Consider the following 72,089-nt stretch of genomic DNA (forward strand, 5'->3'; position numbering starts at 1 on the left):
TCATGATGGAGTTAACTAGGATGAACCAGGGAGCGTTATGGTCCTAAAGTCAAGGAATGGGCAAGTTTGGTACTTCAATGCATGGTGTGAGTGGGGTGACAATACAATATACATACAAGCTGTGGTATTTTAAAAAGTAAATGAAGCTCTAAAAATAATTAATAGGCATTAGTTGATCTATAACAGGTGGTAACTATGACTGTGCTAAGCAAACCAGAACTCATTGTCACCCTGGATGTGACTAAATTGGTGTGTAACCATATAGTTGTGTATTCTCTCTCTCCCTCTCTCTCTCTTTCTCTTCTTCTCTCTCTGTGTGTATGTGTGTGTGTGTGTGTGTGTGTGTGTGTGTGTCTGTGTGTGTGTATGTTTGCGGAGAGGGCAGGGGTGGGTTGTGGAAACTATTCAACTTGCCATGGAGAATCTCCCTTTATGGTAACTCCCTGGGACCATTACTTCCCTTCATCTAACCAATGTTACTCTTTGGAGGAGACGGGATTCTGGAATGGGGTATTAACTTATTTCATTTTTGTTAAAATCTATCCTATCCTTCCAATGCTCAAGAATAAAGGGATAGAATAATAATAAAAATAAATAAAAGAGGCATAGAAATAAGCAGGCTTTCAAAGTACAGCATTTATTTCCTGGTTGTGTGATCTTGAACAAGTTGCTTGTCCTTTCTGTTTTGTTCACTGATACATCCCCAGTGCCTATTGCACATAGAAAGCACTCAAATATTTATTGAATGGATGAATTAATGGACTTCATTCTCCTCACCTCCTAATAAAAGTGATAAAATAGCACCCATTCCAAAGAGTTGTTGCAGCAATTAAATGAGATAATTCAGGTAATTAGATGAGGTAATGCTCTCAACTCAATGCAAAAAGCTCAGAAAATGCTGGTTATATGTATTTCTAAAGGAGATGATAATATATGCAGACTACTGATACAACAATTATATGGTACAGACCCTTAGAAAATGTCAGTTTCTTCATTTATCTTTATCCATTTTCCCACCCTAAAATTCTGGTATGTTAAAATACTCACTTTTGAACTCCAAAGGGCTAGTATAGCTTTGTGTGGCATGTGTTGCCTCTGTTTCCTGACTCCCTGCCATCCTAGTTCATACCAGCATTAAGGAGTCTAGAAGTTAAAGTAGTTGTAGCTGAGAGAATAGGAGGGCAGGAACAAGGGCAAAATGAGAATTTCAACTAGACCTTGTGGTAGAAGAATCATTTATAGTAGAAGCAAAATGTCAGAGTTGAAGAACTGGGCTATGTGAATGTTTCTTGTATTTTTTTTTGCTATTTTTGATTCTTAAAGTTAGTGGAACAATGAGAAAACTCCATCTGGAAGCTGAGTCTCAGGCTGGTGAACAGAATATGGCTTGCTTCTACAACCAGCTCCCACAAAGGTCTCCTTTCAACACTTTAATTGACTCAAATCCTAAAGGGTTTTGTATTCTATTTTCATGAGACAGGTTATTCTTTATGCTCTATATTCAGGATTTAGAGTCTTCAGACATGAGATTGAGGTAAGGTAGGGCTCAGGGAAGGGCCCATGAGTGGGAGGGTATGTTTCCTATTGTAGAAGCTTTTAAGAACCAAGATACTACCATCCTCTCATGTTGCATTGTGAGCTGTGGTGGTCAAAAATATTTCCTAAAATTGAATCTCCAACAAGCATATTGTGGGCAAAATATGGCTCTTCTGGACATATTCTGGACAATGGGGAACCAAATGAGGATGCCATCTCACCAGCTGCTTCAGGATGAGTCACCAGAAGAACTACTGATAATCATTTTACTTTCAGTGTCCCTCCTAGAGCATCCAGAGAATAGATTCTGGACTTATACTTAACTATTCATTGCTTTTGGATGGCAATATAGTGTAGTGGAGGTAGACTGCTTATATCCAAATACCAGCCCTGTGGGATTTGGATACAAGTGCTATGATGTTGAGCAAACAAGTTTCTGTATCCCATTAATTAATTTATAAAACAGAGGTAATAATACTTAATTTATAAAACAGAGGTAATAATAATAATGCCTACTTGGTTGACTGTGTCCCCACCCAAATCTCATCTTGAATTCCCCCACATGTTGTGGGAGGGACATGGTAGGAGGTAATTGAATCATGGTGGCATGTCTTTCCCATGCTGTTCTTGTGATAGTGAATAAGTCTCAGGAGATCTTGTGGTTTAAAAAATGGCAGTTTCCCTGCAGAAGCCCTCTCTTTTTGTCTGCTGCTACCCATGTAAGATGTGACTTGCTCCTCCTTTCTTTCCATCATGATTGTGAGGCATCCCCAGCCAAATAGAGCTGTGAGCCAATTAAACCTCTTTCTTTTGTAAATTGCCCACTCTCAGGTATGTCTTTATCAGCAGTGTGAAAATGGACTAAATACAGTAAATTGGTACCAGTAGAGTGGGGTGCCACTGAAAAGATACTTGAAAATGTGGAAGCAACTTTGGAACTGGGTAACAGGCAGGGGTTGGAACAGTTTGGAGAGCTCAGAAGAAGACAAGAAAATGTGGGCAAGTTTGAAATTCCCTAGAGACTTGTTGAATGGCTTTGACCCAAATGCTGATAATGATATGGACAATGAAATCCAGGCCGAGGTGGTCTCAGATGGAGATGAGGAACTTTTGGGAACTGGAGCAAAGGTGACTCTTGTTATGTTTTGGCAAAGAGACTGGCAGCATTTTTCCCCTGCCCTAGAGATTTGTAGAACTTTGAACTTGAGAGAGATGATTTACAGTATCTAGCAGAAGAAATTTTTAAGCAGCAAAGCATTCAAGAAGTGACTTGGGTGCTGTTAAAGGCATTTTAGTTTTAAAAGGGAAACACAACATAAAAGTTTGGAAAATTTGCAGCCTGACAATGCAATAGAAAAGAAAATCCCATTTTCTGAGGAGAAATTCAAGCTGGTTGCAGAAATTTGCATAAATAATGAAGAGTCAGATGTTAATCATCAAAACAATGGGGAAAAATGTCTCTAGGGCATGTCAGAGACCTTTGCAGCAGGCCCTCCCATCACGCACCCAGAGGTTTAGAAGGAAAAAGTGTTTTTTTTGGGCTGGGCCCAGGGTCCCCATGTGGTTTGCAGCCTAGGGACTTGGTGCCCTGTGTCCCATCTGCCCCAGCTGGGGCTGAAAGGGGTCAATGTAGAGTTCAGGCCATGGATTCAGAGGATGCAAGCCCCAAACCATGGCACCTTCCATGTGGTTTTGAGCCTGTGAATGTGCAGAAGTCAAGAATTGGGGATTGGGAACTTCTGCCTAGATTTCAGAGGATTTATGAAAATGCCTGGATGCCCAGGCAGAAGTTTGCTGCAGGGGCAGGGCCCTCATGGAGAACCTCTGCTAGGGCATTGTGAAGGGGAAATGTGGGGCAGAGCATCCACATTGGGTTCCTACTGGGGCACTGCCTAGTGGAGCTGTGAGAAAAGAGTCACTGTCCTCCAAACCCCAGAATGGTAGATTCACTGACAGCTTGCACCATGTGCCTGGGAGAGTTGCAGGCACTTAATGCTAGGCTGGGAAAGCAGCCAGGAAGGGGGCTATATCCTGCAAAGTCAGAGCTGCCCAAAGCCATGGGAGCCCACCACTTGCATCAGCGTGACCTGGACATGAGACTTGGAGTCAAAGGAGATCATTTTGGAGTTTTAATATTTGACTGCCCTCCTGGATTTTGGACTTGCATGGGACCTGTAGCCCCTTTGATTTGGCTAATTTCTCCCATTTGGAATGGCTGTATTTACTCAATGACTGTACCTCCATTGTATCTAGGAAGTAACTAACTTGCTTTTGATTTTGCAGGCTTACAGGTGGAAAGGACTTGCCTTGTCTCTGATGAGACTTTGGACTGTGGACTTTTGAGTTAATGCTGAAATGAGTTAAGACTTTGGGAGACTGTTGGAAAGACATGACTGTTTTTGAAATGTGAAGACATAAAATTTTGGAGGGGCCAGGGTAGAATGATATGGTTTGGCTGTCTCCCCATCCAAATCTCATATTGAATTCCCATGTGTTGTGGGAGGGACCCAGTGGAAGGTAATTGAATCATGGGGGCAGGTTTTCCCCATGCTGTTCTCACGATAATGAGTAAGTCTCAGGAGATCTGATGGTTTTAAAAATGGGAGTTTCCCTGCACAAGCTCTCTTCTCTTGTCTGCTTCCATATGAGACATGCCTTTCACCTTCCCTCATGATTCTGAGGTCTTCCCACACATGTGAAACTGTAAGTCCATTAAATCTCTTTCTTTTGTAAATTGCCCAGTCTCAGGTATGTATTTATCAGCAGTGTGAAAATGACTGATACACTACCTCATAAGGTGGTGCAATGATAAAATGATACATGAAAACACTTTTAATAGCATTTGACATATGGTAAGTGTTCTATAAGGATTAGCTATAATTTTTACTGTTAGTAATTAGTTTCTTCTCATTGGCTTCTACCTCCCTCCATTGATGAGTGCTTAGGAGAGATGGCATGACTAGAGCACTGGCCTAATGGAGCAGACCACCCAAAGCTACCATGCATGCAAAGAAACTGTACTTCATAGAGCTTTGACTTTAATCTGAGAATGCTCAGTGTAGGTCCTTCCAGAACACTGAATGCACCTTGAGGATAGTAGTTGGTTTTAATAATCTCTTTATCCCATTATTTTTGCAGTGGTATAAATTAGGTCTCCATTCTCAGGAAATTCTCACTGCCCTCCATCAGATATTTGTCAGGACTTAAGAACCTCATGATTGAAGCCTTTTAAATTCAACTTAAGTTTTGCTCCTAAGACTGGGCAAATATTCCTGGGGCTGAGTGTATAAGGGGAGAGTTGGTGGAAGTCAGTGTGGTAATCTTTTCATGAAAGAGCCATATCAGCTTATATATATATATATTCCAGTGTTTGTTGTTATAGGGGGTGGCTATCAGATCCTTTCCTGAAAATAAGTTTGGATATGAGTGTGGAATGGGATTTTAAAGATAGCATATTTTAATTATGTTTTAAAATCAATTTCATGTTCACAAGTTACATATGTGTAGATTATACTTATATAAAAAGAAAACAATTTCCTTCAATAACTACCTGATCTCAATGTACTTCATGTCAGTTCTGGGATTTCCTAAGATAAAGACCCACTGTTATCAGTTTGTGTGTATGTATATGTGTATCTATAAAATATATGTATTATTTGATGCATGTATGTACATTAAAAAATAAGTATATCATATCGAACCTACAGTTCTATAATTGTTTTATATTCCCCCAATCATGTTAGTACATGTAGTACATTTTTGTTAGTATAGATAAATGGCATATTATACTTTGGCTAAACCATTTTTCACTTAATGTATTGAAAATAAACTTTTACATTATTAAAAACAATGCTGCAATTAATATCTCTGACATATAATGACTCCCTGGGCACATTATGTTAGAAAGTCAGACACAGAGAACAGGAGGTTTTAGATATATTTATATATTTAGTTTACTGCCTCTGCCATTACACTGAAAGTTGGTTAGGAATGAGAAGTCTTATGGCGCTCTGTAGTCCCAGAATCTTGCACGGTGCCTGGGACTTTATATATGCATAAAATGCATTTGTTGGGTAAATTAATAGTGTGGTCATTATTATAATAAAGGAATACTTGGATTGCGATAGGAGCACAAAGCAAGGCCTTTATAAGGAAATCCTGATAATAGTTTTTCTTTGATTTCTAAGACATACAAATTTGATTTAAATGTGTAAGATAAAATACTAATAAGAACTATCATTTACTGAGCACTTGCTAAGTGCCAGACTGTATACGAGGTACTTTGCATGTATTATTTCATACATATTTATCAGAGCAAGTTCATTGAATAAGCATTTTTACCTTCAACTTACAGGTAGAAGAACTGAGGCCCAGTGAGATAAATAACTTGTCTGAAGTCACGTGGTTAGTAAATGTCAATGTTAGGATTCAAGGATTCAGTTGAATCCTAGAGGACTTTGCTCTTAGGAATTAGACATAGCAAGTGCAGAAAAGGATGCTGCAGGATGGTACAGAGCTTTTAAAGGTAGAGAAGTTTCCTAGCTGATCTAAACAAATTCAGGCAGTTTTGTGTAGCTAAAAACTAAATAATGAATGAGCCACTCTGTATACCCTGTGAATGCCCAAATGTATAGCTCTTGAATGAAGGTGGTGTGAGAAGGTTGAAGCAAGTGTTCTTCTCAACAGGGACCAGCAATCTAGATGGAAAGAGGACACCCAAATTTATTACCTGGTTTCTAGACCCACTTTTGTCATTAACCTATTATATTGCTTTATTCAAACCTGGGGACTCTGTCTCCATACTTTTTAATAGGCCAGTATTATTCACCCTCAAAAAAGAATTGTGACACTTAACTATGTTATATCATTAAGTATCAGAGTTGGAAGGAACCGGAGAGATCATAACCTAAGCTGATCATTGCCTAATGAGGAATGTGAGGCCAGAGAGGTTAGATCACTCATCACAGCCACACAGAGGCAGACTAAGATTTAGAGCCCATGATTCCTTAGTCCTGAGCTTTTCCCCCACCCCACTTCACTACAGAGTTTTTGGAAAGAAAGAAGCACTTCACTTTGTTCTTGTAAGGGAGGGTTATTGAATCTCTCTGATGCTATTCTCCAAACTATTCATAAACCCAACTGACATCTCTGTGTTTTTCCCTAGTCGTTATTCAGGAGAGGTTCATGTCACAAATCACTTTTTGTTTTAACCTGCTTCACAATTATTTTTCAACCTGTATTATTTCCCTACTGGAATGCTGAACTTCTTGAGGTCAAGGACTATGTTTTATTTACCTTCTCCCACAGCCCTCACCCCATCCCAACCCCATCCCCAGTGCCTAAACCTTGGAGAGCAACTTTAGGGTCTGCTCAAGTCTAATCTGAATACGGGCAGCCTGAATCATTTCCTCCTTGGAAGTTCACCTTGCTCTCTACAGTTCCTGATATATGTCCCTGGACTCCATTTGTTGGTGGCATTTGACTTTAATTCAGCAGAAGCTAGTGATCTCCTATGGGAAGGTGAGAGGGGGAGACATCTGGGGACCGTCAGCAACAGGATCTGTGGCTTGAGGCTTAGCACCCCGGGGCCTAATGTCAGACATTGGTTTCAGGTCTTCAGTGTCTGACTGAAGAAGGCAGTTTCCACCCCCCTTAGGGGCCCACAGGCAGGTCTCCTTTGGGGGTCAGGATTACTGGGAATACTAATTAATTCATTAGTGGGGTTGATGGATTATCAGGCTGTCTCCTAGCAGAGGGTCCTTGGGGGAGGGGGGAACAGATTGCTGCTCATAAATCTGCCTGTTGCCTCCCCTCTCTCTGCTTCAATGGCTCCTGGGCGTTAGGCCTGTGGGCCAGCAACTGAGTACTGGTCTCCTTTTCCCCACTCAGCAGATGGTTCTTACAGGTTAGCTCAGAGTTTTACAAAAAGCAGCAGAGAAAGAAGGAAGGGCTGGGGATTGGCCCTCTGGCCCAGGAACCATGTGGGGGGAGGAGAATGCATGTAAATGCCTTGTATTCTCCTTTCCTAGAGCAGTCACCACCTCTTTTCCTTTGCTGACAGCACACACCCCTCCTGCCCCTTCCTGCTCTCTCAAAGTTGAACAGCTAACTGTACAACTGTCGACGAGTTGTGACGAGGGTGACCCTGATGAAATAGATTCCACCCATCCCTCTGCAGAAAGCGGCTGTTAAGGAAAATTTGGCATTCACAACTCCATCCCCATTCTTCAGGGGTGTGCATGTTCATGCACGTGCGTGTGCGTGCACACACACACAGACAGTTGAATGTATTTTGAAGGCTAATCCTATTGTGTCCAGTCCCTTACATCTGTCAGAGAACGCAAGGAGTCCTGCAGAATGTTTTATCCCCACCCTCATCTTTGTCTCAATATGTTCACCTTTCCGCTAATCTGCTGTTACTCCCTGCCCCTGAAAATTTCAGGCACCAGTGCCATTAGCTTCTAAACATCCATGGACAGGGCTTTGAAGACACAAAGCAGGAGATCAATTCATTCAATAAGCGCTCACTGAACAATGATTAAGCACCTCTATCCTAGACATAAATTACCTCATAGATAAATCTCCTGTGGTTGAGGAGTGAATTCTGATTTGTTTTTTAGAAATCTGCTATTCCTATCACGTGTTGTTTAATTATTCTGAAAATGAAGTTTATTTTTCTGAGCAGATATTTTTCTGGATAGGGATACAAATAAAGATAACAAAGAGATTAAAGAGCTGCTGAAAATAAATAACTTCCCATGAAAACTGAAAAAAGTGCTAATTTTTATTTTCTGGTTTTCTGTGAAAAACAAGAGTCACATGACACTTTTATCAGAATTAAAACTAACAATTTTCACACTTAAGATACTCTTTTCAACTTTATGAGCAGTGAAACTATCTTTTGTTTCAGCTCTCTACAACTTTCCTTACACACAGGCGTATTAATAGTTTTTCATCTCTGTTTGATACATGTGCTAGCTATGTTGTTAGATCACGTGATTCTCAAAAAGCCGGGGATACTCTGGATTCTTTTCAGAAAGAAAGATTTTGCCTTTTGCCAAAAAGCCTGAGGAATTATCCTTCAAGTCAATTTCTAAAAGAGGTTGAACTTGGACTCAGGATTCTGTGAAGCTACTGATGGAAAAACTTAAGTGATCAGCATGTTTTACAGATACGAAAACTGATGAGTGAAGTTGACTTACTCAAGATCATTCAGCCAATTGCTTAATCTGAGCACCTTTCTTTTTTCTTCTTGGAAACACAAGATGATTAGAAAATCTTTGGTATCTTAAGCTCACAGTCATTTATTTTTCCTTGGTGAAGCTTTAAATAAGATAGTATGAATATCTATATATTTAAATTATTCCAGATGTAATTTTCTTTCTGTCTTCTAGCAATTTAATTCAACCTTCTAATACCAAAGGAGTTTTAGGAATTATTATGGGCTTCTCTTCTAAGCTCATTACTACTTAAGGGGACTTTTTCTACGTGAATGCTTAATGATGTATTTTTGAAAAACAATAGTAGATCTCAAGTTTGTAACTTAAGGAACTAAATGTCCTTAAAATGTAGGATTTTATTAATTTCCTTTTTGTTTTTATAAATTTCAAGTGATCAGAAAGTTAAAAGAACAGTATAATAAGCTTCATCTATATTCACAAATTAAAGTTTTAATAGAAGTAGCTTTCACTTGCTGAAAAGGTGGGAGAGACAAACTTCTTCCTTCTACTTTTAGAACTCTGAAGTTTAAAAGCCAAAGACCCCAGTCCACATGTGTAAGGAAGCAGCCACTCATGCTGTGTCCTTGACACGCATCTTTCTCCCCTTTTGATTATTTTCGGACGTGGGTCAGCAGATTCATCTGCCCTTTTTAGCTCTCTCCAAGTCTATCCCCAATTTTCTTTCTCCATTCTGCCCATACTACTCCGCTTCCATTTCTTACCGTTTTAATCACAAAGGTTTCCAGTCCTCTTTTTCTTTACTCCTCAACTTCAGCAACTCTCCTTCCCCACTCCCCTTCCACCAACCCCCAACTCTGTTTAAACAAACAAACAGGCGGCAAAACTGGACATGGCCAGAGGAGCCTTTCAAGTGGGCGTGTCTTTCGGCTGGGGAAAGGGAGGAGTTAGACTCTGTACAACATCACTCCTCCCTGGTCAGCTGGGAGAGTAATCAAAACTGCAGCAAGTCAGAGGCTCCGGCCAGAGAGCAGGAGCTGCCCAGAGGCTGTGGTCCTGAAAGCTTCTCTCCGGGGAGCTAACCAGGGAGAAGAGGTACTGAAGAGCGACTAAACCGGCTGCAGCAGAGTCATCAGCCCGAAGGCGTCCTAGAGGAGCATACCGAACTCCAGGGAAGGAGTAGAATAAGGCGCAGGCAGAGAAACCAGACCCGGTGGAATCTCTAAGAGGTAACAACCGGGTTTAACATGGATCGCTGAAAGCATCTCTTTATCCTACGATCTGGATGGTCAGGGAGACTTGGCTTCTCTGACTGTCCTCTAAGACGCAGATTCACAGAGTTCACTCCAGGAACTGCCAGTGACCGAGGTGAGCCAGTGGTTGGGGAAGTAAGGCGGCTAAAGTTTCTGTGGGAAGTTCCCACTCACCTAGAGGAGTAGTTGGGGTGAGGAAAGTCTCTTCTGGGTAAGGCAGGAGGAAGTGGGACTTAGGAAACTTGGAATGTGGAAGCTAGTGAATTGGAACACTTAGGGAAAAATATAAACATTTTAAATAATTTTATTAAATTGTATAGCACTTGCCACCCAAAGTAAAACACATAGACACTCACAGTCATTTTAATAAAGTGAAGATTACAGATGATCTACCCCAATTTCCGTAAAAGCCACTCTTTCATTTTGCTAGTGGTGAAAATGTCGAAAAGTTTATCTGCTTTTCCAAGGTGGCCCAGCAAGTAGGTTGGAAGAATTGACCCAATCCACCACTCTGCTCACAGCATTTTAGGACTATGCAAGGAAGGAGGGGAGGCAGGGAAAGGAAAACAGAATGAGGAATCAGAGAAGACTGTGGAAAGTCCTCCGGGTAGATTCTCAACATTAACTATTTGGTTTACTAAAAATACTTGAATAGTTGGCATGGGGTGGGGGAAATTTCCTTTGCCTCAGCTCTTTCAGGTGGGAAATTAGAAGAAAAAGATTGTCCAAGTTTATTTTTACTTCCTCTGCTTCACATTCATCATTTGCCCACAAAAAAAGTATACTCAGAAAACACTAATGAAATGTAAAATACCTTCCCCCACCCTCATTTTTTTTGACAGACGAAGCAGAGGTGAAATGCTGAAGCACATGGAGGGACAAGTAAGGGACTGAGTAACTTCTGTTTACTATTAAGATGTGAGGCAATGGCACCTGAAGTATTACATGGCTTTGCTGGACAAAATGTGTGTGTATGTGCATGCATGTACATACATGTGCACATGTATTAATAAAGGGGAAAATAGTAGAGTAGAAAAGAAGAGCATAGAACAACCTACTGGCTTTTTCCAAGCAGTACAACTTGTGAAGATCCTGGTCTGGATTCTGTCTTTTTAGTGCCAAGACTATGCAACTCTGGGAAAAGAATTTAGTCTGTTTAGTTCTTAGATTTCCTAGAAACTGGGCTGGACGGCCTCTCTTCTGTTGTATTTAGTCATCAGATCATAAGGTAAAGAGATTATCACCAGCTTTTAAGAGGAGAGACACCATCTAACTATCACAAATCCACATGTGAGTTCCCCTTACCTATTAATTAGTTGAAACATCTCCACAGTAAATAAAAAATTTGTAAAAGTGTAGAAAGAATTCCAAGACAGCTTCACATAGTAGTAGTGCTTAATGACTTTGGCTCTAGTAGTAAAAATATTGGGTAGTAACAATCATTGCCTAAGCAAACATTTTGCTATAACAGATCTAAAATTTTAAAAAATGTGAGAAATATTTTGAATTAAAAATAATTGGCTAAACTTGAAATTTCACTGAAGGATCCTATAGAAAGAGGAAAATTCTGTTATATTATGTAGGTATAAAAGAAAATCCAAATACCAAATGGCTAAAAATGGACTTTATAAGATCAGAATGTGTTTATGTATATGTGTAGGGAAGGGCCAGATTCTGGCCCTTGAGCCAGTATTCATTGATTTTTGTCATATTCAAATCTACTTCCTATATAATTTGTGAGCTAATTTCTTTCCTAGGAATTGAGGCAACCTTAAGATGGTATATCGTGATGCTTTGTGAGATAGTGCTACAGACTTTCTCAAACAGCTTCTGTAAAATAATTGCCAACCCTCACATTGGCATAGCAATTTTACAAAGTACTTGTGCTTGCATTATCTTCTTGTTTTTCATGAAAACTTTAAAATTATGTAGGAAAGACAATCTTATTTTCATTTTGCCCTAAGGATACAATAATTACAATAATTTTTCTGTGCTCATTTAATGAGTGAGTGATGAAAGAGTCTTCGTTTCATGCTTCTTTCAGTACACCTCTGAGATGGTTCCTTAACAGGCTGAAAGCAACATTAGATTTAGGTACTTGTTCTGGAGAAAACTGCATTGAAAATATTTAGGTGAAAAAAGTCAGAGAAACATTCTTCTTTATATTTCAGAAGTCTTGGCGTTCACTGCTTTCACTTCTCTTTGATAGACACTGCATATTACCCTCAGAGCTCTGCCATTTGGTTTTGGTGGGAAAATTGTATTCCCAATACAGAAGGTTCATAAACCTGAAAATGTATGTGATTGAATAGGAATGTCAAACCAACAGTTTTCTCCCAATTATAAAACAGAATGAAAGTTTTGGAGCTAACTTCCATCTTAAATATGATGGAAGAGTTCTAGTCAACTCAGTGGAGGCAGTTGATAAGGCTTGGTTTCCTCACCTCTTGCAGCAGAACAGAACCTTTGATTTCAGTTTCAATAGGAGATTGGAGGAGTAGGTGTATTTATTTTTTCAAATTTTTTCAAATAGATGTTGAAATGAAGTCATTGGCTTTTGTTGACATAAAATCAATATTAATAACAGATTCAAATTGTACTTACTCTTTTCCAAGTGGCCAGAAAAATTCATGGTGATGTTTAGGAGAACAAACTAATACATGAAATTCATGATGTATGACACTATTCAAAATGCTTCAAATATATCACCTCATTTTATGCTCCTAATAATCCTATGAGGTAGGATTGTTGTTATTCTCATTTTAAGGAGGAGGAGACTGAGGCAGATAAAGGTTATGAAAGTGGCCTAAGTTCATGTATCTAGTGAATAGTGGAGCTGAAGTTTGAGTCCAGGTAATCTGACACTGGAGTCTGTGCTGTCTATCCCACCATGGGAAAAATGACAGGCTACTGAGTAACTGTCAGATGATTTTCTAAACCAGTCAGAGGTAATATTCAGATAATAAGAGACACACTAGTTGATACAGTCTGTTTTATTATTCATCTGTGAGAAATAATTTTTATTTTTGAATAAACAAATGTGTGTGAATAGATTAGATAAGAAAACTCAAGAAAAAACAGGAAGTAAATATATAGATGTTTAATAGCATTTACAGCTATAAAATTCTTTATTATATCTTTATTTCTCTGACAAGAATCATATAACCTGTATGTTAGCCTTATTTTATTAGAGGAAATGGAAGAACAGAGAACTTTATGTAATGAGTTTGGGATCAACAATCCAGGAATTAGAAGAATTGGGACTAGAGTTCACATTTGTGTTATTCTAGCTTCCATTCTTTTGAAACCATACTATATACTCATGGGATTCTCTTGGAAGTTAATGGACCAGCACCTATGAGAACAGAGGAAGTTAAATTGGAGCCATCTATGTCCTTCTCATGATTAGTAAGAGGACAAAGGTGAAAGAAAACTGGTTGACCTTTTCATTACTTTGGCCAAAGCCAGTTGATTCTTTGTGTTTATACCCACCAACAAGCTGATTTGAAAGCAGCTCCTTGACTCTTACGGAAACCATTAAATATGTTAGAGGTAAAAGGTGGCCTGTTCTATCCTCCCAGTCTCACTTATTTTGATGTGTGCGAGTATTGACAGACCTTAATAAGAGTCCAGAGGTACAGAGGTAGGGATGGTGAAAAAGGCTAAATCCCCCAACTAGGATGGTATTCACATCCAGCGGCAATTTGGGAGACTCTCCTATCTTGCACCTTCCTTCTTTCCTTCCTTCTGTCCTTTTCATGCATCTCACTATGAGCCAGTGATAATAATGATAATGAAGATAAGAGAATGAAGATAAGGAGAAAAAGGGGGATGATGAGGAAGAGAGGGAGGGGGAATATATGGGTGAAAGCAACAAGAGAAACGTTTCAAAGATGAAGAAATCCTGGAATACGCGTGTTAAAAGGCACCTCAAAGAACACCCTTTGGATGATGGTCACTCCTGTTGACTTAGTTCTATTGCTGTATGTCTCCTGAAGCCAAAGTGCTTTCTTCCTGTAGCTGTGACAGAAGAACAAGGAGAAGAAAAACATAAAACCTAACATGTAAAGTAAGAAGAATTGATTTTATGTCCCACTCCACCAGCACTGTATCTTTGCATTTCCATCACTTAAACTACCTGACCCACAGTGACCTTGAGTACAAAACAAGCATAACAATTTTTATCTCCCTCAAAGGTTTGCTATAAGAAACATACGAACTAATGGATGCAAAAGTGCTCTGTAAACTTTAAAATGCTATACATTTATATATTATAATTATAATTACATGGGGAGCATTAGGTTTCCCAAGCCCACTCCATCCTTTTTGGCCTTAGAGTGCACCTGCCTCTGGAAGAGCTGTGTTACTTTAACAGAAAGTTAATTAGGTTTTTTACCCTCCCTCTGGATATCTGCCTGAGTTAGAAGTGCAGCTCAGCACACAAGCTCTATCATCCATATTAAAAGTGGGATTTTCTGAGTTGGCCTCGGCAGCCAGTTGACCAATAGGTTCCAATGTGTGTTTTCAATAAAGCTGCTTACCCAGGAAGCCTTATTAAGTGAGTAAGTCAAGCTGACATGATTTCCGTGCTGATTAACATGAAACCTAGGCTGTTTTTGCAATGCAGTTACATTAATTATTTATAGGAGGTAAATGAGGTTACAAGGAAAACAAGCTCCAATTACCAGAAACAAATCAAATAATATATCTTTATTTTTAAAAGCTACATACTAATCCCTGGGTTCATTGATTTGAGGCTCAAGCTTCATAGAAGAGAAAACGTTTGTTACATTCTCCTCTTTCTCATAATAAAAGGTGATAGTGGGTTTAATATTTCAAAAAGTAACTGGTAAACTGGGATGCCCCAATGGGGCTTATCAGATAGTTTTATTTGGTAAACCATATGCCTAAAAATTGCTTAGCAAGCTTTAAAACAATTCAAATTCTTCCAGAATTGAATGCAAAATGTTTACTAAATCACCAGCCTCTTCTGGTTTTCAAATAGTGAATTTTGCATACAAAATTCTGATTAAACAGTGTGTTAGTGAATTAAAGTAGTCAGGCTATTCCTGTGTTTGCCTGAAATAGTCCTCACTTGTGTTAGCAGTCACTATATTCTGTTCCACTAGTTCCACTAGTATTTGTTCCAGATTTTTCATTTTAAACAAAGTATTATTATAGTAGTTGCACTAAACCTTGGATAGGTTTGGTAGACCACTGGCTGCACTCCTAGCTGTTGCCATGGTCTTGTCTGATGGTGTGAGATGCATTTGCAAAGAGTTCTCACTTTAACATACGGGCAAATTTGAAAGATGATCAGTGATAACCCTCCTTTCTTTTCATGATCCTTTCAAGATGTCATGTCACTAACACTTCTAACATAACTCACACTAGACAGAACACAAAGTGCTTACTGAAAAACAGAATGCTCCTCTGGTGATAGTGAGAGTAATGTTTGATGGTCATGTGTTGGACCAGCCAGTTGTGTCATGGACAACTTGAAGGAGATGATTGAAGCCACCAGTTAGCAATACTGGGGAGAAACATGGGTGTTATAGGCTAGATGGATGTGAAATGCTTCTAAATACAGGTTGAGTAGCTTTTTGTAGAACTCATACAAAGTAGTCTGAATGATCTTGCTACAGTTTTTTATTTTGTATGGTGTAAATATACAACAGTGTGCTTATTTGACTATTTTATAGGTTTTTGTTTTGTAATAACGATAATTATTACACACATATACTTATTTTTAGCACACTCTTTCACTTTCAGAAATATCTCTATTTGGACAGTAATTTATATACTCACCTCATTTTTCCCCTTTTATGTTCTGGATTCTGGAAGGAAAGAAAAATATATCTTTGGACTCGTATCTCAGTCATCTTGTATAAAATGTCCACGAGATTAAAAATCTAAGAATAAAAAGAGTTAGGCACTAACACTGCAATGAATAATCAAGTCAATTTTCCTTTACTATAGTATATTTTCTTATAATATGCCATAACTAAAGGAGTATTCTGGGAATTTCTTTCAGTTTTGGATTTGTCACTTAGAATGGAAGACTTGGACAAGATAATTACATATAAAAAAGTTTAGTTTCAAATAAAATCAGGTACTCACAGGAATTAACCTTTGATACTTCCCTTTTCCAGAGACTGGAAATGTCAAAAACTTATGTGAAATCCAAGGAGATGGGAGAGCTAGTCAACACACCATCCTGGATGGATAAAGGTCTGGGTTCCCAAAATGAGGTGAAGGAGGAAGAGAGCAGACCAGGTACTTATGGGATGCTCAGCAGCTTAACTGAAGAGCATGACAGTATTGAGGAAGAAGAAGAAGAGGAAGAAGATGGGGAGAAACCTAAGAGAAGGGGTCCCAAGAAAAAGAAGATGACCAAAGCTCGCCTTGAGAGATTCAGGGCTCGAAGAGTCAAGGCCAATGCCAGAGAACGGACCCGGATGCATGGCCTGAATGATGCCCTGGATAACCTGAGGCGAGTCATGCCATGCTACTCTAAAACCCAGAAACTTTCCAAGATAGAGACTCTTAGACTGGCCAGGAACTATATTTGGGCTTTATCTGAAGTTCTGGAGACTGGCCAGACACCTGAAGGGAAAGGCTTTGTGGAGATGCTCTGTAAAGGACTCTCTCAGCCCACAAGCAACCTGGTGGCTGGATGTCTCCAGCTGGGCCCTCAGTCTGTCGTCCTGGAGAAGCATGAGGATAAATCTTCTATTTGTGACTCTGCCATCTCTGTCCACAACTTCAACTATCAGTCTCCGGGGCTGCCTAGCCCTCCTTATGGCCATATGGAAACACATCTCCTTCATCTCAAGCCCCAATTATTCAAGAGTTTGGGAGAATCGTCCTTTGGGAGTCATCTACCTGACTGCAGTACACCCCCTTACGAGGGCCCACTCACTCCACCTCTGAGCATCAGTGGGAACTTCTCCTTGAAGCAAGATGGATCTCCTGACCTAGAAAAATCCTACAGCTTCATGCCACATTACCCTTCTTCAAGTCTAAGCTCAGGGCATGTGCATTCAACTCCTTTTCAGGCTGGTACCCCCCGTTATGATGTTCCTATAGACATGTCCTATGATTCCTACCCCCATCATGGTATTGGGACCCAACTCAATACAGTCTTCACTGAGTGAGGCAGTAAGTTCAATGTTTCAGAGAATGACGTGGAGACATTTTCCATAATTTGAGTGGTTGAGCTAAAGATTCAATGACCTTAAAGGATCCCTATGGATATATATAAAAAAATAGTTCAAGTCCATTTAGGCTTTCCTTCATCTATCACCTCTTTTCTCATCACCTCACATTGCATTGATTTCTTTATAGGGTCCTCAAGTGAAAATATTTGATGATTTAACAACCATTTGAAAATAGAAAAGAAGACCTGGGCCCTATTCCAGTGGTGCAAAAAACTCATTGCATAATCTATGCCAATTAATTTACTATTTCTGGCCTTTGTTTATTTACTAGCAATTGTAACTAAACAAATTATATTTATATGAGGCAACTGTTCTAAGTCCAGATGATTTCTAAAGTCCTTCACAGTTCTGAAATTCTATAACTGTGGTGATCACTCCTGACAACTTCTTGAAACTGAAAGAATAGAGAAATAATAGGAAAGGGATGCTATGCATAGAATGATCAAATTGAGTTATCAGAGAGAACACAAGGTGCATGTCTCTTGGCTCACAGAATGCAAAGTTTGTTTGGGTTTAATGATAGGACTTCTTTGTATCTATTGAAAAATAACTCCTGGAAGCTAAAAGTCTAACATGGCTGTCACTGTGAAGAACAAAACATGTTCTTTAGAGATCAACTCTATTTGTTATTAGACTAAAAGTTGAACATATCTTCCTTATGATTTGAAGAACCATAATAGAGAACCATAATAGAGGCCTCATGCCAACTTTATTCTTGATAATATTTCAAAACCATTTTTCTCAGTACTAGACGTAGGGCAAACAAGTCACTGAAGCCTCAGACTCCTACGACTAATGGGACATAGATAAGTCTTTTAGACCATGACCTCCATAACCAGAGGGCTCCAGAACTTCTGATGCAGCTCAGGTGCTGCTGTTAGAATCAGAACACAACACAGGTTTATTTTAAAGAGCAATAAAATAGCTATTGGCTGTAATAACTACCATAGTTCAGGGACTCTCTCTAGCTCACAGTTGCCCATGGGAAAACCAATGGATTTTTTTTAAGTAAGATGAATTTCATTTGGTTAGACATGATTAAAACCATCCACCTCTGTCCACACCAACATATTTTCCAGAAGGACAAACACCAATCAACTTATTGACCAAGGTTAAATTTTTCCAATATATATATAGTCCCTTATCTCTCCGCCTACACTAGCTGTTACCTCTTCTTCACTTCTAAGATAGAATATGTTATTACATATTGTAAATAACATTTCAGGTGACCAAACTTAAGGATGCAGAAATGAAATACAAGGTCGGTGAATATTTTTACCAACTATGTCTTCATCACAGGTTTAACCCAATTTGCAGAGTGCTTATTTTTCTTTATGTAACTCCTCTTTCCTTTATATCAACACTAACTTCATACATTTGTATTTTTTTCAGAAAATAAGACCTGAGAAATTTTCCTATCTTGTTCAATCTGCCAGGATAGTTATTTAAGTCAAACCAGAGCCTGAATGACTTATTTGATAGTAGATTAGGTCCTGTTCCTGCCAGAAAGGATACGTTTAGCATGCAGGGTACATCAATAGGGCCAATTAAAAAAACGATAACACATATTAGTATGTCATTTTCTATAGCTCAGCTATCCCCCAAAATCTGCCAACTATATGTGTATCTTGTCTGTTCACCTCTCTTATTTATTATCTCCTTACAGTATAAGTTATTTTTTTCCATTTTGCTCTCAGCATTTACCCTGCTGTACTTTGCACCCTTGGTTTGTAAATTCACTTGAAAGTAGCCTTGCAGAGAGATCTTAAGCCCCATCAGCCACCAAAGTGGTCCCCCTCATCACAATCTGCCCTAGAGGAAATTGGCAAGTAAAATGACGTATAAAGCCATAGTATGTGCTTTCTGAGTGTATACTGAATTTATCTTTGTGAAGGGCTGTGGGAGGGTCCATCCTCAAAGCTAGCATTTTCTGGCATTTAAGTTTGTAGATAATCAATGTTGTCTGAGTTATTTATTAGATATTATTTATTTTATTTATTTTTCTCTTCCTTTCACAAAAATTCTTTTAGCCCCATAGATGTGCTTGGAAACTCTTCCTAAAATTTTATTTGGAAAGTAGCTCACAATTTTGCTAAGAACTGCTGAGTTTTGGAGAAAGGGGAAAGGAAAAAATAGAGAATTACCTCTGTGATAATTTTTATAAAAAGCAGCAATAATTTGAATGGCTATGCAAGTTAATGTTTTTAGATTATTTTCTTCAGTCTAAAGTGAGCCAGAGTTATTCTTTACTAATCTGCTGTTTATGCCTTTGGGGAGTATGGTAGCCATGAGCCAGGCCTCCCTGAAATTGTACAGAGGGATTTTATAATTGAATTATAATTTAGGAATGCAATAGCTTGTAAAGAGCCTGCTCTCCAACCTAGGGTGGTCTCATTCTTCTGGAGACTTTTTTAGATAAAGTAAAATAATTGTTTAAATATTTTGTTTAAAATATGACTGTTTTTCCTTCCTTTTTCCTAGTAGAAATAAAGCTGTAAGTCTTATTAGATGTTGTGTTGTGTTTTGTTGTGTTGTGTTGTTAGTCTTCAAAACTTTCATTCACTCTCATTTATTCATTTTCTTGGGCTCTACGTCCTACAAGCAGCTAGCTAAGCAAAGACTGGTCTGTCAGGAGATTTACACATCCCCTAATTCAATTGATCTTGCTAGAATATTCAAAATATGCAGTTAGAAGTCTAGAAGCACTGTTCTCTGCTACTCATATCATCAAGTATAAAATCTACAGTTAAGAAAAAATAGTCTTACAGATTACAGGGCTATGGGTAGTCTAAGCAATCAAACCACAGATAAATGGGAAGATGTGCTATTATCCAAAGTAGGTGAGCTGACCAAGCTTTCAAAAAAATTATGAAATATGTTTTTTGACAACTCTTCCTCTTGATTTTTTTCTTTCAGTTTTCTCTAGTTAAAACTTTCCAGGATCCCTTCTTGCATGTGTAAAGTGATGATAATAAAGAAATAATAATAATAATGATATTATTAATAATAAGTATAAATAGAAAAGTTAATTAAGGTAGGGACTTGGCTTAAAATATTTAAGAAACAAAAATATAGCATAAAAGTTATCTTTCCACCCCTATCTTCCATCTCCCAGTTCCCACTCTCCAACTAGAAAATACTTAAACATTTTTTTAGCTTACTAGTTATCAGAGACCTTTTATGGATATATAAACAAATATTAGGTACAAATATTAAGGTGTATTATTCTCTTTTTTTTCTACAAGTGGTAACAATATAACACATTTCTGCATTTTTTTTACATTTAAGTACAAATCTTGGGACATTTTTAATAACAGTTTCTTAATTCTTTGTTATAACTGACTAGCATTCCATACTAAACATAATTTATGAAATTGAGTCCCATAATTTAGAATTTTTTCAGTCTTTTGCACTATCAAATAAATGATTATGTACATATATCATTTGACACATTAAAAAAACCTTTACTTTGCAAAGAATGGTCCAGAGGGGCAAATAGAAACTGAGAGATAACAACCCCATCTAGCAGATAGTGGATGCTTACTACGTAGTGTCACATTTCTAAGTGTCTTACACGTATGAATTCATTCAATCCTAAAGCCACTCCTGTAAGGCGATCACTATTAGTATTCCCATTTCACAGATTAGGAAACTAATTTGTTTAGTTTAGTGAAACTGAACAAATCCTGGTGGAACCAGGATTGATTTGAGCTAGTTGATTTTTCCAGAAGATTTGAAATGATCCTCAGTAGCTGTTTGCCTGGTAGGTATATGAGGATGTCATATCTGTGCAATGCTGGAGCCAGCGAAAGTGAAATCACTATTTCACACCCCTCAAATTGTGCTTTACATATGATACCCTATTACATCTATGACCCAGGCTCATCGATGTCCACACTCTGCAATAGAATCTGAAAGAAGGTCATCTTTCCCTTGATAGAAGCTCAACTTTCTATTCGACTTTGCCCAGGTAGACCACATAGTGTAGGCCAGATCACAGACCAATGCCCTGTTGCCTGAAAGTGCCCATCTTTGAGAAGGCTTAAATCCATTGCAAGCTTTAATCTCACATACCTTAGAATTTAAGAAAAATGTTTTAATGGGGAATTATGGATATGAAAATAACAAAATATTCTATCAACATAGAAACATCCTATCTTCAAGATTATTTTAGAAATCTATATAAATTTGGGGTATAGTTTGGTGCAGTAATTACAATCACTGACTTTAGAATCAAATAAATAATACTTAAGCTATGCCATGTACTGATTGAATGATCTTTATTAAATTGATTAACCCTGCAAAGCCTCAGTTTTCTTGATTTCTAAAAATTTTATAAACAAAAAATAGTTTTATAGGTGCTAATGTTTTTTCTACTTTTCCCCTCTTTGGTGTTTATTATTATTAATAATTGACAGAAAATAATTGTACATATGTATGCAGTATAATGTGATTTTTGGTACATGCACACAATGTGTAATGATCAATTTGAAAATAGCAATCACAATAATGCCTTCCCCTCAGGTTAATCATGGTGAATTAATTGAGATAATACACCTAAAGCACGTAGCAAGTATTTAGCAAATGGTAATTATGACCATCTATGTTCTATTAATTATTCTTTGGTTACAGTCATGTTATCTTTTCTATTTGCCTCCAATATATGGCTAGGGGAGTGCTGATGGTGACAACGATAGGCTTAGGGAGTCCATAGAATTATTTAGAGGGTTGAGTCAGGCAGACTTAGATTTGAAGTTAACTGGCTGAGAAGTCCTAGGCAATTTATTTAACATCTCTGTCTCAGTTTTCTTCTTTATAGAAAGGGCAAACAGTACCACCAATCCATAGAGTTGTACGAGGATTAAAAATGATGATAACGGCAGTGAAGTGTTTATCTGAGGTTCTGGAACCTGGGAAGCACTTTACTCTTATTGTTATTATTATTGGGAGTAGAGTGAGAATAGGTGAGGTAATTGAGAACCAGAGAAAACTATAGATTCTTTTCATTTAAACAGTAAATAATTTACTGGAGCCAATGACAAAATTCAAGTCTATTGGCCAGTATTCCATACATTGGACATGACATTTTCCAACTCTTCAAGAGGACACTTTAGACAGAAATCTTCCAAAGCAAACTTTCTGAATTTGGAATATAGGAAATATTGAATTTTTCTTTCTTTTCTAAAAATTGGCATAGAGTGAAAAGGAGCCTTGTAGTAGCTCTTTGCTGTCATCTGGCTTAATACTATGTAGAGAAAGAATACTATTACCTCACAAATATATAGCACTAGGTAGTTGATTTCAATTTAATTTTTTCAAGTAGTAATAGTTACTGAGAATTTCCTCTAGGCCAGGAACTAAGCCACTCTAACTAAGGAACTCTGTCATAGCTGTCAAAGTACACACAACAATAAAGATGTTTTGTCAATGCCTTACATGTAAGTAAGTGAATTCAGTTTTTAATTTGAACAAGAAGATTTTAGAAACCAATAGCTAGAAACTCAGGAGAAGAGGAAATTTCTGTTTATTGAGCATCTTTACCAGGTACAAGTCATCGAGTTAAGTTCTCCATATCAAATTAGTCTTCAAAATAAACCACTAAAGTAGGTTCCAGATGTTGTAGAAACCTACCTAGAAATGTGCAAATAAGTATGAGAACATGGAAAGTCATGTAAATCTTAAAAGTGCCTGAACTTCTATTTTCTCATCTATAGAGTGAGATGATTGTGCCATTAGACATCTGCAATTTCTCTCATCTTAATATTTTAACAGTTCCATGAGGAGCTAATGTCCATTTTCTCTCTGGCACAGAAGCACATGCACACATTCTTGGAAAAAAAGAGTGAATAAGTGATTGAGTAAAAGCTAAAAGATGAGGCAACAATCAACTACAGAACATTAAAATCAAGGTGGTATTTGGATGCCTTGTGTGGTTTGCTTGCTGGTCAGCTGTCTTAAGGAACTGGGGTGCTTTCAGTTTATCTATTTAGAAGACAGTTTTCTGGGCAATGATCTTATTCTCTAGAGACAACTACTCCAACATGTTTAGCAATTAAAAGGCTTAAATCTACGTTGAGCTAAAATAACTTTACTATAAATCAAGTTGAGGAATTGCACTATTCCTAGAATTTTTAAATTGCCCCTTTTCCTTCCTCAGTTGGAAATAATAGGAAGGTGTCGACCATATTGTTTACTTCATTACAAATACAGTAAATTCTCAGTTATCCATATGAATAATTTCTGTTGAGGATTATGGAAGGAAAATATTTTATATAAAGCTTGTTTCTCCATGTCAGCTGACATGTTTCTAATTTTTGTTTTTCTTTGTGTGTGTAGACACACATATTAATGTATGCATATTTGAAAAAATACATATGAAAGCATATAGATGTATGTTTGTTTATATAGATCCATAAATACATATATTTGAAGACATGTATATTTAAACACATACACTTCAGTACATGTTGAATACATACACGTATGTGTGTGTATATATAATTTGACATATGTATTTGCACTCTAAAGTCAAATTGAAACACTTTTTATATCATTTAATTATTGGCAACTCTACAGGCTGAGTTCTTTCTTTTATTAACTCAGTGTTAATAACTGAGGTAGAAGGTTAGGCAATGAGAAAGGAGGTGGAGGCAGAGAAACAGGAAGTAAATATGCTGGGGTTCCAGTTTTTTCCATTGAGATAGACCTAGAGGGGCAGCCTGGTAATGGAAAACATTCTTCCTTGATCTAAGCCTGTGCGTTCTCTTCCTTTGAGAGCTGGCCTCTGAGCTGAGGCAGATCCAGGGCAGGCGGGCACGTGGCTGGCCCACTGAGGGCCGGGAACAGCCGCAAGCTGCTCAGGGACTTGGAGCACACTATCCCCTGGCTCCTGCTCAGCCCACTGCTGCCAGCCGGCAGCTTCCCTCCTGCCAGACCCCTGGGCATGCTGATGGGAATGGCACAATTACTTAATCCCTGCCCAGGGAGATCTGGGACACATGCAGACAGATGGAGGACCAGGGGGATTCAGAACTATTTAGTATTGGAGGAGCAAAGGAGACAGGCCTGGGAGCAATGGGCCAGGCTTGAAAGGCAGTCCTGAAGCCTCTTTTCTCCAAGCAACTCCAAAGCAAGCTGTTTTCTCACCTGAACAGAAGCTCTGGAAGAAAGGACCTAGACCTTCCCGGAGCTGCTGGCAAAAAACCTGAGAAAGAGCATTGACCTACAGTGTCTGGGTTTGCACAAACAATAGAAGGTCACAGACAGGTATTGAGGAAAGCAGAACTGAGGAGAGTCAGAGCTCCAGAAAGGCCCATATAGAGGGGGCAATACAGAATTAGAGATACAGAGATTAAAATAGCACATGCATGAACCCACCACACACATGGATTTAAGAGTGAAATTGCTGTTTCCACATCTGTCTCCTCTACTAGTTTATATCCTTTCATGTTCCTTAATCCTCACTCATGCATTCTCACACTCACTGCCAACTGCCTTGGTTCAGGTATTCAGTATCTATCTGTCTAGATTCATGTAATAGTTTTCTTCCAAACCTCCAATCTTTTTGTACCCAGTATCTCCTTCCCTCTACAATTCATCCTGTCTGTCTTAAAACAAAGCCATGACCATGTCATTTCTTTGGTCAAAATTCTGCATTGGTTTTCTCATCATTATAGAATGAAATTCAAACTTCCCAAGCTAATATTTAACCTGCCTCGTCGCTACTGGTCTTGGTCTACACTTCCAGGCATATGTATACCACACATTCTTTTCTCACTTTCCTCAGAAGCAACGCATCCTGCTTATCCACCCTGTTTCACCACCCTACATACACTTTTGTGTTGCTCACATGGATTACTGTTCCTCTAATCAATATGAAGTGAAATTTTCCCTTATCTTTGTTCCTGGCAACACCTTTCCCTGGAGTGCTCTCTCCTCTATCTTCACATACTGAAACTATGTCAATCCTTCAGGGCCTAGCAAAAATCTTTCTTGATAAAGCCTTTACAGACTACCCCTGTAAGACTCATTGCCTTCTTCTTTTCCAGTTTAGGGAATTACAACAATTGACTTTAAGAGTGAAGCTACTATTTCCACATATAGTGAAGCTGCTATTTTTCCTCTACTGGTTTATAAGCTTCTTGAGAGGAGGGGTTGTTTTATCCACTTGTTATATTGACAACTGCCAGTGCAATCATGTGCACACAGTAAGGAAGAGATAAAGAAAATTTGGGTGGATAATCAGGTGCTAGCATTGTGATGTTACAACATTCTAACAATCTTAAATAACTTTGGGAGAAAGTGTTTTCTTTTCTGCCTTAGAGAAGATTACAAGGAGGTTCAGATAATGTCCAACTCTACTCAACTCATAAAAAGGGAGTGGTGAAAATTAGTATCTAGGGTTGTTTTTAAGTCAGAGAGAATTTTGCATTAATATATGTGTGAATTAAAAAGAGTAAACATGGCCAGGCGCGGTGGCTCACGCCTGTAATCCCAGCACTTTGGGAGGCCAAGATGGGTGGATCACCTGAGGTCGGGAGCTCGAGACCAGCCTGACCAACATGGAGAAACCCTGCCTCTACTAAATACACAAAATTAGCCGGGCATTGTGGCGCATGCTTGTAATCCTAGCTACTTGGGAGGCTGAGGCAGGAGAATCGCTTGAACTGGGTAGGCGGAGGCTGCGGTGAGCTGAATAGTGCCATTGCACTCCAGCCTGGGCAACAAGAGCGAAACTCCGTCTCAAAAAAAAAAAGAAAAAAGAAAAAAAAAAGAGTAAACATTTCATGAGTTTTGTCTACCCAATGTCCACTAAACTATTGACTATATTAATAAGAATAACTTAGGTTAAAAAGTTTTGCTTAGACAAAGTAAGAGTGGCCAGTTGAAATCATACAGAGTAAAACATAGAGACAAAAACTACTAAAGAATCAGAACTTTCAGAAATGAAACCAGAGAAACAAAAATAAGACAACATCAAAGCTGAGTTGGGGGAGGGAGAGAGCAGGAAACCACAAGAGGAAGTTTGAAAGAAAAATAGAATCAAGGCAAGAGAAAAGATTGTGGGTGTGAATTCTTTAGTAGGGACATCTCATGCATTTTTAGGTGTTGTCCCAGAGTGCCAAGGGCTTCCATGAAAGTAGGCGGAAGGTGAGGAAATTCCTATCAGGGAATAAGAAGCTGTTGCTTCTGTGTTTCTCTGGTGGGAGCCATGTGTCTTGATTCCTGTTGTACCACAAACTCTGGGCACCATGATTCTCACCACCAAGCTTCTTTGAGGACGGTCCCTTGTTATCTGTCTTCAGAGCAGCCGAAAATCACATTCACTTGTTTTGGAGAAGAACAAAGATTACCAGTTTCCCAAGTTTTCTTATTCACCAAAAGACTTATTTTGAAACATGAAAGTTTCTGTTTGGTTACTGGATATGTCTTCTTTCACGAGAAGGCACAGCAAACACAACATTGTTTAGTAATGGTGTGGATGAACACATTTCACTATCTCCCACAGCCATTGATGGTCTCATGATTTGTTTTGAGCTGGTGAATCCAAAAAATTCTGTGTGAAAGCCTGGTTTCCCATTGACTTTGGGCAACTAAACTAGAACTTCAAAATCTTTATTTGCAAAATGATGAGAATAATATCTTGCAGGTTAAACACTAAATATAATTGGCATAATACATGTGGCATGAGGCCTGGCACCTCATTGGTGTTTAACAATCTGTAGTCATCTCTTTCTTCTTCTTCATTATCGTCATCACCATCATTCCCTCCTATGTGGGTGAGATCTCCACCACACTGGTCTGGTGGAAACAGAGACTAATGCAGAGGTGGACTATTGAGAAAAGGTGACCCATGGGAGTAGAAGCAGTATTGAGTAATGATTAAACCATCAGAAGGAATTACTGGGTTGCAGTCTGGAGTGTGTGACTCAGCTGGAGTCTGAGTACAAAGGTCCCTAAGCAGAAGCATCAGGGACAGACAGGGGGCAGCTGATATTGTGCCCACAGTTGGCACAGTCCAACAAGATATTCAAGGATAAATGGAAAAAAAAAAATCAGTCCTGGGAGAGAGCACTGCTGAACCATGTTGCCCTGTTTCTGAGCAGCAGCTGCAAGCAGAGCTAGCAGCTGCAGCTGTTCTTGGAAGCCTGGATTCCCAGGGAAAGTGGGCATCAGGCAAAGCAAAAGAGAGGGAGAGACAAGCACAGGGTAATACCTTGCGTTCCCAGGATGGGAGATTCCACCGCACAAAAATAAGGGAACTGGGCAAAGAGGGAGGTGTGAGGGATGACAACGACTGGGCACTCTGAATGTGAAATGATGCCGATTATTGAAAGCAAGCTGATGGATCCACAGGAAGAGCTAGCCTGGGGATCAGGACCTTTCTTGCCATTTATATCTTCAGAGTGCTACATAAACATGGACCAATAATTACTAACATGAAGTGAGTGCTAAGCATGTTCAGGAAATGTTCTTAATCTTTTATAAATGTGAAACTGTGTAATTCTTACTATATATAATGTTATGACGTCTGAGGCACACAGGAGTAAAGCAACTCTACCAGGCTGTATAACCAGCAAGTGTCAGAGTCAAGATATAACCCTAGAAGTGTGACTTCTGAGCCTGCATTTTAATCCATCACTCTCAACCAGATCTGTCCAATAGAGCTTTCTGCAATGATAGAAATGTTCTATGACATTGAGCACTTGAAACTTGGCTAATGCAATGAGGAACTAAACTTTAAATTTTATTTAATGATAATTACTTTAAATCTAAACAGCCTTATGTAACTTGGGACTATACAATGGGCAGCACAGCTTTATATTGTCTCTCTGAAGAGGCAGATCTCTTTACGAACCTCAGTTACTAATTTATTTTCTATCTGAGAATTGTGGGATTGTACTCAGGGATGAGAAATATGTGAAATGATTCCGACTAATTTACCTTTACCTTCCCATATAGATACTATGATTCAAGCATGAGTCTCTTTACTACTGAACCTAGACATTCCTCTGACTCTGTCATAACAGAGGACTCTAGGCAATTACTGTTAAGAACTTAGACTCTTTATTTGAGAATAAGGCAATATCCATCTCTGAGCACTAGATGGGAATTTCCGAGAAATGACTAGGCTTAGGCCTCAGAGGGAAGGGGCTACCCGGGAGAAGTGCCTCACCCAGCCCTCACATTCCAGCGGCACTGCCTTTCTTTCCTCTCAGTTGTACCCCCACCAAGTCACTCTTTTCCCACATAGTACTTCTCCCACTTTTTAAGTCTAAATCTGGGGGGACCCAACTATTGTCATTTTTCTTCAGCTATACTTGAGTTTTTCATTGGTTTTCTCAGAATCCCTGATCCAAATCCTTTCTGCTGCACTGATTGTCTATTTTCCTTTCAGTGGATGTGCATCGGCACAAAGGAACACTTTTTTTCCTTCTAAACATATCACTGAAGAAGTTCTCTACCAAGATCCATGCAGGAAAATGCTATGTCCTGCAGACACACAGGAAGCAACAGTTCTCCACATAATTCTCAAAATTGAATTTTTATTTTGAGCCTTGAGATCCCCTGAATACTTCATCATTGACATCAGCCTAAGCCTCTGGAAGCTCCAGGGCCTTATTGGATAAGTATTTTCCTAGTTGGTTCCTAACTAACTTACTCTCTCTGTTTGGAACGTCCTACCAGCTCTCCTGCCTTCCCTTGCCCTTTCTTGCCTTTTTGCCTGTCAAACTTCTACTTAGATTTCAAAATGCAGCTCAAATGTCACTTGCCCTGGGAAGACTGTTTGATTCTGCTCCCAAAACACATGGCTTCTAGGCTGGGTGAGGTTCCTCTACTCTGTAATAACTCCTGTTCTCACCCCCACAAAGCATTTTGCTCACACCTCTAACAGAAGAGCATTTCACTAATTCTGCTGCAATACTGTTTCTGAATCTGTCTCCCTGAAAGCTCTTAGCTCATCAATAGTAGAAAGATAAATTACAGATTGCTGTCCCTACTACCTTGCAGAGCTTGATATATGGCAAGAGTTAAATAAATATTCATTGAATAGACAGTAGAATAAATGAGTGAGCTAGACAAGATCAGACTCACGTGGCAGAGCAGATCAGTGTTACTGACAGACCAAACCCAAGGTCGGAAACAAAAGAGCCTGTTCCCTGGCCAACCTGACCTTTTCTGCTCTGAACAGAATGATCAAGGATAGACTCTCTCCTCCTCATTCCCTGACACCCCCATAAAAATTCAGCCATTCTAATTTTATCCTCACATTTGCCTCCCCCCGCCCACCAAATCCTGCACAGTTCCAAAGCACTTGGCTTCTCTCTCCCTCTGCCCCAATTGTTCCTCTTTCTATAGCATCGGAATCTCATTGTCCTCCCTGCCCTATTCCCTCCTGACCTCTCAACTGCCCATTGTAAGATGTCAGGAGGACCCGGGTGACAGCTGGGCCCCAGCAGGGCAGGCCTGGCATCCCCAGGGCATCCCTGGCAGGTGCTGGAACACTCAACAGCCGGGCTTGTTATCACCGCCCCCCTCTCTCTTTCCATAGGTTCCCTGTCCCCTCCCTTAAGCTCCAACTCCCCTTCTCAGGGGTTGTTAGGGACGGTATGAGCAGCATGTCTGGGTACAAGTATAAGCAGAGGAAACAGTCTGATCTTTTCTCTGGACTATTTGCACTCCTATGCATATCTCTTCTCAGACGGACATCTTGTATGCTGTTAGCCTGTGTGTCCCTGAGAGCAGTATACTCTGCCAAATTCCAACTCGGAAGCTCTGCTGTTACCTCCCTCTGCAAAACCTTACTACCACGGCATTTGAGTCCTTCAAATGTTGATCAAATCAGTCAGATCTCTACTCCACAAGAGTATAAGCTTTCTCAATTCCAGCATCTCCACCTTCTATGACCCTTTCTGGACTCTTAAGTATGCCTCTGCTAGGGCATGAATCCCACTGTTCCCTCATTATAGTTGGTGTGTGGGATAATGACCAACAAACCTAGTTCAGTACTTGACACGTAAGAACTAAATACTGATACTAAATACTATGTACAGTATTTATCAGTACGTTTACCCTTCCTTATACTTTCATTTAGTTTGATTCCTATAATAATCCATTGCAGGGATCTTATTCCCATTTTACAGATTAGGAAACTGAGACGCTGTGTTTATATTACGCCCAGAGTCACACAGCCAACAGGTGGCAGAGTCAAGACTTGATTTTTAAGGTTTTACATCACCTGATCTCTACTAAAGTTTATCAAACATTTAATTAAATTTTACTAATAGAATTGCTAAGTTTAAAGATAACACAGATATCAGGGACACAGACTGAATGGGAGAATACAGTTTAGATATTAAGAAGGACTTCCTAATTATAAGAGGGAAAACTGTTTATCTTCTTACTGAATTCTGAGAAAGGAATAGGAAATTCTTAATTTTATGGGGATGGATTAAGTAGTGATTTAAGATAAAGGAATGGATAAAATGATTTTTAAAAAATTCTTTCACGTCTCATTTGAACTCTTCATAACTATGCTTTCTCCTCACTTCCAATAGATTGATAGCAATACCAAGTAATTAGTGATCCTCATATTTAGGGAAGTAACTTCTCCACAAAATGGGAAGTTCATGCACTTCCTTTTTTTCCACCTTTATCCAACCCTTTATATCCAGACACTGAAGCCCATGAACCTTCTTATTTGGCAAAGCGATACTTGCTGAAACACATTTAATCCCTGAAAGAGGTCTGGTTTATTTATAAGCTATTTACTCCAAGCCTCCTCAAGGCACTAATGTGTCTGAATGAAATCACCAGTCAGAATTCAACTCTAGACTTGACATCTGGAGACTTAGTCATCATCCTCCCTGCTCCTTATTTGATACTACCAGGCCCTGGACACTTGACTGGGGTGTGAAGGATGTGGGAAAATGAAGTACAGTGAATGTTTTACTCTCTTCTACTGGAAATGAAGAAGACAGAAAATTGATCATGTTGATTCTTTTCCAGGGCCCAGTAGAGAGGATTGCGGGATCTTACTCCCTCCTGCATATTCATGCTGGCTTAGGGAGGCAGCCAAGCAACTAATTGGGTAACTCCTCAATAATTTGTCCTCTGAGGAAGGCTGCTGACTCACTTGGGGCTCACAGAATCAAATGTTCAGCTTCCAGTCTCCAGTTTGAATTGCACCCAGAGGTGAGAAATAGACAACTTGTTGATTCCCTGGGGCAAGAGAATAGATTTTTTTGTAAAGATGGATAATAGCCTGAAACTACTGATTCTGGACAGGAGAATACATATTTCTATTCCCAGCTAAGGGCTGCTTCTTCTACGTTTGCCTCATCACTACCCTCAGACCCTCCTCCCAGATACTTCCCATTTCTACACCAGTGTAGCGCAGATAAATGTGGTTTTGTAAACCAAGTTATATCTTAATGAGTAACATTTAATTTACCATTTGAATGACTTCTGTGTTGGAAAATTTTAAGTGCCGCCTTTCCAAAGCAAATTCTCCTTATTTTCTCTCTCTGTCTTTTAAAAGAATGATTATAATTTTATTTTAAAAAGAAAGATTCTTTACTTTTAAAGAATTATTGAGCCTTTCTTAAAATGGGTCAGACCTGTATATCTATGATTTCCCTCATATAGCTTTCCCATTTTTTTGATTCCATTAACGACAATTAATGATATTGGTTGTATACACATCATTTTCCTATGCCTCAATTAGCCTATCTGGAAAAGAAGAGGGGAGAAATGAATCTCTGTTTTTCTATCCCTAAGAAAACCAATCCAATAATAATTGTGCATATTTCCAGAGAAATGCAAGGTGGCATTAAGAGTAATTCGGAGGACTAGTTACCTGTAAGAGTCCATCAATGTGATATAGATTAGATTAGATTTTATCTTTTTAACCTGTTTTCCTGAAGCAAAAATCCCACTGGCATCCTCTTGCCATGAGGATTAGAATGCACACCACCAAGCTCCAGCTCTACTGTTTCAATAGCCTTCAGTAAGTCACCTTCTGCTCAGCTCTCCTCTAGAAAATCACTGCATTGACTTGAATGGCATCCACTGAAATAGAGTCTAATTAGTGATATTTAAACTTGTGCTATACAATTTTTTGTTAAAAGAAAGTTTAGGAGGAACAAAAACGGATATATTCTTGAAGAACAGCATAGAAAGAAGCAGAGTTAGCTAGTTTGTCATCCCTTCCATCAGCCTGTACTTTTTCCCATTCATCTCCCCAACTTTTCCAGAGGGAGCCCTGAAGAGTGGTTTGAAAATCATTGTTGTGAACTCTAAAGGACTTAGATCTGTGCTGCTGGTTTTAAGAAGTGGATAAAAACGGGGAGTGGTGCATAGTATAAAATAAAAATCTACAAGTCTGTACTGATGTAAATAAATAATTGAATAAATAAATAGATAAATGGGGGCAAATAGACAAATATATTGTGCACAATAATTTTAAATAGGTTATGTAGATACTCTGTCCTCAAGGAGGTAGAGCATAACTTTCTACTCTTTAAGAGTAGACTGGCCGGGCGCGGTGGCTCAAGCCTGTAATCCCAGCACTTTGGGAGGCCGAGACGGGCGGATCACAAGGTCAGGAGATCGAGACCATCCTGGCTAACACGGTGAAACCCTGTCTCTACTAAAATACAAAAAATTAGCCGGGCGTGTTGGCGGGCGCCTGTAGTCCCAGCTACTCGGGAGGCTGAGGCAGGAGAATGGCGTGAACCCAGGAGGCGGAGCTTGCAGTGAGCTGAGATCCGGCCACTGCACTCCAGCCTGGGCGACAGAGCGAGACTCCGTCTCAAAAAAAAAAAAAAAAAAAGAGTGACTGTGCATAGTGACTTCCTTTGAAAGAGTACATGATGAAAGGGGGTAAAGCATGACTGTACAGTAAGGAAACCTTACCAACACTACCTCAGCCAGGTGATGAAGGTTAACATTTGTAGTGATAAGTCGTGATAAGTCATCATGTCAACATTTCCTTGATGTCATGAAAATGACCCTTTGCCTCTGCAATCTTCCTACAAAAAATAAAACTCCAATCTAATAATGAGATAACTATCAGGCAGATTGTTATTGAAGGACGTCCTACAAAATACCTGACCATCACTCTGCAAAACTGTCGAGGTCATCAAAAACAGGGGAACTCTGAGAAGCCATTATAGCCAAGGAGCTTAAGGAGACATGGTGACTAGATATAAAGTGGTATCCTTTTTTATACTTAAAAAAAAGAATTGAAAGCAGATATTAAAACAAAAACATGTATGTTCATAGCAACACTATTCATAATAACAATAAAAAAGGAAACAACCCAAATGTCCATCAAGAGATGAATCGACCAACAAAATATGGTCTATCTATACAATAGAATAATATTCAGTCATAAAAGGGACTGAGGTGCTGACACGTGCTACAACCTGGAAGAAGCCGAACACAAAGAGTCACATACTATATGACCCTGCTCATATGAAATATCCAGAATAAGTAAATCCATAGAGAAAGCAGGTTAGTGGTTGCCAGGGGTCAGAGGGAGGGCAGATGAGGTTGTAGCTGGTTAATTTAGGCAGGTACTTCCTTTTGGGATGATGAAAATGTTTTGGAACTAAGAGGTGATGGTTGCACAATATTGTGCATGCACTAAATGTCACTGAATTGTACATATTAAGACAGTTAATTTTTTTTAAAAAGCGGTATTCTGGATGGGATCCTGAAATAGAAAAAGGAAAATAGGTTAAAAAGTAAGGAAATCAGTGTAGACTTTAGCTAATAGTAATGTATTAATATTGGTTCATTATTTATAACAAATAAACCATACTAATAAAAGACATTAATAAAACAGGAAACTTAGTGAAGGGGATACAGGAAATGTCCATACTATTTTCACATTTTTTTCTGCAGATCTAAAGCTGCTGTAAAATTCAAAGCACTTTAAAAAAATTTAAAAGGAGGGTGGGGAATTAATTTTATAAGAATACAGAGAATTGTCTGCTGAGGAGACAGCTGCAGTGGGCATCACATTTCTGAGGTTATTGGAGAAGAGTGACCTGTTGTGCTGCATCTCCATGGGGGATGATGCAAGAAAAGATACCTTTCAATTATAGGAGAAGGATTGAAGTCAGGGGTGAGAAATCACTTTCCAGCTTCAGATATCTTGACTTTAAGACCCCTCTCCAGGGGAGGGATTGCTATCTACACATGGATGGGATCAGGGGAAGGATGCATTCACAACTGCTCAGGGCAGGCAAGGATGATCCGTATTTTGGGGATGGACAGCTAGGTAGATCAGGAAAAATGTGTGAGGTTCAAAGAAAAAATTGTGGTACTGTTCCCAGCTGCCCCTCTGCTTCCATACAGCCTAGTCACTTACATCAATAATATCGACCTCTAGCAAGAGACAACATCTAACTATTCATGTTAATTAGTATGTAGTAACTGAAAGCATTCCTAGTCATCTGCGTGGTGTTTGGCATCTACTAGGTGTTCAATTAATATTTGTTGAATGAATAAATCTATTATAAGGTTAATTTTTATTTCCACTTACTTAAATAAATTTCCCATTGATACAATACTTTCTCTCTTTCTATTTATTTTAGCCTCATAACAACTCTGAAAGATAGGCTGTGGGTATAAATAGTGAGACCTCAAACTATCAGCCCTGAGCACTGCCTGGTGCACATCCAGTGTGACAGAGTTTGGTGTGTGAACTGATCAAACCAATATGCATTGCACCACTAAAGTGTCTGTATCTTTTGGCCCTTGCAAAGGCTTCCTTTTTCTAGGACATATGGGAAATGAGGGTAGAGGGGATTACCTCATAACCCTCTATAATCATCCTCCTGGCAATTGTTCCTCAGGATTATGTGCTCATCCCAGCTCATCCCAGTTTGCAGTCGAGCATTGTCTTTAGTCCATTTAGGCTGCTGTGACAAGATGCCTTAGACTGCATAATTTCTAAAATGCAGAAACGTATCGATCACTGTTCTGGAGGCTGGGAAGTTCAAGACCAAGGTGCCAGTAGATTCAGTGTCTGCTGAGGATTCCCTTTCTGCTTCAAATTTGGGCCTTCTAGCTGTGTCCTCACATGTTGGGAAGAGCAAAAAGCCTTCCTTAAGTCTCTTTTATAAGGGCACTAATCCCTTTCATGGGTGCAGAGCCCTCATGACCCAATTACCTCCTACAGGCCCTATGTCTTAATACTACTGCTCTGAGAATTAAGTTACAATATAAGGATTTTGGGGGGACACAAGCATTTAGACCATGGCAGGAACATCTCTCATTTCATAGCTCCTTGCTTAGGACTCATGGACACTACCAGATGCTGCTCCTGTGGGTCGACATTGGAGAGGCCACAAAGTGATGCAGACCACACCTTCCTCTACTCTTGCATACCTTCTTCCTAAGGTCTCCTCATAAAGAATTAAGGTAAATTAGGATAAATATAACATTAAAGGAAGAAAGATTAAAATTGTCCCCTAAAAATGAGTGCTGTCATAGGCCACATGAAAAGTATCCCAAAGTACTTACTTCACCAAAGGCCCCCTTCTCAGTGTTCCTAGTTTCTAAACTTGTTTCCTGTTCTGCTTGTGTCTATGAGGTGAATTATTTTCTTTTTTCATAATTTTTTAAATGTTTTTTAAATGTTTTTCCCATGGGTTTCAGGGGAAACAGGTGGTATTTGGTTACATAAGTAAGTTCTTTAGTGATGATTTGTGAGATTTTGGTGTACCCATCACTCGAGCAGTATACACTGAACCCAATTCATAGTCTTTTATCCCTCTCCCTCTTCCCATCCTTTCCCCTGGAGTCCCCAAAGTCCACTGTGTCATTCTTATTATGAGGTGAATTATTTTCTTACTGCAGCTTTATGCATGTCCCCTTCCTACCAACATGGGCTGGTCTCAATCTAGGATCCACCTTCTTCTCTGAGAGCATAACTTTCCAACTCTTATTTTATCAAATCTAGAATAATATCCTAAGGTCTCCAGTAAGTGAATTCCTGGAGGTTTTTTTTTTTTTTTTTTTTTTTACAGTATTTGGGGTGGACACAAGCACTCCAAAGCAAGAATCCTTAAAAATCTTTCTAGGAGCCTGTGTTATGATACACATTTTAATTATTCCAATTGTCAGCAATTAACTGTTGGATAAGTACTGTACCAAATAAGTAACATATATATACACACATATCACACTCACACATAAAATTCCTAAGACAAACGAGAATTCTCAAAAAGAATAGAGGCTAATATCATCAGAAGGATGATACATATATTTTCTGTTTTGAACTACACGTTCCTCTCTCTTTACACAGAAACAGGCCCAGATTACTTGAAAATCAGAATTAAAAGGGATTACATGTTTGGATTAGCAGGTAACATGGACACAGTGAGTGTTCTCCCTTCTCAGCCTCTTGCTTCTGCCTCCTTTCTCTTCCACTGGTTAAGATCTTGTGAGAAAGAAGGATGAGTTAGGTTAGGTAGAGTGTTGTGGACAAGTGGGACACGCATATCCTGCTAGAGTTTTTTAAATTCCCTGTTAGTTCTGAAGAATTTCAATAATCTTTCAGAATTAGGATTAACTCAAGAACTCTCATTTTTTTTTAATCCTGGTGTCATGGTATCACCTACTCTGTTCCTGATCATAATCGTTAATTCAAATAATATTATTTCTTCTATGCTTGGCCCATATTCCTGAGGCAGAAGAAACACCTAGGCTAGGTGTGGTGGCTCATACCTGTAATCCTAGCAGTTTGGGAGGCCGAGGCAGATGGATCATGAGGTCAGGAGACCTAGACCATCTGGCCAACGTGGTGAAACCCCGTCTCTACTTAAAAAAAAACACAAAAATTAGCTGGGCGTGATGGTGCATACCTGTAGTCCCAACTACTCAAGAGGTTGAAGCAGGAGAATCACTTGAACCTGGGAGGCGGAGGTTGCAGTGAACTGAGATCATGCCACTGCTCTCCAGCCTGGACACAGAGCAAGACTCCGTATCAAAAAAAAAAAAAAGAAAGAAAGAAAGAAAGAAAAAAGAAAAAAAGAAACACCTAGAAGCTATTCTGTTACCTGTTAACTGTATCATCTCATGATGGTTTTCAATCTTGATGAGAGATGTTTAAAAAAAACCCCACTAAATGTCATGAATTATACTCTAATATAAATGACTTCCAGATTTTACACTAATGGGTCTAGTCCTCAAAAGTTTATGCATAATAAGTTGTGTTTAAATTCAACCGATTGGTCTCTGACTCCCAGATCTTGAACTGAATCACTCTAGGTAAGGAAATGGCACTGGGAGAGGAGAGAGGTGACTGCTTTTCCTGACCTGGGCAAATGGAGAGAGAATGGTAATCCTCACTTAATATCATACCTAGATGCACTGCTCACTGGAAAATTTGCCACTGAGTCACTTTGCAGAACTTCCACAGAATTTATTAGACACGACACAAATTACTCCTTATCCACATTTGCCGGGGAGAAAAACACCCTAGAAACTTATGGGAATGAATTTCGGTAAAGAAGAGAAAAACAAGTTTCTTATGAAAGTCCTACAGGATGCATTTCCCCCCTCAAAGTCGACATAAATCCTTCTCCCCCTCTCACTGCTTTAGCAAGGATAGACCTCAGCCTTCAGATAGATCCCAAAACTCTTGATTCAATAGGTATGTGTGCATATGAGAATGTGTTTGTGTGCACATGTGTGTGTGTGTTTATTTCTTCAGCATATGCCAAAGCTTACTCTTTGTTTATATGTTTAGCCATGCTATTGACTGAATCTCATAGATTTTAGACATACAAAAATAATTACCAGTTTCCTGAAGCTAATGAACCATAATCCCCTCCCTGACCTAATTCTTTGTCTCTAATCCCCAATAATCAAAATGCCTGATACATGGTAAGTCTTCATCAAATCTTTGTTGCCAGGGTGATCAAAAAGATAACTGACCTAGGTCTAAACACCATGTCCTCCACAATTCTACACAATATCAGGAAGGAAAGTGGGTGTAGGTGGTGAACCTACTTTTCTCGGTGGTGTCATTCTTCCTCTTTATTTCTCTCTTTTAATTAGTGAAAAAAAATCAGTGTGGGATTGACTGGAATTTGTGCATCCGCAGATGAAAGCAAGATTAGCAACATGAATACTTTGTATTTTTCACTCCGTATCACCTGAGGCAGCCTCCCATGATTGAGAATAAGGGAAATGAGAATGACTACTGGGTAGGCAACCAATAATGTCTGCCAGAGTAACGTTTAATCAAAGCTTGCAGCAACCTCAAAGTTTACAAAGTATTGTAAATTATTCATTTTTTTTTTTTCTAGAGAATATTTTTTCTTACTTGGGAGTTGTTCTACACATAAATTTTAATGAACTGTTTTAATCTGATCCATCACTGTTTAAATTATGCAGACCTATCTGTTATGAAAATAAGAAATCCTCAAAGTTCTAGCTGTGTTTATTTTCTTTGAAGTCTGGGCAAATAAAATAAAATGTGACTGTTGTGGACTTAAATCCCAATACATCTGATATTTTCAATAGCTGCACTGAGAAACATACTGAAAAAGATAGAAAACAGGAACCATTGGCTGCGTCATCCATTTTTCAACATTGTTGCAGAATAAAGTCAAGCTCATTATGTATGGATTGCAGAATTTCTCTTCTGAAAAGCATGGTAACATTTTCTTTTCTCTTCTTGAAAAGCATGGTAACATTTTCTCATCTCAAAAGTTCCTTAAATATTATAAAGCAGCGGTTCCCAACCTTTTGGCACTGGGGACCGGTTTTGTGGAAGGTGAAAAGACAATTTTCGGGATGGAGAGTGGGGGGTGAAGGTTCTGGGGAAGGCATTAGATCCTCACAGGGAGCGTGCACTCCAGATCCCTCGCATGCGCAGTTCAAGGTAGGGTTCCTGGTACTTTGAGAAGCTAACGCGGCTGCTGATCTGCCGGGAGGTGGAGCTGAGGCCGGAAAGCTCAAGCGCCCACCGCTCACCTCCTGTTGCGCCGCCCAGTTCCTAACAGGCCAAGGATGGGGACTGGTCACGGCCCAGGGGTTGGGGACACATGTTATGAAGAGCAAGCACATCGCCAATCAGATTTTCATCTTTATTGGGCACTACTGTTTCGAGAGGCTTAAGTTCCGTTAACACAACTCAGTGCTCTCTGATAATCTTTTCTCCTTATGAGCTCGAAGTTCACCTTCAAAATATTTATTTTCCTGTATCTTCCAGACTGCTTTCCATAGTGGGTCAGTCAGAAGTGGAATTCTGCCTCCTTTCTGTTACTTGTTAGAATAACTACAGCTTCACCAACCAGTACCTAACTCTTCCTTTTTCATCTTCTTTCATAAAACTTGGTTCATAATCATCCCTGTTTTTACTGGACAGTATTTATGGCCATATTTTTATTTTGTGTACAAGCTTGAATACAGGATCCTTATTCCAAACATCATATATGTCTTTTTAACCTGAGATTTTTCAAAGGATCCTTATTGTCATATTGGTTCTTTGTAAACCTGGAGAAGTGGAATTGGGATTTGTACCCTTGTAGTGAAACCCTGGTTCTGATACACGGTAGGTTTATAATCCTTATTGAATCGTCAATCTTATTTGACTATCAGTCCTGGTTTATTATTTGCTTTTTCATTGGCACTATAATGATTTCAAGTTTTAAGGTTTTCTGTACAACTGGTGGACATCTGAGAACTAGAATATAATGTTATTTTAAATAATTCACAAGAGAAATGTGTAATATAAAAAAGTTCTTTATAACCCACGCCCACTGCAGATAACTAGTACGTGTGTGTGTGTGTGTGTGTGTGTGTGTGTGTGTTTAACTGAAAGGGAGGCAGACTATATATGATGGTCTGATATTTAACAGCACTTGAAATTTCTTCTCTATTTGTAGTGATGGTTTCAATGTTCCTTTTTCTGAGGGAGGCGAGATCATTTTGTCCTATGTGTACCAATAGCCAATTTCTTCTCTTCCTCACTGTCAGTAATTATTTTCCTTAACATTTACTTGTTTACCTAGTTTAGGATTGCTGACTCAATCCTGGCTAGAGTATCTGGGCACTCTGACCGCATGGTCAGCTTGGCTTGGTCTCTAGCATCCTTGGCCATGCCTAAGGTTTCCACTGTGCATTTCTATCCTTCTGTGGACAAGCCACTGCCTCATAGTTTTGGTATGATGATATCCCTAAAGAAATAATACTCTATTTCCCAACCCTAACTGAAATTTTCCTATGAGGGAGCATATGTAATATATTCTTAAGTTCTTTAGGATCAGGGAACACTTTAGGGGTGAGAAACAGCGAGTTTAGATAATGCATTAAAGGTCATAGATTATGAGCGGGAGAGCTGGGTCTACACTGAATGTTCTAGGACTCTTCTGTGGGTGGCGCTGCTGAGCTTGCATACCTGTGGGCAGCCAGGTGAAAAGGTAGAGGTAGCAGGGGATGCACCACAGTTACTGATGGGAGCCTATACGCCAGGCATCCTCTCCCACATTTGCCTTTGTCTCTTTTGTTCTTATACTTTGGCCAGGATATTTAACTCAGTAATCTCAGTATGGGCTTGGGTAAAAAAAAAAAACAAAAGTGGGTAAGCTAAGTCCTCTGACAAGTAGAAAGTACTACATAGAATAGAAAAGTGACTGGACATAAGAGGAGGTGTCAGGTGTGGCTGCTGTTATTGTGAAGCCATGACTCACTCTGTGCTGCATATGTCAAAGTAGGCAGTCCCAGACTTGTTTGTGTGAATGTTTTCTGCTAATTAATGGCATTCATGCAGACGACCTAGTAACATCAGCAAACTGGGGCGGGGAGGTGGTGCACAGAGGGTGGTCATTTCTATGAGATCAACTTTGGAGCAGTGCCATGGGATCTCAGGCCTGAGAACTCCTGGGTTTGAATCCCAACCCTTTACTGGGTGTATGACCTTCAGCAACTTATTTAACATTTCAGGAACTCATTTTTCTCATTTATAGAAAAGACATAATAATAGTACCTTCCTCAAAAACTACTATGATGATTGAGTAAACTATTGTGTAACAGATAGTTGGCTGCATCATTGCTATGACTTACAGTGGTGGTGAGCAAGTTAAAGGAGAACTCCTGATTCTGTCGGAGTGTTAGAAACGAATTATAATCACCTTTATGTTACATGCGATGGAGCTAAGGCCCAGAAAGGGGATGTAATTATTCCAAGTTTATTCTGATAATTAATAATGACATTAGTTCAATGCATTTTTGTTTCTTAGCTCCTTCTTTTATGTAAATTACAATCAGTCTACTCTGATTCTCTGGGGAGTATCTTCGTTACTTTCCAAAGAAGGCCGGTCAATCCTTTGAAGTGGGACTTAAAATCGGGAACTTCTGTTCTAGCCACAGCAGCCATCTCTGACTGAGTTCTACTGGCTAGTAAAACTTTCCCACCCTGCCCCTGAGTATCTCATCTTTTCTTTCTCTTTCTTTTTTTTTTTTTTTTTGAGACTCCGTCGCCCAGGCTGGAGTGCCCTGGTGCGATCTCGGCTCACTGCAAACTGCACCTCCAGGGTTCATGCCATTCTCCTGCCCCATCCTCCCAAGTAACTGGGACTACAGGCACCAGCCACCACGCCTGGCTAAGTTTTTGTATTTTTTTTTTTTTTTTTTTTTTAGCAGAGATGGGGTTTCACCGTGTTAGCCAGGATGGTCTGGATCTCCTGACCTCATGATCCACCCGCCTTGGCCTCCCAAACTGTTGGGATTACAGGTGTGAGCCACCGCACCTGGCCTCATCTTTTCTTGAGTTTAGAAAAAATATTACTTATTTTTTCATAAAGCTCTTTGTTTAAGGATAAGAGAGATTTGAACAAGACCAGGACAATCATCTCAGTCTTAGGCCACTTGTTGATAACAGCCCTATAAACTTTTGATGCAATCCTGTATCAGAGCTGGAAGGGGACTTATCCAGCTTAGAGACACAAAGAAAGGGGTAACCATCACACAGTCAGAGTCAGGGCTGAGTTTAGAACCAAATTACATGACTTCTAATTCCTGTGAAGGTCTATGAGATTCTCTGCCTCTCTACCCTGAGCATCTTTGCCTATATAACGCCCAGGTACAGGCTCACCACTTCCTAGCCTCTAGGATCAGGTTTGGTACATAGACGCCACACTTGTTTTCCATAGAGACCATCTAGTTGCTCAAGTTTTTCTTCTTTGTGTAGTCTGATTTAATACTTGTAACTGAATTATCTCTTGTCTCCAGTTTTCAAATACCTCTGCTTTTCACCTACTTTCCTGGTAATATAGATTTTCTGCTCTGTTCCTCAATAATTAAGTCCTTGTCTGGGACTTCATTTATCAGATATTTACTGTTACTCTTGCCAGATTCTTCCTAGGATGTTCATCAGAACTGTGCAGCACCTGGATACCAGTTAATTTCCGTTGATTATCTGCCTACTCATCCTCTCTCCTGTGCATACTCTGCTTGGACTCAGGTGTGTGTGCATATATATACATCTTGTTTCTTCCCTCTATTGTAAAATGAATGATCATTTGAAGAGTACCCTATGTTTGTATTCATTTTCCTATTTACATGCCACTAAATTATCAGTCTTGCATGCCTTTCATGCTCTCTTTACCCTTCACCTAACCCTACAGGTCCTTCTACATTCTTAGCCATTTTTCCACTAATCTGATATTTCTGGGTTTTTGATATCATGCTATAAAATCTCATGCTGTTCTATCCCTTAAATGTAGGAGGGAGAAACCTAGGATATCCATGTAAATTTTGGAGATAATTTGGGGGTACTTTGTGGTCTAGATTTTCTCTTTTTTCACTATAGATTATATAGTGGTACTTCTTTCAGACCGTCCTGATCCCAGGTTTATTTCTGTGTTTTATTTCATTTTGTTTCTTTTTCTATGCTTATAATATTTAGTACTCCAAAACATTTGTATTTATAAGTATTTGTTCTCCTTTTCTGTTCACTTGAAGTAAGCTTAATAGATGCACAGAATTTTTGCACACGCAGAAATCAAATGAAGCTTTAAAGTACTCCTCCCACAGTCTCCTAAAATTAAATTCCTCTTAGTCACCTGGAAACCTAATGGGGGGAAGTTGCATCTTTCAAAGAAACTGGATTAGGGAAATGAGAACAGAAGAATGCATCCTTATATTGCTCTCAGGCTCTACAGCTCAAACATCATGACTGCAGCCTCAACTAGCAGGTAGCAGAGTAGATGTCAGCATTGTGCTTCCTAGGGACTCCAGCTTCCACAGGTTCTGTAGAAGAGTCATATTTACAAACTCATTCACAAAGGAGGGCAACCTCCCCCTGCCCCCCAAATCCTGTGTGTATTTTCTACACAGGACTCCTTCAGCTCATCTTCAGATTTTAGTCCAGTCCCTGAATTCTCTGTGAAGCAAACAACTCAATGTCTCTCTATCCAAGACTGAGTTCAATGTTTTTATTTTTCTGTGTGTACACTCTTTACTCACTTACTCCTTAGTGAGCAGCTCAGAGTTTGGAACAGCTCTTTGTGTACACAGAGCCCGCTACACTTTGAGTGACGTTAATTTTGCCAGATATCAATGAAGAGGTTGTCATAACCCGTTTAGCATTTAGTGTCCCTCTTTGAGTTAAAGTGATCTGTGCCTATATTTGTTTCCTCTTCTGCATTGTGAGTACCTGGAAGGCAGGGATATGCTTTATTTATCATTATTTTTTCATATCTCTGCATCCCTCTGTATCTAACACAGAGACTGGTGCAAAGAAGTAATGTGTAATTTCTAAATCCAGTAGATGGTTAGTTAGGTGGGCTTTTAGGCATTGTCCATGTAGACTATGAGGAGAAAATTTTGGCTTAACTTTTGAAAAATCTGTCATAAATTATACCCACCATCACTTTAAGCATACTATATTTTAATGAAAAATAACCAAGCCAGGACTTAGCTCAATATCTGATGTACAGTAGTTGCTTAATAAATATTTGTTGAATAAATGAAAAGCTTCTGTCATAAAATTGATTTGCATAACAAATTATAAACTCAGAGTAAGAGAAATGAAGTTAGCTGTAGCGAATATACTGAGCAGGTAGTCAAAGCAGTAATGGCACTGGACAAACTTAAGCAGGCAAGGAAGATGTTATTCAAGGCTATTGCAATAGAGTAGAGAGTCCACACTCAGTCTAATCTCGAGTCCTCTGAAAAAAAGAGTGGGAGGGTTTTTAAGTTCTTGGGTGAGCTATTGGAAAAATACTGAAAGACATTAGGAGGGTCATAAATCATCTATGCTTGCTAATTGGCTTTATCCAAAGGAAAATATAAACTTCTCATATCTTTAAGAAAGTAGGCAGTTTTGCAACTTGGAACAAGCAAGGTGTCCGCGGAAGCAAGGCTCCTACCTTCCCACAGAGACTGGGAAATAATGACACTGTCCTCCTTGGTGGCTACATTTCAAAGGGATGCCTCCCAGCCCCTGAGAAAGGTATTCCTAGGTTGTAGAACAGGCAAGAGGATTTTACTTTAATTTTAATTTTTTTAAACTCTTATTTTAAATTCAGAGGTACAAGTGCAGGTTTGTTACATATGTAAACTTGTGTCTTGGGGGTTTGTTATACAGATTATTTCCTCACCCAGGTATTAAGCCTACTACCCATTAGTTATTTTTCCTGATTCTCTCCCTCCTCCACCCTCTGATTGGCCCCAGAGTGTGTCATTCCACTCTACATGTCCATGTGTTCTCATCCTTTAGCTCCCACTGACAGGTGGGAACGTAGTATTCGGTATTCTGTTCCTGTGTTAGTTTGCCAAATTTAATGGCCTTCAGCTCCATCCACGTCCCTGCAAAGGACATGATCTCATTCCTTTTTATGACTGCATAGTATTCCATGGTGTATATGTATCACATTTTCATTATCCAGTCTATCATTGATGGGCATTTAGATTGATTCCATGTCTTTGCTGTTGTGAATGATGCTGCAATGAACATATGTGTGCGTGTGTCTTTATAATAGAATGATTTTGAGGATTTTAAAAATATTTATATCTCAAAGGGGCAGAGATGAAATTTGCAGTGGTAAGTTTTCTAAATAGTCTAAGAGAAAAGAGGCCTATTTAAGGCTTAGTCTGGCTGAGGACAACATTAAGGCCTTCTTGGTCTCAGATGACCCATGACTCAGTGGAAGCAGCTCTGTTTTTGAATGTCAGTCTTGCTGACTTCTAGACACAGCTCCTTTTTCAGTTACTTTATAGCCCGGCCCTATTGCTTAATCTTTTTTAGCATATTTTAGGACAGATGAGACTAACAATAATGGTCTAACTCCTTCATAGGTCGAATGGATCTAATCTCATCAGATCAGATTGCTTTGTAAATTAAAGGTGTTACGCTGTGGTGCTGCAGGGAGGGGCTGAAATTACTCTGTTTTCTTAAGATTTGGGAACGCTTTGGCTCTGTCTCAGACCCTTCAAGTGTATTTTCTTCATTCTGAGAGATTCTACTTGAGCATTTGTCTCTGCTACTCATGAGTAAGGGAAGACACCTTCAGATCTTATCCAACCTTGCAATTTCATATAAGGGAAGACTGGATTCTTGAACAAGGAAGTAACTTGCCCTGGGACATACCTGAGTCATAGCAGCAGAACCTAGGACTCTTGCTTCTTTTCACTACACAACAATGCATAAAATATTCACTGATAAGCCAAGCCTTTTCACTCAGGAGCAGCTCTAAGTGCACTCGCTCTAGAAAGCCACCTTTACTCTGGGACTACTATTTCTATTACAGTCCACACACTGATTGTTGCCTTGACAGTGCTAAATTATTTCTGATATCAGTTATCCAAGGTTGCCTTTCCCATGTGTCTGTGCTCCTCTGGGGCCTTGGACATCCAGAGACAGGGCAGACTGTCTGGCCACCCAGAAACAGGATTGCTTTTCTGAGTTCTTGTACACTGATCTCTGCTTACCTGCTGTGGTTTGTTTCTTCATCTCACAGAGGAGAGTGAAGATTTGATAGTTCTGGGGCCCTGATAAAAGAACTGTAGCAGTCTGGGCAGGGTGACCCCGAACTTGATCCTAATAGTCCCATGGGCTAATCCCAACCTCTCTTCCCCCGCCACCATCTCAGGAGGTCAGGCAGTGAGGTTGCTGACGTTGGTGTGGGGGTGGGAGCGGGATTTTGAGCATCCCTCCCTGTCAGCTGGTGTCTGTTTTCATGGCAGATGGTGGGTGGTGACGTGGCTCTATTGTCCTCCCTTGCCTGCCCTGGAGGGAGATTTCCTTTGCCAACAAATGTGCTATACTTCCAGAGGAAATGGCATCTGCCTCTGAGGGCACGTCCAGAAGGCATCTCTAGCATCTCCATTGCCTCCCTTGGCCTGAAAGCCACTCTGGGCTCCTTTAAGTCACAATGAGTAACCTGTTGTTCTTAGTTGGCTGGAAGGGCTATAGCAAATGAGTGAATTTAACCTTCCTCAGGAGGCACTAAATTTAGACATCAGCATGGACTTTTTAAATATAAGGATGATTAGATATGACTTAACAAGGTAAAACATTTGAAATGTATGGATAATCATGCCCGCTTTCCCACTCCATGCTCTTCGTCTCAGGTACCAGTCTCTGTCCCAATACTGTGATATTTCCCGTTAAGATTGCACAGTAGTAATCCTACCTTTAGATAGTGGAAAATGGAGAAATGGAAAAATGGATGGCTTTCTGAATGTTCAGTCGTGCTTAAATTTTAACATGTATGAGAATTGCTTATGTGCTTATATTTGTGTGGGAAGGATAGGAGAGCTTGCAAAGATGAATGTTTTGGTCTATGTCAGCAGATTCGTAGTAGGCATGGCTACCTTAGGGTATGCATTTTATGTGTGTGTGAGAACCTCCATGACAGTAAATTTAAATAGTATTTTCTATAGTTTTAGACAGAGGTTATTCATTTAACAGACAAAAAATGTTTTGGAGGAGGATGAAATAGAGAAAAGGTAGGAAGACTCGTTGCTAATGGAGGGCAGAGGAAGGAGGCAAGAGACGTGCAGTTAGATAAGAAAAGAAAAGGGTGGGGGGACTCTGGAAATTAAAGAGCGCAACCACTTGTGCAGAAGGATGTTCTGGAGACTATATGATGAAAGGTGAAGTGAAGGGATTTGGCAGTCTCATCTAATGTGGGAAGTAATCGGGATGTCGAGCCCCTTCAAAATAATGCTATTACATTGTTCTTTGGATTAAGCTAAATTAAAATGAAAACAGTGCTCTAGTGAATGGAAGCTGTTTAACGTAGGAGCTAAAACTTGGAGCTTTTCTTCAGGACCACACAGGTTCTAGGACCCTGAGATATCCCTGCTCCTAGGCAGCTACTAGAATAATATTAATAATTACAATAATAATAATTTATATTTATAGAATGGTGGAATGGTTGGGATATTAGGATATCCATTTGGCTACTGAATCAAAGAAATTCAAAATAGTCATTGCGTAAACACAGCAGGTTATTTTTCTCTTATAAAATGTCTAGAAAGTGTGATCAGGAATGATGGGGTAACTACACAGTTATCAGAGACTCAGGATCCTTCTGTCTATTTTTTTGCCATCTTAACATGAGGTTTTTATTCATCTTTCAGATGGCTGTCCTAGATGCTTCTTTCATAGTCACATTCCAGGTAGTATGCAGGATAGACGCCAGGGGTAGGGTGGAGAGAGGAGAGGCACAAACTTGCTGTATAAGAGCATGAGCTGTAAATTACTGTATACCAATGGCCTGAACCTAGGCATACATGGCTGCGAGAGTGCTGAGCAACCCTATGTCTAGCTTCCCCTTATATTCTACATAAGAAGTGAAAAAACAGATATTGAAGACTGTCAGTGATCTTTCCCACAAGCAGGTTATAGTTATCTAAGATCTAACACGTGAATCATATCTTCTTAGAGTGAGACAAGTAAGATGGTTACTAGTATTTCCATTTTCAGTTGAGAAAACTAGGAATATAAGTGGTAAGTGACTGAGTTTGGCTTGGAATTCAGGTCTTTTGACCAGGTATGTCCTGTTCTTTCCACTACGTTGGGATGTTTTCCACTAAAGTAATGTGAAGGCAGAACTCTCCTGACCTTCCTGATTGTTCTCAGCAACTAAGAACAACTCACATTGCTCTGGCACCTTCAAATTTAGTTAATCCCCCCTTTACTCTCCTCCCTACCCTAGTTCATACTCCATCCCTCTATGCTTGATTAAAGAGAAGTTTCTAGGTCCCTTGCTTTGAGCTCAACAGCTGCCAGGAATGAGAGGGCTATACTTTGTGGTTATTTTAATACCTGTTTTGGGAGAAGCCTCTCTCTCAGTTTAATCCTTGACAGATAAACTAACAGTAGAGAGATTGGGAGTTATTTGCGAAGACTTGCTGGCTGTAGGAGATTGGGCCGTTGTTAATCTTTTCAGCTGAGGTTGGGGGCGCCCATTTTAATCAGAATTTGTGCAGGAATAATCCTTTCTTTAAATTCTGACCCAATCCCTCCAATAATTACAATCAGGGCAGTGCTCTTTGGAAGCCAATGTGTTAATATGGCGTTTAAAGGGATAAAACAGGCCGACTGAAATACTACTGTAAGAGTACCTGACAAGGGCAGTACCCTTGACAACTTAAGGTTTCCATGGCTGAAGGAGTCTAGAAGTTACCATTCTTCCAGTTGTGTCTGGGACTTATTTGAAGTTATCTCACAAGTAATTTTGGATAAGGAGAACCAAAATAAAAATAATTATGACTTTCTAGAAAATTTTACTCAAAGAAAACATAAAAAAGAAGCAAAAAGAATTTAAATACGGATCTACAGAGAGGACTTCTTATGATGGAACCACTGAGTAAATGCATAACTGTGTTTGGGTGGAGAGAGAAGAGATCCCTCAGCTATAAGGGAAGAGACAAAGTAGATTAATTCAAGATGTTTGAGAAACAGATACCAAGATATAAATTAGACAAGCAAGAGAAGTTTGTGGGGAGGAATGCCTATGACAGGTAAGGGAAAGATAATATGAGTAGCTAGGGACAGCCTTCAGATAGTGGTCTGATACCTATACAAGCAGAGGAAAAGGAAGGATTGTGCAGAAAAGGACCCGAAACTGCAGCATGGTTCTAAGACGGTTTCAGGCATGCCAGTGGGGAGGCTGAGTCAAAATTGTCTGTTGGAGGAGTCCTGTACGCTATAGGACCTGTGCTGTGCTGAGTCACTGCTGGGAGCAGCACAGGGGTAATGTGGTCTCCCTGCATATACAGCGGCGTGTCCAAGAGGGACCAAACTGGACTTGTCAGTCAATTATGTTCTCTGCAGTAAGTTTTCTTGCAGAAGATCTATGTGGTATAGTTCCACGGCCATCACACGAGGGTTCCCTGCTCTTTGTCTTTGGGGAATTTCCTTCCTTATCTGGGCTTCAGTTTCCTTATTTACAAAACAAAGTGGTTAAGGCTAGATGATCTTTAGGGCTTCTGCATCACTTTCATTTTCTAATTTTGCAGAGTCCCAACCTTTGATCCCCAAATGGTGGGTGTGTGTGTTGGGCAGGGAATGCAGGCGGTGGGGGAGGTTGTCATGGAGAGAAATGGATTAATGGCTAGGAGGAAAGACAGATCACTGTCAGGTGCCTTCTTTCTGTCTGAGCCTACCCGTTTTTCTGGGCTCCAACCTGGGTTGAGGGCTGGGCTGGCCACAGCTTCAGCCTAATCTAATCTAGTCTATCAGAGAGGTAATGAACTATAAAAGTGTGGATTCAATTACAATTAGAGGGGAGTTTTGTGTTGGCTGGAGTCTGGTGCTAGTCAGAGAATAGAAACTCAGGCTGAGCTGAAAGGCCCATCTGTGCTAGCAAGGTCTGCCGTTAGGGGCTGGGTAAAACCTTACCAAACACAATGAGGAAAGAACAGTACCCCTATCAATAATTTTATTTTAAGGAGAAAAAGTATTCACTCTTTAGATTCTGCCTGTTTTTCATGACAAGGTAAGAGGAAATAATTTTTTTCTTAGGTTGTCTTACCCGCATTCTCTGGATAGAGCCCAAATACACCCAGAGCTTCCACGAATCTGACTTTTCCTTCTCTATCAAAGTCTCCTGGACCCTCCGCTTCAGCCCTCCTCCCTTCTCTTCCTAAATGGTAAAGATTGAGGCAATGGGTTGCTTGTCCTTTGGATTTTGAGAAAAGTCTTATCCTGTTGGAACCCCAACAAATTCTGCCACAGAGCTTCCTGAGCACTCATTTGCCCTTTATGTCTGTCACAGTGTAGTTCACATTTGTACTCATTTTTCAAGGTTCAGGGAAAGGATATTTGCTCAGAATGCACCCTCAGGAGACTCTTAAAGAATTGTGATTTTTTTTTTTTTTCCTGAGCATCCAGGAAACTCTCAATGAGATCTATCATATTCTGCCTTCCATTAGAGATATTTACATACTTATTTTACTCATTTTTTACTTCAATGATTTTTTTTTTTACTACTCTCTGCATCCTCTGTACTGAGCCCATCTTTAACTAGCATTTAATTGTCATTAAACACAGGTTTACTGAGAACGATAAATACATATGTGAGAGAGATTGTTTTCTCTGTTCTCTTTTGCTTCATTGTTACCCTTCTTTCTTGTTTCTTTGGCTAATTTTCCTTTCCAAAGAGCAAATTGAGCAAGACAATTAAAAACAGTAAATTTTTAAAAATGATGTTTTTTTCTTCTTTTGCCATGCCATTTGCCCTTCCACTGTTCCTTGACCCATAATTGTTCTTACCTGAGATCCTTTAATTTAAAGTATCAGTGTGGGGAGCCCCACAGCAATATTTGGCTTTCCTGAAATTCTGTATAAATTTAGACAAGGCTTTCTCAGTATTCATCCACCCATATGCCAATGGGTTAACATTATTTGTATATGCTATTTTTTAATTTTTAACTTTTGTTAAACAAGTGATAAGAGTTATCCTTCATCCCAGCTGTGCCCCTTACTAACAGTATAATCTTGGGCATACAAGAGTTCTCTGTGTCTCAGTTTCCTTATGTGTAAAATGGGTAAAATAATTTTATCTTTGTTAGAGATCTGTTGTGAATATATTGTGCATAGCAAATGATATATATTTGCCTTTTTATTGCTATTATAAAAATTATTCAAAACAGAAAATATTTTTAAAAAACTATAATAGTCATTCAGAGCCCATTACCATGCGCCCAGGTTTCTTTTGAGAAATTTTTTAAAAATGGCTAAAATCAAGATAGCACTACTGCACTCCAGAGTGAGACTCCGTCTCAAAAAAAAAAAAAAAAAAAAAAAAAAGGCTAATTTTTTTTTTTCTTCTTTCAAAGGATACATATATGTCAGGGACTGAACCAATAATATTGTGAGGATTTATAGAATGTCAAAAAGGAGAGGTCTCTGCCTTCACATAGCCCTGATTTAACTTGAATTGAAGAGCAATTCCAAGATTAGATCCTGGTGACAGCTTAAAAATGCCTATGGTACAGAATTTTCTGATTCTGGCAATTTCTTGAGATGATAGATGTCTTTGGACACATCCAACTGTAATTGAAAAATACCTGGGTCACGTAGGAAGTGAGGATTGACGCACTCTGTTATGGAGTGGGAACCACAGAGAGAAGGGCTGCTGCTTATTTTAAAATCAAGTAAATAACATGAAAATCAGATGCAAAATAAAACTCAGATTAGCATATAATCACATTAGCAGACTAATTGAGTCAGGAGCTCAACACTTTGTGTAATAAGGTTGCACCCTTCAAAGGGAGAATAAGAGAAAGTCCAAATTGTTTATCCATCCTTCTATTTCAATGCAGAGCAGAGGGTCCTGAGACCAGATGTGGCCAGAGTCCCATCCGGGCAGTTAGCACAGTATCACTTACTCTAGGGGACCTATAAGAGGGGATTAGGGGTCATCGACTGAGTGTGGCAGCCCCCTAAGGCCTGAGGGATTAGCATCTAATGCATCCAGCTTTGCAGAAAATAGGGCTCAGATGAGGATCTAACCTCCTTTATTCTTCTTTGTTTTTCAAAAGCTCTAAGAGTAAGAGGGTTTCTTTTTCTTTTCATACAGTGAAGTCCTTCCATCCCGAGAAGCAGGGGTGGGGATGGCGATGCGGGATCTACAGGTGATCTAACAGCTCTGAAACAGAATTTATTTTCCTTCTATCCATATTTCTCTTCCTTCTGGGCTTTTGTTCTTCCAGCCAAATTTCCCTTTATCCTCTTCTCCTCTTACATGCCTGACACCAAATATTTATTTTTTAACCGAAACCAGTTTCTTTGCTCCTCTTAAGTTCTCAAAGGAAACATCATAACATCTCTTACCTTCTAGCACCCTCAACTTACTTGAATCAGTTGTTAATGTTGTAACCTTTGCTTTGCTTTCAGTCATTCAAAAGATATACTCCTAATTTCTGCTACCAAAATCATCAAAATATATTGAAGGTGATGAGAATATTACAGACTAGAATTTAAGGCAGTGATGTATAGGCTGACTATAAATTCATCCAGTCCAGCGAAAGGAACTGTAAGTAAAATGTGTAAGATGAAGTTATAAGATATTTAACAAGGTGTTTATGAACCTGGATCTAGTATAAGATGAAAAAGCTATAATCCATGGCTACTCACCTTTATAACAGTGTTCTTTTCACTATACTTCTCTGTGTATAATTGTTTTCTAATTTAATTTCCCTCTGATTATTTTTTAAAATAACTCATAAAGTTGCAATGCTTACAACTTATCTACCTCTTCTATAGAGAAAGAGTTCAGGTTGACAGTGGAACATTTTGTCCTCATTTTTTTTTCTCCCTCAAATTTGCATTACATGTTATTCAAGGGAATCAGAAATTTCTGTGAAAGACTCATATCTCCTGCCCTTTTCTCTGAGACATAGGAAAAGCACAATAGCAGAAACTGAAGCATAAATTTCTTAATAATTCTATGAGCTTAGTGAGAACATAAGGGACCATGGAAAAAGCATCAGAGTTGAGCCGGGGTTCCAGTAACACTTCTAATACTAACTACTGTGGGCAGTTAGCAAGCTCCACAACCGAGCTTCAGATTTCATTATCTGTAACTGTGAGAAGGCTTGACCCTCCCAGAATGGTTTTGAGAATGAAGGTTTTATACTGTATATATAAAATGGCTGGCATGCAGAAGTCACCAACAAAGTGGTAATCTGTAGGCAAATATGCTTTGTAACCACCCACTGTATAAGCTACTTTATACTTCGTGGACCTGACATGACAGCAGGGGAATTTAAAGGAAGAACATAGCACAGCATAACCTATGCTCCAATGACATCTGTAATCTTGAGAAATGGCCAGAATAAAACAATTCAAAAAACTGTCACCAGGATCTAGTCTTGGAATACAAACATAAGGCCCTGCTGAATCCTTCAAGGGCATTTATGTCTTGAATACAAATACAATACAAAGACAGAGTATTACATAGCCACAGAAAATGTGATATTTGCTAATGTGTAAGTATTGACTCAGTACTACATGACGCAGAGAAAGGTCTGTACAGAGAGAAGTCAGAGTTATAAAGATGTTTAAGCTGTACCTAAAACAGTGAAAACAGAAGTAGTCTGAGCAGTGGGAATGGCAGGGAAAACAGAAACTCGAAAGTAGTTAGGGTGTCCTGGTAAGAGGCAATATTCTAAGGTACCAGTACATAGATTGGTAGTCACTGTGTGTGTGTGTGTGTGTGTGTGTGTGTGTGTGTGTGTGTGTGGCGTGTGTGTGTTCAAGTCTGGTTACGGATGAGATCGGGTAAACTATGATCAACCTCAGGTGTTTGGATTTGGCCCTGCTGACCATGGGGAGACCTTGTGGCATTTCTACACAAAGAAGTGACAAGATTCAATGTCAGTGGCCATACACTAGCTCTGCGAATGGTATATTTTGGTGTAGTTGCCCTTAACAAAGCATCGTTTCCTGGAGGAGAGTTTGTTGTCTTCTTAGGGTGGCATATTTTCACCAAAACTTGTGTAGGGAGCTGTAGATTGCTCACTGCCTCTTTGACAAGTGGAGGGTGGGTCAGAAGCAGGGATGGCCCCAGATCTGGTTTCTGCTCCTGTCCCTCTGCAGGCCCATGAGAAACTTTTTCAAGGTGCCGGTCTGGTATTCATACCCCATCTGTCATGACTCCAGTCTCAGTCCTGACTCTCATTAGAGCCGTGGGCAGAGCTGCCCTTTTCAGGGCTACCTCCACCTCCCTCTCATCCAGCCTCTACACCCGAACAATCAGACCAGAGTCAAGTTGATTGTTTCCTATGGAAATCAGCCATGTGGAGCCCTGGGGGAATAGCTCTGCTCTCTTATGTTCATTTTCTTCCAGTGTGGACAGGGATTGGGGAGGGCAGCTTCTAGCCCTTCACATATGCCAGAGAGAGTCTGAGACAGAAAAATAGAAGAGAGACCTGGAAGTATAGGCAGGGGTTTAGGGTGGAAAAGGGCAAGAAAGTAACAATAGAATTGCTTGCCTATGTCACAGACAATTTTGTTTGGGAAGAATCTCGTATTTCTAGGGCTATGGGAACTGAGAGGGCAGCCTCATAGCTAGCTATCCTAAATATTAGCATGTTAGGGCATTAGCATAAAGGTGGCATGAGTAGACACCTCATTCATTTTACTATTACCCCCCAAATGCCACAAGTGAACAGAACATCATGCAAATTTGTAGGTCATATGTTTATCTTTGTTCTGCTAGACGTAACTGAATGGATTTTTGTATTAGTTACTCAGTGATGTTCAAAGAGGCAGAATGTTTGGCATGCAGATAAAATATCTGCAGATTTGACGATTGGTTTTTATACTTCATCTGATTACTCACTTTGAATCTCCCACATTACTTTCAAACTTCAGTAGAATTGCTTTGCAATTTGATATATACATACATTATTTATTTTATTTTGTTTTTATTTTTCACTTTGTTTCCTTGACATCTTGTTACATATTTAAAACTTTCCTAGATATACCTTGTCCATAGCCCTTACTACTCATCTCTCTATCCCATCTTTTGTCAATGAAAGCAAACATGATTTACTGTATAACTGTATTCTTTTAAAAATCCAAACTTGATGTATTTATGAAGAAAACTTTTTATAATATAAAATTAGGAATACTCCTGCTCATCAGAGACATTGGTGCAAATTCAAGGCTGAGATCAGCTCAGGGACTAGGTGTTCTCCCCAGGGGGTGATATGGATGGATGGTGGGGTTGGCAGTTGGATCAGAGGATGACAGAAGGGACAGATCTAGGCAGCTGAGACTTTGATTCTTTGATTGGATTTGAGAAACTTAGACAGAGAATAACCATGTCCCTTTCTTTGTCTTTCTTGGTGCTTAATCTTTGACAGCATGTTTTGGAACACTTTTTAAAAGGAATTACAAGACCTTCCTAATTTCTTATTGAAGTAAGTAGTAATATTGAGAATAGTCCAACATTCAAAGCCTCCACACAACAGTCTTAATCTACCACTCCAATCACTTATTCAAATACTTCCTAATAATGTACTTTATATACTTGCCAAATCAGGCCATATTTTTTTCACCATTTAATGCAGACTTGGCTTTTGGGTTTTCTTAGTTCAGTGCTTTTGCTCTTATGTATCCCTTTGCTTGAGATTCTTGTTTTTTTCAAGCTCCCTTTTCTCCCCTCCATGAACTATTTCAATCTTGCCTGACTTCTTGAAATCAGCTAAATGGGTTCTGGCTCCTTTCTTTAAGTCTTCATGATAGTTTGTTACTTCATCTGTTATTTATCACTTTTTAATCTTAAATTTCTTTTTTTTTAAATTGAATTCCCAACTGTAGTTCAGACCCTCATTTAGAGAAGTGGGTAGCCTCCTTTAATTCAAACCATCCCCATTCTCATCTCATCAGACCCTCATGCCTGAAAAATATATGATCTCCCATATATATATATATGTATATAACTGTATATATAATGAATTTAAGTGCCTTTTCCTCTTCGAAATTTACAGTTTTAACAGGTATTGATTGATTGGCAAAGTGGTACAGATTATACGTGCTTTCTTGCTCCATCAGTAAGGGCATAATTTATGATTGTTGGGGTCAGGAACTAGCGTTTAAAAATAATGTTTTACTCATTGAATCTGTCCCACATATATTTATTTGAATTATAAACAAATGTCTAGAGTGTTCTTTACTTCCGTAAAGTTTAAAATGAGTCTGTTCTTTCCTCCATGCCCTCCCCATTTAGCAGTGATCCTTGTGACTGTGGCATCCATCCCTGAACCTGGGCCTCAGCTTGCTGGGAGCTGAACTTTCCAGAGAGGGCTGCAGATGCTGGGAGGGTGACAGATGGCTCCGCAGCAGCAACAGTTTGAGGAAGGAGTCATTGAGGGGCATCCAGGAGGGGCGTGTATCAGACCTTCCTACTGCGTAGAAGAAAAGACCCAAGGGGGTATACATACCAGGGGTTACTTTATAGACAGGGTTTTGCAAATTTGGACTAAGGAAACAAGTGCAAAATAAAAAGCTTATTCCTTGCCAAAGACTTATTTTTCACTCTCTTCACCATCTTCAGAAGCCTCTGCACAGGTTACTTGGTTCCTTCTGTCTCTTCCTGGTCAGCCTCTCTTTGTAACTTCAGACAGAGTTCTTTTCTGATTTAACAGGTTCTGAGAGGGGTCAACACCTCTCACACCCAGGGCTAAGGCCCTAACCTGACACCTGAGCTCTGGGTCATGATTTCTAGAATGCTGGTGTTTCAGGGCTGGAAGAATGCTAAGGGGCACCGAGATTTGAACCCCGAAAGTCCAAAGAAGGATCCTGCAGTGGCAGGAATGACCAGGGCGTGGACAGGATTGGAGGCCTGCTATGATTTTGTTTCCATGTGTACTTCTGAGCAAATGATTAAATCTCAGGGCTTAATCGTGCTGTTGAGAGTCTGTTCACTCGCATTCAGCCCTGGCCTAGTCCCTCCTGATGGGGCCATTAACTCTGGAAATCCTAAACCCTCTAAGCCATTCACACTAGCTCCGCAGGATTACACTGGGTATCCACCTAGTGGCTGGCAAGGAAAACTGCAGCTTGGAAAGGCTCAATCACCTTCTCCATAGGCTGTTGGGAGAGAGAACAGAGAGGAGCAGCACCAAGGCCCAGCCATCCAGCCCACACTCCCCAGACCTGTCCCCAGTCAGTTGATTCCAGCATCTTGTAACACTTTTCATTCAAGCAAGTTCTTCTGAAGCACCAATCATACCACCTTCACAAGAGGCTAAACCTACCAATTTATTTTATTTTATTTTATTTTTTTAGACTGCGTCTCCTTTCTTGTTCAGGCTGGAGTGCAGTGGCGAGAGCTCGGCTCACTGCAACCTCCACCTCTGGGGTTCGAGTAATTCTCCTGCCTCAGCCTCCTGAGTAGCTGAGATTACAGGCGTGAACCACCATGCCTGGCTAAGTTTTGTATTTTTAGTAGAGATGGGGTTTCATTATGTTGGCCAGGCTGGTCTTGAACTCCTGACTTCAAGTGATCCTCCTGCCTTGACCTCCCAAAGTGCTGGGATTACAGGTGTGAGCCACTGGGCCCAGCCTATGAATTTATTTAAATACACCATGGATCAAGTTTTAGCCTCTTTTTCTGCAAGAGTGTGATCAAGTTAGTGGTTGTGTGGTCTAGGATATTGGACTTGAGTACGGCTTGGACAAATGAGTTTGTTGAAAATCCATTTCCAAATTATTAAAATGAAGATGATATTTTTTCTGTTTTACCAAATGATGAATGCTTTACAGTTCACAGAAGTGTTTAAAAATATTTATATAATACACAGTGGTATGGTAGATGGTCAAGAGATACTGTTGACATGAAAATGTAGTTTATACTGCTGAGAAGTTTCATATTATTGAGGATCTTCATCCTAACAGAATTCTGAGGGAGATCTGAGGTGATTCTACCCACTTCCTAGCTGGGAAATCTGAGGTACTGAATGAGAAAGTGACTTACCACCAAACCAGTAAGCATCAAAATAAAATTAGAGCCTGGCTTCTTCTCATGACCCTCCAAGCACCATCCATTAGATGACACTGTCTTCAGCCATCCTAACATAGATTCACCCATGAAATGATGGTACAGTACCTGTTTCTTGCACATGCCTGAGTCTAAAGTGAGAATTCAGGTATCCTTTGACTTTGAAGAAGTAGAGGTAAGTTTCCCCGACCACCCCATCAAGGATGTTTGTGAATTTTTTTTCAAAAACAAATTTTTCTGAGTCCCAGCTGAAGGACTGGAGGGGGAAAATACTTACTGAGCTTAACTATGTGCTGGTGACTGAGATAACTGGGTTATTTTACATGTATGATTCTGACTTTAATCCCAACAATAATTCTAGAGAGAAAATGTAATGAAAGAAACCAAGTTATATTACAATGAGAGAGATACAGAAGAATTTTCTGACTTAGATTGTCAAATATTGGAAGAAATATTGGACAAATAAGGCTCATGCAATTTCCTTCTCAACCATTTTAGATCTTGAAGGGGCAAATGAAACATGTTTATTGATTATTAGTGCCAAATACTGTATATATGTCTTTGAAACTTACAGCAATTTTCTAGTATAATTATAATTATTCTCATTTTATAGATGAGGCAACTGAGTCTCAGAGAGATTTAAAGAAAAAATGTTACTCTAATTCACACAGTGGTTGAGTGGTGTGGGTACGAATTGCAGCCTGAATGGCCTGATTCTAATGTCCGTTCTTTTTATGTTACGCTACATTGATCTACTCTGTTACATTCACATGACATAATACAAACCCAGGCCTGTGCTGTCCAGTACAGTAGCCATTAGTCCTATGTGACTATTTAAATTAATTAAAATGAAATAAAGTTAAAAATTCAGTCCTTCAGTCACATAAGTCAATATTTCAAATGTTTAATGGTCACATGTGGCTAGGGGCTACTCTATACTGGAAAGAGCAGATATAAGACATTTTCATTAACGCAGAAAGTTCTTGACAGAACAAGATCCCCTGTAGATGAGAAGTGCTTCAGTGAAGTGGGTGAGGGCATAGGCTTTAGAGTTAACAGATTTGGGCTTGAAACCTACTTTTCCCACTGTTATTTGTATGATGTTGTGCTTGATTAATTGTACTTTTCTGATTTAGTCCTCAATTTTCTGGTTTGAAGCCTGAGGACAATAACAGATTTTCCCCTAAAGAGTTATTAGAGTCAGACAGAGAGCAGAATTCCAGAAAGTTGGTAAGGAGTTGGCAGAAGTTAGCTATTATCACAAGCTATCTACAGTTTTTTAAAAAAAGACTATGTTTTGTTAGAAATAGGCACAAAAATGGTGTATACATATTTGATTTACTATATTTATAAAATAAGCCAGGTTGATATGAGAATTTTCCTAAAGCATATTTAGTAAAAATTTTGTCCAGGAATCATATCTGTGCAAAAATTTGCTACCCTACTCAGAGTAGAGATAATACTATATTTCATCCTTGAATTCCTGTGGCCCAGCACAGGGTGTGTCTTGGTTAGTTTTGCATTGCTGTAACAGAATACATTACAGTATATTCTGGGGAAATTTATTAAGAACAGAAATTTATTTCTTACAGTTCTGGAGACTGGGATGTCCAAGATCAAGACACTGGCAGATTTGGTGTCTGCTTCCAAGACGGTGCCTTGAATGCTGCATCCTCCAAAGGGGAGGATCACTGTTCCTCACATGGCAGAAGAGCAGAAGGGGAACCCATTTCCAAAAGCCCCTTTATTGCAACATTAATTCATTCATTAGGACTGAGCCCTCATGACCTAAACACCTCCCATTTGGTGCCACCTCCCAACACTGTTACATGGATGATTAAGTTTCCAACACATGAGTTTGGAGTCGACAAAAACATTCAAACCATAACAGAGACTTACATTTAGTCCTATACATGTGGGCTGAAGTGAAGTGAGAGATGGCAAGAGATACAAAAAGGGATGGTCAGATGCATTTTGTTTTGTCTGGTCTATCATATTGTACATCCTCTCAAACCCCAGTTTCACATATATGAGCTAGGGTGACCAACCATCCTGGTTGCCCACCTCAGAACTTTCCCTGTTTTAGAACTGAGAAACCTCTCAGGCCCAGGAAAACCAGAATACTTAGTTACCTGACTGGGTTCAGCTTTAATGAGAATCTGACTTTAAGGTCAAGTGAAAGGTTAATCTACTTCTAGAGCCCAATATTAAACATGAGAGATATCTATTCCTTTTAACATCAAAGTAAACAAATGAAGTTCAGCCAAAAGATGAATAAGTCTCTTGATATCAGAATATCTCCTATTTTATTGTGGGAAAGAGATTAGGAAATGGGAAGACACTGAAAGGAGAGTGTTAGGTCAGGGAGAGCTGGAACTAGAAAAAGGTTTGGAGTGAGGCAGGATTTTTCTCAGCCCCTTTGTCAGACTCATGATGGGGGTGCCCTGTTTACTTGGCCCACCACACTCAACCCTTTGTGAGAGAGAGCATGTGAGTGAGTGAGTGGGATCCAGGCAGCCACTCTGGGCACAAGCAGGAGCAAACTCAGTGCGGAGCCTGCAGTGGCACCCAGGGAGGAGTGCCTGCCACCCCAAAACCCCAGACGGCATGTTTACAGTGCTCTCATAGCTCTGCCATCTGCAGACAGCAGTGTGTTATCAGCTTAGTTGGCCCCTTGCCTCATTGTATGGGGTAGCTGCCCTCTGCTGGCAAGGGCAAAGGGCCAGTGTAGCAGCCTTTTTTGGGTACCTGCACTCATTGGGTTCTGAGCTCTTGTCCAGTGTCCAAGAAGAATGAGGTTGGCCTTGAAGGATGGTGAAGGTGGAGAATTTTATGAAGTGATGGAAATGGTTCTCAGCAGACAGGGTAGCTGGACAGGGATGGCACAAGCAGGTAGTCTTTCCCCCAAAGTCTGGCCGGCTCTTTTCACGAAGTCCAGCCAGCTGTTCCCTGAAGTAAAGCTGCCTCAGTGAAGTCAAACTGCCTCTCTTCTCTATTGACTGAGTCTGGGGTCTTTATAGGCACAGGATGGGGGTGGGGCAGGCCGTAGGTAGTTTTGGAAAAGCCAGCGTTCGACTGGTAAAAAGACATTTCTCAGAAAGAGCCAATTGGGAGAGAGTCGGCAAAGAGGAGTAGAAGTTCTCACTTTGGGCTACAGGTCTCAGGCCACTTTGGCATGAAGGTGGGTTTTCACCAGGAACCGGCCCCATCTCCGTCTGCCTAGAATTCTCTGCCTCCTGCCTTTATCAGGAGGACCTAAGCAAAAATTTTGCTCACTGCTTAGTTTACATATGTTGTTATTCCACAGTATCATTTCTCTTAGAAATAACAGTCGCTAGAGGATCTGGGATAGAGAAAGGCCACAATGAATGTTTATAATACTGTGAGGGGGTCTGCCCTGGAAACTAAAAGATAAGGTTCTAATCCTGGTTCTGTCATGAACTATTTTTGACCTTTGATAAGTTGCCTAAATCTTCAGAAATTCAGTTTCCTCTTTGGACCCTGAAGGAAAGTGTGGGCTCAATTGATCCCGAAGTTCTTTCTAGATTGAATAGTTAGGACTTAGTAGGAACATCGTCTCAGAAGCCCACCATGACTTTTTACCACTTACTAGGACAGGTAATGTCGGTGCTATCATGGGGATGTGCTGCCACCTTGTGGTAGTTTGAGTTGTCAGCATGCACTAGTTTACTGGGAAAATTTGTAATTTATTTTCCTGCAATATGTTGTTATTTTCACCTAAAGGAACACAGTCACTTAACGTTTGGAATCCTTAAGATGTCTTAATTTACTTAGATTTTTTATAGCAATATTTTGTAGTTTTAAATGTAGAAATATTAAACATCCTTGATAAAATTTATACCTAATTCTTTATTTTGATATTATAAAAGGTACTTTTAAAATTAAATTAAATTAAATTTTACAATTGTTGTTAGTATATAGTAACAAATTGATTTTTGTATATTAGTTTTGTATCCCAAGGTTTTGTTAAATTTATCTTTCGGTTTTAGCAGCTTTTTGAGGGTGGTGAGGGGGCTAGATCCTTAGGATTTTCTATGTGCAAAATTATGTAATTTTGAATAAGGAAATTTAAACTTCTACTTGACCAATCTGTATGCCTTTATCTTCTTTTCACCATTGAATATGATGTCAAAAGGTTTTAGTAGACAACACTGATAGAATGCTTACTGTTGTTACTGCAGTCTTATAAATGTATGAAATACATTAATCTATTTATTTATTGTTATTTATTTATTTTTGAGATGGAGTCTTGCTCTGTCGCCCAGACTGGAGTGCAGTGGCATGATCTCAGCTCACTGCAACCTCCATCTCCTGGGTTCAAACAATTATCCTGTCTCAGCCTCCCGAGTAGCTAGAACTACAGGATCACGTCACCACGCCTGGCTAATTTTGGTATTTTTAGTAGAGTCAGGGTTTCACTGTATTGGTGAGGCTGGTCTCGCACTCCTGACCTCAGGTAATCCACCCACCTTTGCCTCCCAAAGTGCTGGTATTACAGGTGTGAGCCACCGTGCCTGGCCACATTCATCTATTTAATCATCATAGTCCTCTGGGATATGGACTATCATTGTTCCTGCTTTAAAGATGAAGAAATTGAAGTTTAAGGAGGTTAAATATCTTACTTGAGGTCATCAATGACAGAGCTATCAAATTGAGGGGCTGATCTTAAACTTATTCATTATGTTATTCTATTGCTTTATGCTTCTTCCAAGAATTCTTAAAAGTTACATTTATTGTGGTAAAGCTTTTAGGCTTTGTTTATCTGAGAATATCTTTATGATATCCTTACATTTACATTACACAATTTTAGGTTCTAAGTTCTTGACTCAATTCTTTCAGTGCAACCTTTAAGAAATCAAATGGCAACATCATTCTTACTTCTTTTAAGATCATCTGCTCTTTATTTCTCAAGGGTTTTCCAGATCTCTCTGTATCATAGATATTTCTAATTTTTTTTGTAACATGTCACTGTATTTTCTCCTTAAGTGTCATGTTTAGTCTTCTGTGTTCCCTTTTTGTTTGAAATTGTTCACATATATATATTTTATGTATAATTCTCATAAATTTTCAATCAGCGTGGCTGTTCTTAAGCATGTTTCCATCCATGTTTGAGCTAGAGATAAAAATAATAAGATGGTGAGGGACTTCCTAAATTTAAAATAAAATAAAATTTAGGACTTCCTGAAATTTAAAATAAATTTTAAAATTTAAAATAATAATTTAAATTCATCTATTTACATTCATCTAGAGATCATGTGATTCTGTTTTTTTCCCAATTGCTTTGATAAAAAGAAAACAACATGAAAAAGTTGTTGGCAGGTTGGAAAGTCTAACAGAAAACATTTGCTTAAAACTGGTTTTCAGCTCTTGGTTTCCACTTTTGTGATGATTAGGAAGCACCTGGACTAAGTCTACAAGGCACCATGCCAAATGGAGCAGAAACAAGTTTCTCAGAAATTCATTAAATTTACATCTTCATGAAAACTGTTTTCTGCCTATAAACGGTATGAATATAATAAATCCCAGCGGGGAGATTCTGGGTTTGTTGGATAGTACTGAAAATGAAGGAAGTTTTTGTGTTGTAGTTGCAATTGTTAAATGACGAAAGAGAAGTTCTAAGAACACTAGTAATTGGGAGACTAGGAGACATGATTTTTCTATATGTAGAGTTCCAATTCAAACCCCCTACATGATTTATAGACTACTTGATATTGTCTATAAATCACTAACCAGTGACTTTTATTGGGTCTAACTCATCTTCTCCAACTTCTAAAATTGAAGCAGCTCCTGGGCAATCTCAATGGATAAAATTGTTTAACCACCTCTCCTAGTATTACTTCTAAAGGATATATTTAACATGAATAACAGACCTTAGATTTAATTAATAAAATGATTTATTTTTCATAATTAAAAAGGAATAATTGATTTCTTTTTTAATTTTTATTTTTATTTTAAGTTCCAGGGTACATGTGTAGGATATGCAGATTAGTTACATAGGTAAACATGTGCTATGGTGGTTTGTTGCAACTATCAACCCATCACCTAGATATTCAGGCACGCATGCATTAGCTATTTCCCCAGTGCTCTCCCTCCACCTACCCCGTCCCCTGACAGGCCCCAGTATGTGTTGCTTCCCTCCCTGTGTCCATATGTTTTCATTGTTCAGCTCCCACTTATAAGTTAGAACATGTGGTATTTGGTTTTCTGTCCCAGCATTAGTTTGCTGAGGATAAGGGCTTCCAGCTCCATCCATGTCCCTGCAAAGGACATGATCTTGTTCTTTTTTATGGCTGCATAATATTGCATGGTAAATATGTACCACATTTTCTTTATCCAGTCTATCATTGATGGGCATTTGGGTTGATTCCATGTCTTTGCTATTGTAAGCAGTGCTGCAATGAACACATGCATGCATTTATCTTTGTAGTAGGATGATTTATATTACTTAGGGTATGTACCCAGTAATGGGATTGCTGGTTCAAATGGCATTTTGGGTTCTAGATCTTTGAGGAATCACCACACCATCTTCTCCAATGTTTGAACTAATTTACATTCCCACCAACAGTGTAAAAGCATTCTATTTCTCTGCAACCTTGCCAGCATCTGCTGTTTCTTGACATTTTATAATTGCCATTCTGACTGGAGTGAGATGGTGGCATCTCATTGTGGTTTTGATTTGCATTTCTCTAATGATCAGTGATGTTGAGTTTTTTGTCACGTTTACTGACCACATGAAAGTCTTCTTTTGAGAAGTGTCTGTTCATGTCCTTTGCCCACTTTTTTTTTTTTTTAATGTAAGTTTGTTTAAATTCCTTGTAGATTCTGGATATTGGACTTTCATCAGATGGATAGATTACAAAAATTTTCTCCCACTCTATAGGTTGCCTCCTTGCTCTGATGATAGTTTCTTTTGCTGTGCAGAAGCTCCTTAGTTTAATTAGATCTCATCTGTCAATTTTTGCTTTTGTTGTAATTGCTGTTGGCAATTTTGTCATGAAATCTTTGCCCATGCCTATGTCCTAAATGGTATCGCTTGGATTTTCTTCTAGGGTTTTTATAGTTTTGGGTTTTACATTTAAGTCTTTAATCCATCTTGAATTAATTTTTGTATAAGGTGTAAGGAAGGGGTCCAGTTTCAATTTTCTGCATATGGTTAGCCAGTTTTCCCAGCACCATTTATTAAACAAGGAATCCTTTCCCCATTGTTTGCTTTTGTCAGGTTTGTTGAAGATCAGATGGTTGTGGATGTGTGTGCTTTTGTTTCTCTAGTTCTTTTAGTTGTGATGTTAGGGTGTCAATTGGAGATCTTTCTAGCTTTCTGATGTGGGCATTTGGCGTTATAAATTTCTCTTTTAACTTTGCTTTAGTTGCGTCCCAGAGATTCTGGTACGTTACCTCTTTGTTCTCATTGGTTTCAAAGAACTTCTTGATTTATGCCTCAATTTCATTATTTATGCAAAATCATCAATTTCTAAAATAGTTTCTGAAATTTGCTATAGTTCTTATTTTAAAAATGCAGATTAAATTGAGTTGAGACTCTTGATTTCATGTGTTACACACAGAGCATGTAAATATCAGATGTAACTAGTGTTTCAGGATGTGGAAATGGATTTTTACTGTAATATTCTATTCCAAAGGCAGTCCTAGCACTTGGTAGATATCAGTGGAGAGAAATTAACTTCAGGGTTTCTAAATGCTGAGGCAAAACTAAATAACCAATGTAAATTCTGAGTAGTTATTCTCACCTACTGGTTCAAGGGAACCATTGGGGAGAGAGACTCAGGAATTGGGGAGAGTTTTTGAAGAACCTACAAAAACTCATTAGTAAAATAGTCAATTTTCAAGCTTTTCCTAGCTAGAGAGCCATGATGGTATATCATAATAACAGTATCTTTCAAATCTGAATTTTCCTATCCTCTTTCTTCCTTTCTCCACTTCAATTATGAAAGGCTAGAGAGCTGGGAGAGAATTCCTATGCAAGGAAGACTAAACTAAATCTTGCACCCACTCTTCTATTGCAGAGCTCGCTGCATGTGATGTGTTATAAACTTTAAAATAGGTGTTTACCCACCATCTCTGTGGATTTTACATTATGATATAGCATCGACCTTGGTATCTGGTCTGTATTATCTCTGTACTTGCAGCTTAAATATTTATTAAACTAGCTTCATATACGAGTCCTATCTTTTAATCTACAGATCTTTATTTATGTATAGAATATCATGAATGAATCTGCCTCAGAGGGATCAAGTCTATAACTTTCATCAGCTCTTTAAATAATTCATACTTCTAATTGCTATACTATCAAATAAGTAGTTTCTTGTGTAAAAACTGCTCCTATTCAAAATCTAAAATCTAAATTATATGTGTAAGCTTACTTTCCAGAGATATTTGCTGTTAACATTAAATACATCTGTATATATCTTATAATTATTTTTCTTAAAGCAAATGATATAGCATATTTAGATTTTAAACTTAATAGTCACCTATTAATTAGTTGATATATTAGTTACATTATTTTATATTATTAATTTTCTATGTCTTTCAATTGGCTTTTTACTCCAGGTGTGGTTCAGATTACCTAATTTAAACATAATTTTAAAAGTACAAACAGAAACACCAAAGGTGACATTAAAACTGATGCCCCAGAAATACAAAAGATCCTCAAAGACTATTAAGAACACCTCTATGCACGCAAACTAGAAAATATAGAGGAAATAGGTAAATTCCTGAAATACAATCTCTGAAGATTGAATCAGAAAGAAACTGAAACCCTGAACACACCAATATTGAGTTCCAAAATCAAATCAGTAATGAAAAACCTGCCAACCAAAAAAAGCCCCAGACCAGATACAGTCATAGTCAAATTCTACCAGATGTACAAAGAAAAAACTGGTACCAATTCTACCAAAACCATTCCAAAAACTCGAGTAGGAGGGACTCCTCTCTGACTCACTCTATGAAGCCAGCATCACCGTGATACCAAAATCTGGCAAAAACAGAGTGAAAAAGGAAACTTCGAGGTCAATATCCCTGATGAATATAGATGTAAAATTCCTCAACAAATTACTAGAAAACTGAATTTAACAGCATATTAAAAAGTTAATTCACCATGAACAAGTGGGCTTCATTGTTGGAATGCAAGTTTGGTTTAACATGTGCAAATCAATAAATGTGATTCACCACATAAACAGAATTAAAACTAAAAACTATATGATCATCACAGCTTTTGATAAAATCCAACATCCCTTCATGATAAGAACCCTCAAGATAAGAACCCTCAAGAAACTAGTAATTAAAGGAGCATAACTCAAAATAATAAGAGTCATCTATGACAAACCCACAACCATCATCATACTGAATGGGCAAAAACTGGAAGGATTCTCCTTGAGAACTGGAACAAGACAAGGATGTCCACTCTCATCACTCCTATTCATCATAGTACTGGAAATGCTACCCAAAGCAGTCAGACAAAAAAAGAAAAGCCAGGCATCCAAAAAGAAAAAGAAGTCAAACTATGTCTCTTCATAGACGATATATTCCTATATCTAGAAAAGCCCAGAGAATCTACCAAAAGGCTCCTGGAACTGATAAACAACTTCAGTAAAGTTTCAGGATACAAAATCAATGTGCAAAAATCAGTAGCTTTTCTATACACCAATAATATTCAAGCTGAGAGCCAAATCAAGAATGCAATCTTATTTTTAGTAGCCACACACAAAACTAAAATACCCGGGAATACATATAACCAAGGAAGTGAAAGATCTCTGCAAAGAGAACTAAAAAATACTGCTTAAAGAAATCACAGATGACACAAACAAACAGAAAAACATTTCATGCTTAGGAACAGAAAGAATCAATATTGGTAAAATAGCCATACTGCCCAAAGAAATCTACAGATTCAACACTATTCCAATCAGACTACTCATCTCATTTTTCACAGAACTAGAAAACACCATTCTAAAATTCATATAGATAAAGAAAAGAGCCTGAATAGCCAAAGCAATCCCGAGTAAAAAGAACAAAGCTGGAGACATCACATTGCTTGACTTCAAACTATACTGTAAGGCTACAGTAACCAAAACAGCATGGTATTATTACAAAAACAGACATGTAAACCAATGGAACATAATACGGAATGCAGAAAAAAAGCTGCACACCTATAGCCATGTGATCTTTGACAAAGTCAACAAAAACAAGCAATGGGGAAAAGACTCCTTATTTAATAAATGGTGCTCAGATAGCTGGCTAGCTGTATGTTGAGGAATGAAATTTTGCCCCTACCTTCCACCATAAGCAAAAATTAACTCAAGATGGATTAAAGTTTTAAATGTAAGATCTCAAACTATAAGAATCCTAGAAGAAAGCCTAGAAAACATCATTCTGGACATCAGCATTGGGAAAGCATTTATGAATAAGTACACAAAAGCAATTGCAACAGAATAAAAAATGGACATGTGGGAAACAATTAAACTAAAGACCTTCTGCACAACAAAAATGCCTATTAACAGAGTAAACAGACCACCTACAGAATGGGAGAAGATATTCACTAACTATGCATCAGACCAATATCTAATATCCAGAATCTATAAAGAACTTAAACAAATCAACAAGCAAAAGACAAATAACCCTATTAGAAAATGGGTAAAGGGAATGAACAGACATTTCTCAAAAGAAGAGATACATGAGGCCAACAAACATATGAAACACTACTCCACATCACTAATCATCAGAGAAATGGAAATCACAACTACAATGAGATACCATCTCATGCCAGTCAGAATGGCAATTATTAAAAAGTCAGGAAACAATAGATGCTGGCGAGACTGTGGAGAAATAGGAACACTTTTACACTGTTGGTGGGAGTGTAAATTAGTTCAACCATTGTGGAAGACAGTGTGGCAATTCCTCAAGGATCTAGAACCAGAAATACCATTTGACCCCGCAATCACATTACTGAGTATATACCCAAAGGATTACAAATCATTCTACTATAAAGACACATGCACACATGTTTGTTGCAGCACTATTTACAATAGCAAAGACTTGGAACAGACACAAATGCCCATCAATGATAGACTGGATAAAGAAAATGTGGCACATATACACCATGGAATACTATGCAGCCATAAAATAGTGTTTTAAAAAGACAAATCTGGAAACTAAACGAATGTTGAGAAGAACAAGAAAATCGGGTATGATTTAAAAAAAACACACGCACATTAAGTGAAGTTGAGGTGGTGCTCAGTCTGGATTATTCCTGTAGCAGTGAAAATAAACAAAAATGGATGAACCTGAGGGTTCTTTTGAGGTACTAGTTATGTTGAGGTACTAGGCTAAAAATATTATCCTAGAAAATAGAAAATACCGTATTATCACTTAAAGAAGTGTGATAACTAGTATAGAAACCTATTAAAAGTCAACACATTAGCTATTGCTGTGTGTGTGTGTGTGTGTGTGTGTGTGTGTGTGTGTGTGTTGGATGAAATGGAGAAAACAGAGAGCTAGACCTGTGTGTTAAGTGGTTAGAAAAGTAAGCATGTAAGAGTAACATATATCCACTTTTTGTACTGGTTTATTTGTCTTACTTCTGATATTTCCTGTTTCAAAAAAAAGTAGTGCTTAATCTGTCTTTTAATATGTATGTTGTACAATGTGATATTCTATTGTATTGAAAACAAAGATACAAAACAAAAGAAACATTAGGATCCTAATTCAATCTGAAGAGATAAAAATGTCCAGCTGACTTTCTTAATAACATAACACTAAAATGACCATACATTTCCTGGTTGGGAAATCATTTTCGTTTTCTTATACTACCTTTTTTATTCATAGTTGCAGTTTGCTTTCTTTTCTTTTTCTACTGTTTGTTGTTGTTGTTGTTGTGTGTGTGTGTGTGTGTGTTAAGAACACTTAATATGAGATGTTATTTCAATCAAGTACTGAACAGATACTTTCTTGGTTTTACACTACACCAACTAAAGTTTTAAAAATGATTTTCTCAACAGCCATCATGTAAATAAGATGTCATAAACTGATGAAAATTTATTCCTTTTGAGGAAGCAATGTTCTTTGTGTTCCCTCCTGTCTTTCATATTTGTAGCTATGCCACCAAGCCAGGACTGAGAGAAGGGTTGGCCCAAGTTGTCTGATATGCTAATAGGACTTCCAAATAGGCACCTGGTTTTAAACTATACACGCCAAATTCATATTAAAGGCAATATTTTACGTTGTAATGGTAAATGAATATACCAAGTGTTTAGAGATTGTGTTGATGCTATCTATAAGTTATTTTAGTATAGAAGTGAAAATAAAAGGGTGGGAAAGAAATTCAGGTTGATAAGTGAATGAATGAGTAACAACAGGGAGCCAGGAAATCCCCGTCTATTCTGGAAATGGGAGTAGTAAACTGAGGGTGATTATAAGCAGAGAAGAAGTGGGGTGTGACTTAAAGCTGGGGATACATGTTGTGAAGTCAGATTGTAAAGAGCTCGCATTTGAAGCGGGTTTCTGGATCCTCAGCTTTGTGAATTAGAATCATCATAGCTCACACATTTGAACAGTTTCTGAGATGACAAGTCAGTATATCCATAGAAAAAATGACGACAGTTTATTTTATATATTAAGTTTGTAGTTATGTATACATATCACAATGCTTGGAATATATCTGATAATTTGATACAGTATCTTAGGTTTTACAGAATTTTTTAGGTTCCTGAAGAATCAGAAAACGTGAATTGAAATCCTTTTCTGTTTAAGGAAATTGTCATTCAGAAGACTATCATATAATGTATCTTTTTCTGATAAAATATTTTATAGTCTTTGTAAATAAAAGGCTAGATTTATAGTGGTCCAAAAAGTGTACGCTTCTTTTTTTTTTTTTTTTTTTTTTTGTTTGAAACAGAGTCTCGCTCTGTGGCCGGGGGCTGGAGTGCAGTGGCCGGATCTCAGCTCACTGCAAGCTCCGCCTCCCGGGTTTACGCCATTCTCCTGCCTCAGCCTCCCGAATAGCTGGGACTACAGGCGGCCACCACCTCGCCTGGCTAGTTTTTTGTATTTTTTAGTAGAGACAGGGTTTCACCGTGTTAGCCAGGATGGTCTCGATCTCCTGACCTCGTGATCCGCCCGTCTCGGCCTCCCAAAGTGCTGGGATTACAGGCTTGAGCCACTGCGCCCGGCCAAGTGTACACTTCTTAAGCTGATTAATTGATCTTCATTAACCTGGAAGCAGGCTTTATCAAACAACCTTGAATTATTTGTGTTTAAAAGTGATATCAAGGCCGGGCGCGATGGCTCACGCCTGTAATCCCAGCAGTTTGGGAGGTCGAGGTGGGTGGATCACGAGATCAGGAGTTTGAGACCAGCCTGACCAACATGGTGAAACCCCATCTCTACTAAAAATCACAAAAATTAGCCGGGCATGGTAGTGTGCACCTGTAATCCCAGCTACTCAGGAGGCTGAGGCAGGAGAATTGCTTGAATCCCAGAGGTGGAGGTTGCAGTGAGCTGAGACTGTGCCATAGTACTCCAGTCTGGGTGACAGAGCAAGATTCTGCCTCAAAAAAAAAAAAAAAAAAGTTATATCAATAAAAACTTAAAAGCAATAAAACAAAACTTCCTTATGTCCAAAAACATGCAGCACTCACTAATAAGACATGAAGGGTGCACAAATATATTACATTGGTTTTTATAACATGGAAATATAGTATGAGCAGCAACTTAAAAGGTAAAAAATGGTTAGATATAAAATATTGAAAAAGTGTAGTTAGAGAAAAGACAATATAAGAGAAGTCACAGAACAAGAATATGGAACACCAAACTCAGTAGCAATTTACATAAGACCAAAATAAAACGAAAACAAGAATAAAACTAAAGGTTTCTTTTGGC

The 72,089-nt window shown here is 39.0% G+C and overlaps 1 protein-coding gene across 1 annotated transcript; it reads left to right on the plus strand.

Annotated features, from left to right (window-relative positions):
- The first annotated feature begins 9,716 nt into the window (after window positions 1–9,716).
- Window positions 9,717–19,696, plus strand: NEUROD4 (neuronal differentiation 4). Its single transcript, XM_023211274.2, has 2 exons — window positions 9,717–10,082; window positions 16,120–19,696. The coding sequence occupies exon 2, from the start codon at window positions 16,129–16,131 to the stop codon at window positions 17,122–17,124; it is 996 nt and encodes a 331-aa protein (XP_023067042.1). The 5' UTR covers window positions 9,717–10,082; window positions 16,120–16,128; the 3' UTR covers window positions 17,125–19,696.
- The last annotated feature ends 52,393 nt before the right edge of the window (window positions 19,697–72,089 follow it).

Source organism: Piliocolobus tephrosceles, chromosome 10 (genome assembly GCF_002776525.5).
Source record: "Piliocolobus tephrosceles isolate RC106 chromosome 10, ASM277652v3, whole genome shotgun sequence".
In the NCBI taxonomy this organism is placed as follows: Eukaryota; Metazoa; Chordata; class Mammalia; order Primates; family Cercopithecidae; genus Piliocolobus; species Piliocolobus tephrosceles.

Excerpts from the sequence above, each read along its gene's own strand:
- NEUROD4 (XM_023211274.2), top strand. The coding sequence starts at position 16,129 with ATGTCAAAAACTTATGTGAAATCCAAGGAGATGGGAGAGCTAGTCAAC.